Raw genomic sequence first — 72,089 nt, forward strand, 5'->3', positions numbered from 1 at the left:
TGTCTGTCTGTGTCTCTTTGACTCAACAGCCGCGCACTCGCGAGGGCTCGGGGGTTGGACGCTCAGGTGGTCCCGCTGCTCGAACATGAGTGGCCGGGGCAACCTAACTTCTCGAGGGTAGACTACAGGGCTCGGCCCGGCCAGTACCTCTCGGGACATCAAGGAAGAACAAACAACATCAAGAACAAGCGCAGAACAGAGTTCGATTCCAAGGATGGCTTATATTACACTGAAAGTAACCATTCAAGAGCGAATCACTCCCATATTTACAACATTCAAGGAAAATAAATACCCTAACTTTTTACAGGCTAAGGAGGAAGGCACGCATCCCCGCTGCTGTCACTACTTGGGCCCGGCTCGAACAAAGATCCAGAGAAAGGCATTCCAAGAGCATTAATAGCACATCAGACACACAGGAGTAGGGTATTACGCTCCGTGCGGCCCGAACCTGTCTAAATCCCTTGTGCATTTACTCCTACTAGCCGACGATCATCTGCCCCACCTAGATCTCATACATTCGTATTAACCCCACGTACGAGGTAGATCCAGAATCATTCCCCCAGCCGAATCTCAAAGGGGGTCCCTCAGGATCCCCGCTTGCGGTGTTCATCCACAATATGCTTCCTAGGCAATATGTTTCAAAGTACTTTATGAAAGATCAAATACTGAACACCTGGAACCATAAGCTATATGGCTACAGCATTGTTGATATAGTTACAAGTAATCCAGGTCCCTCACGAATCTATGTGCCTGATTTCGAAAGGATGAAGAACTCATCGGGACGTCGACATACTTGCCGGATTAGCAACGATATGGATGAATCCGATGCGGATCCAGGGGTGAAACAATGTAGCCAGTGCAATGAAACAGGTCACACGTACAAGTATTGTCCAAAAAATGCACCTATTGTGTAGGTGAGTGCATGACTGCGGTTTAGTGTGAATGTATTTAGCGTACCTTGCTATTATATTTGTACGGTAATAGCCTTAGTTCCTCTATTGCATTTAGACCTTATATTTGTACCTACATGTCGCAATATATTAATGTAACTTTTCGTACGTGTATATAATATGATGTTCTGTTCATGTAGCTATGTACATATTTTAATGTAATAGACTGTACATATTATTCATGTATATGTAGTTGCAATGTATATTTTGATTCAATATATATTCTTCTTGTCTACATGTTGCAATATATTAATGTATATGTGGTTTTAATGCAGATATGACGCACCCTGTGACCCTTGAGCTTCTTGACCCTGCAATGGACAAGAGGCAACGCAACTTCTTGTCCGTCGTGCACCAAACGGAGTTAGGGGTATTCCGACCACGTGGCCCTGGGGAGCTACTTACGATTGACGATCGTTGGAAGCACCGGTATGTCGCTATTTAGATACGCATGTGCCAATTTATTTATGTATTGCATCCCCCGGTTTATTTCTATTCCCAATGGTGTTGGTTGGCAGCATCGGGACTCCTACTGCTTTGTCGTTTGGTGGAGACCTGAGCGACGGAGAACCCCGAGGCAGCGGCAAGACGATTCTCTTTTGACTGCTCGCTGATAGCTGCCCTGGTTGACCGATGGAGGCCTGAGACCCATACTTTTCACCTCCCCTGCGGTGAGATGACTCCGATGTTGCAAGACGTAGCCTATCTGTTAGGCTTACCTTGCGCCGTAGCTGCCGTTGGAGTCATCGACATGGATGCTGACTGGATGAACGTCATGTATCAGTGCTTCGCCTCTGTTCAGCGGACAAACAACGCACCCCCTACATGCCTGAGTTCTTGTCCGATCCACGAGGGCCCACGAAGAAGTGGATCCTATAGTTCCAGGTACCTTCCAATTTAACTTCTCATTAACTTTTCGAGTTTCCATATATTTTTCTTATCATCACTTGCAATACTTGTAGCCTGCGTACATGCACCCGGAGGCCAGCGTGTACTCGGTGTAGAGGCATTTGGAGGCCTACTTGCTTTGGCTGTTTAGCTGGATTATGTTCACCAGCTGCTAAGGCCACCTGGTGTCGAGAACCCTTATTCCGTACGCGTGGTGGATAGCGGATGCGGAGGGCGATGAGTTCCCACAGTTGAGTTGGGCCTCTGATGTCCTTGCTGCGACATATCGAGTGTTGTGCGACGTGTGCACGAAGAATGAGCCACTAGCCACTTTTGCTGGGTGCCCACTACTGCTGCAACTATGGTCTTACGAACGGTTCACGATAGGTCGGTCAGTTGTGGACCACTCACCATACCCTGGGGAATGGTATGACGAGCCCGAGGAGGACGGGCCAACCATGGCCTCGCTGCGGTGTCGACGCCAGGTATGTACATAATATTTGAATGCTTTACTTCTCACATGTTTTTGTTCTGGATTATGACTATGTTTCTCACACAGCTGCACTGGCTGCATGAGTAGACCCATAGCGCGTACGAGCTTTTTTGGTCGCAGTTCGATCGACTTCGTCCAGACGACGTGATTTGGACCCCATATAGCTACTTGTCCATCCAAGCCCGTGCGTCTTTGGGTATGTCTCCGTTGTGTACCCGTGACGAGGAGTACTGGCTTACGAAGACGTCGCTCGTCTTCGACATCTTCGTCGAGGAGTACTCACCCCACCGTGTCATGTGGTAGTTCGGGCGCTACTAGGCTTTCCCCCTAGTTAACATTCACACAGTTCCAAGCCACGTCTATAGGCAACTATAATCAAGTAAATAATTCATAACATTCGTCTCCTTGTCAGTCTATTTAACGTGGTTCACTTGCAGGTATACACGAAAGGGATAGGCGGTGGCAACCTCTAGGCAGATTGCTTGGCGCCGTACGCCTCAGCATGGTCCCAAGCTCTTGAGGATCTTGTGGAGGAGGCGCATCCATTCGACGAGCGGAGCTTCGAGGAGTACCTGCGGTGGTACGTGCCACGTACACGTACACGGGTCACCTTCACCCCAGAGGATGTCCGGCCCCACATCGCGTCGACTACGGAGGCCTACCTGAGCCATTGGGACGAGGATGCTGCATTAGCGGTATGTGTAATTTACATCTTATTTCAGTAGCATATACTCGCATAAGAACGACTGTAAACTGAAATTCTTATTTCTTGTTTGTTTCCATATGCCGATATCATTTATGATATCCATAGGGACGCAGCTGGAACCATGGACCGCCTCAGGCAAGGGGTGCAGCTCAGTGGGGCGGATGTAGCGGGGTTCGTCAAGCAAGTTTTCGAAAAGACCGCGCCGGCCCTGAAGCTTACCTCTTGTCGGTCCACTGCAGACGTCGCTGGGGCACCTCCCAAGTCGAGTGGGGTCCACATAGAGTTGTCCAGGAGGTCTGATGTGCAATGCCATCCACTGGGGTTGGCACCCACACGGCCATCTGGACCACGACCTACAGGCCCGGACCCAATAGGTACAAATATTTCATACGCACGGCATTTAAAGATATTCGTTTGTTACTGATGCATTAATTTGAAACAAATATTAGGTGCACCTACACACGTCTCGACGCTGCCACCTAAACCGAGCCCAGTGCCAACACCCTCACCACTCACAAGCTACTCAGGTACTGGGCGACACTATATTGTAGTATTCAATATATTCAATAGTATATCTAATATTGTCCACATGTTACTACGAAGATGAGACCGGGTTGTCTTCAGCTGCACCTCGACCGATCCCACCACCACCGTTCGACCCCTACTACAGCACGCACATCTGGCCATCTACTGCTGCACTTGCATACCACACAGGTACAATAGTGCATTTTATACAAATACTTTCATTTGCACATTTTTCGTATCTAATAAATTTATCTGTTCGTAGGCCCCTCCAGCCAGTACACATGGATGCTGACGGAACCTTCTCAATCTTCATACCCGAGCCAGGAGGATGAGCCTGGGCCAGATCCCCCGTTCGACCTCGTGAGGGACTTCTTCTGGGGCACACCAGACTACAACATCTTCCAGCAGTCCTAGCTATCCAGTTCTCCACTTCGGACACAACACACCCAGGAGGAGGCCTCGACACCTTTGATCCCTACTAGGCCTACCAGGCAGGTTGGTGCACCTGACGCCCTGACCAACTCTAGGGGCCACGTGAGGGCCAACCAGCGGCAGCGGCACCAGGACCATGATGATGGGAACGGCCGTGTCAGCGGGGGAGACAGCAGTAGGATTGTACATTTGCTTTTGTAACTTACATATGCATCTTCGATTGACGAGCTATTCTTACATATTCGGACGCGTCTAATCTCTATGGTCTACTTACCATGTCGTAACTGCATTTCTTATTCCAATGTGACAGCACGCTAGTTGCATTTCTTAATCCAACGTGATCACACGCTACTTTCTATCGTCCTCGACTTTGTATGAACCGTTCACGATAGACCTAGAAAAGTATTTCTTACAAAGCTACTTATACACGAAGTGACCACTCGAAAACTCTATCGGGAGTCTAACTTTAGTCACGAAGTGACCACACGACTCAACTTTAACCATTAAATGACACCACCTCTGTCCTAGCGTAATCTGCAGACACAAATTGATCGCACCACTCAACTATAACCATGAAATGACAACACATTTGTCCTTGCGCAGGCTGTAGACAAGAAGTGACAACACGGGAGAGCTTTTACCAAAAATTAAAGGACAACACATGTATCTTGACACATGGAATATCTGCCCAGCATCAATGCCACAACTTTTCCATTTTTCAAGAGGGAGTCCAATGCTCCTACCCCCCGCCAAGCCCATACACCCACTCCATTCTTCAAGAGAGAATCCAATGCTCATGCCCTCCGCCACCATAAATAACCCCACCTTCATGCATGGATACACCACTCATTTCTTAGTTCTCTCAACTGCAATGTCTTCCTCAGCTCTACCAAGCCCACCCAAGAAACATTGGAGGATTTTTATCCCCAGGGTGTCGAACCACCAACGTGCTTATGTCGTGACCGTTGTAGGCTTCGTGAGTCCCAGGACATCTCCTACACCTATAGCCTACGCTTCTTCATGTGTGCCAACTACCAACACAACAAGCCTCAACGTGGACCGTATGAGTACCCACTGGTATAGCGACAAAGATCAGCCACATCCTTCTTGATTTCACGCACTGTTTACTAATCTCTCATCTTGTTTTATTTGTCCAGTCTCCTCCACCTATTTGTGACTTTATTGAATGGCTCGACATTGAGCAAAATGAAGACCATAAGTGGTGGGTCGACATGACTATGTGGTGGAGGAGGGAAACTTACGCACGTCGAGAGTACGAGCAACAATAAGAGGAACTATGCTTGAAGCGGCAGGAAGAAGAGCGCATGAGAAAGACAACGCAGGACCATACCGAGGCTCAGGCCCGCGAAGCTGAAAGGGCAAGGAAGCTGGAGAGAGACTGTCGCGCTAAGGTGGCAGATCCCGATGCCCTACGAAAGGGCAAATATCCTAGGTGCACTCAGTAGAGAGCATCTAATGTAACCTGACATGTTTCTACTCCTTAAGGCATGTTATGATTAGGAGCAGCGCACTATTAAGTAGGTCTTTATGCGAACCGTACATGCCACCTTTTTTTGTCGTCGTGTCTTTGTGGTTATAGTCCTATGTAATATTTTCCACCGTATGTATAATCTTATGTTTGTCGCCGTTTGTAACCTCATTGCCGCGTAATATGCTGCGAGTGCTTCACATATGTAATTTGTTCACAAAAATTGATTTTGTATCCTCCCAACAATACGTAAACTAGTCCAAAATATCGATATATGTACAACGATCCATATTTTCCAAAATATCGCTTCCCCATTATGCTATATTGGCCACTTTTTTAGCATTCTAATTCTAAATTTTGCAGCATATCAATTTCAAATATTGAGCAATACAAATATATAATTAAAAAAATCAAAGCTGGGCCTACCTGTCCAGTGGGAGGGCGGTAGGCACCTACTCACCCTTTCAGTGGGCGGTTGGCACCTACCCGCCCTCTGAGAGGGCGGTTAGCCCCACCCGCCCTTTCAGAGGGCGGTAAGAGGTAGCCCTGCCACCGTGGCACTCCTTAGCCCTTTCAGAGGACGGCATATGACTATTTTTGCAAATGTTGCCCTGGGGAGTCTATTTATTTTAATTTTTAATTGAAAAAATATAAAAATAAAAACTTGGACAATTTGTCGATAGACATGAAAAGAGGGCTACTAGGCCCAGTTAGACACTCAAATTCTTCTAAAAAAAGTTAGACGCACAAAGAGACTATTGGGCCTAGTTGGACGTTTTACATGATTTACATCGTCTCCAAAAAAAAAAAAAAAAAATTAGAGGTGGTGAACAATGTGGAGAGGAAGAACAAGTGTGCCTACAAGTCTACAACACAATCCTGCAAGTCTACAACACAATCCTGCATGAAGTTAGAACTCGCTCGGCGATGCCCACTCTCCGGCAAAGATTGCATGTACTTTGGTGCTGGGGAGACATATCTGCCTCCTTAACCCTCCTGAGTGTGTTCATATACCTTTAAACATTACTGAATAATAACGTCTGCCTTCCCTAAAAAAACTTGGACAATTTCTTACCTCTTGCTTTTGTTAATAATTTAACTACTTATTTTTCGAACATATATTTGTTGGACATCCTATAAATGTTATCCTTAGGACACTACAAGTCATTAAACCATATTCGAGTTAGATTTATGTGCTTACAAGTTCATTACACTACTTTTGAGTAAGTCTTGTACCCTTATAAGGGTTAATTAGATCCATGTCATCCTGACTTTAATGGTTTCAAAAAATGCCATAACAAAGGTCGATATCGGGCTCGTGTCATTACAATTTTCCTTCGATCTGAACTAGGGATGGCAATCGGGTACGGGTAATGCTCACCCATACCCATACTCGCCAGTTTTTTACCCGCCCACGGTATACCCATGAACGCTCGCGGGTGAAGGGCCGGCACCAAACTCGTCGCCCATGGGTACCGATCGCGGCGGCGTCTTGGGGGTGGGGTGAGCAGGGACGGGGGTGGCGCTGTGGGGCAACAGGGTGGTAGCGTGGGAAGGTAGGGCGAGGTGAGGTGAGCTGGGGTGGGACGGTGCTGTCTTGGTATTGGGGCGGGGGGCACCCTTGCGGCAGGGTGATAAGAGCAGGGTGGCGAGGAGGGTGGGGCGATAGGACGACAGCGCGGGACGATGAGGCGAGCTAGGGCGGGGTGGCGGCGTGAGACGGTGGGGCAAGCAGGGGCGCGGCGGGGGGGGGGGGGGTGAGCTGGGGCGGTGGGGTTGAGTGGGATTGTTTAGATGCATTGGATGTGCATATGTATGCGAGGGATTAGGGTTTAAAAGACCCACCTGTCATAGATCTGTACGGGTAAACGGGTGTCATGAGTATGGGTATGCCTTACCCATACCCGTACCTGTATACCCGTCAGGTAGTATTTTTCGCCTACGAACGTACCCATGGGTACCAAATGCTATTCATACCCTACCATATTCGGGTATTTACCCACGAGTAAACGGGTAATCTGGATAAATTGCCATCCGTAATCTGAACCATGCCATTATGTACACCTCGACAAGCTTGGACCCACTTTCAGGCTCATGTATTCCTCTATGTGACCCAAATGCCCCCATCTTGGCTGGCTTACACTTGCCTTCAGTTCGACTCGACCAGCTCACCCCCCTCCTCCCCGTTCCCATTACTCAAGGCAGAGAAACCCTAGCCCTCATCCACAACCTACGCGGCAATGGTGAAGGAGACTGGGCGAGTTGAGCTTCTCACCGACGATGGAGTCGGAGCTCATCTGAGTTCCACTGAGGAGATATCCTCTACGGCCACTTTGACACCTACTTTGAAGGAGATGAACCTTTTCTTGTCCAAGTGCACCGATTCTCCCAAACCATGAGTAACCCTAGTCTCTCCCAGATCCCTCTAAATCCGGTGAAAGGCATTGGTTCTCGATAGTAAATAGTAGAGATTTGTTGTTTATCTTCCATTTCTGCTAGGATTTAATTTGGATTTCTCACTTTGTTTTGGTAGGCATTGGTTGACGATAGAGATAAAGGTTCAAGGTTTTGTCACAATAGACTCAGATGGTAGGAAATTGTATACCGAAGGCATGAGTCAGAATTGGGTTGTGGATTCTAAAAGCTTTAAAATGGATTTCATTATGAAAAGCTTGAGTGCCGAGATCGCATGGGGCATGAACCAGAAAGCCATGGTGTGGTTCTTTCACAAGAAGGTGGGTGAGGATGTAAGACTAGTTGATGATTATCAAATGGTAGATGTCTTTGAAATGTACAGACCAGAGAACCACTTCTAGCTCCTTGTAGCAGTGTTTGACAATGCGAGATCTGAGGAATTTGAGTCTGATGCTTTACAACCTTTGTGTGTTGTACCACCTGAAGTACCAATTACCAATCCTATTGAAACATGTCATCCAACTTAGAAAGGCCAAAAAACATCTGAATCGGAAGTAGCATATTATAAAGAAACAACAACCGAAAATCAGGTTCTAAGAAGCATATGCAATTGAGCTTGATATCTTTGATAGTGCCGAGGAGTATGTTGGTGTCAATGATGAGCACATATATGTAACACAACATGCACAACCAGCTCAGCATGCTAAAGGTACTGAAGCTGCTGACACTACACAAACTTATCAAGTTGCTGAAGCTACTAACATTGCACAACCTTCTGAACCTGGTGAACCTGCTGCTAAAGGGGCTAATCCCCTTGAGGCGGAGATCATAGACATAGACCCTTAGGAACTAAATGTGCTCCGTGATCTTGAGAACCTAGTTATTAGGAAGGATGCATTATTTCCTAACATCATATCTTTCAGAAAAGCAGTAAGGTACTATGTGTTGGAAACTAGCATCGCCAATAGAGTGGTGGGCCTTTGAACCCCAGAGGAATTCGAAGGCTAAAGGGAAACACACACAAAGTGGAGAAGCCTTTGTCAGAATTAATGTCACCTATCTTGTCAGCTCAGTTATGCCCTATTTATAGGCCGTACCCGACCGTTCACTGTTACAGTTTACCAGATTACCCCTCCAACTACTACATTCTCAGCATATTCAATGGTAATACGGTAATATCCTAAGTACATCTAGATTATTTACAATCCTACCCCTCGTGGTCTTCGGTTGCTGACATCGGTCCTCCCTTCGACCATGCCTTCATCCTTTCCTCCATCTTCGCATTGAACTTGGGTCACCCTTCGCTTGGGTGTCTGAAGTTCCCCGCCCTTTGGTGTCCCTTCATGCGACTCCATCGCGACATCGTGCAAAGCTCTTTGGCTGAGCTCCGAAGGCGCGACCAAGGCTTCGCCCGTCCCAACTGCCGAAACTGTTCCCGCGGCATGGATAGTCTGAAGGGTTCCTTCAGCTTGCTGATGGGTTCCTGTAAGACAGCAGATCCACGGTAACCATCAGCCTTGTTAGTTTGCGGTGTCCACAGAGGTCTTCGATCCAATGTCTGAAGGGGCTTGTAAGACCATTCCCCAACAGCAGCCCCCCACGGGCAAGATTCCTCCTTGATGGGCTGAACTCGTGAATTAGATGGTATCATCGAACACTGTCCCCTTTGGCCCGTCGAAGGCCTCCTAGTATACTAGTTTCCTTTTGCTACTCAGCCCCCTTTGCTAAATTTTTTCTATAAGTGACAGTTTTATTCTGGTGAGATGGTTCGAATTTCAAAACGTCAATTATTGTTCGCTTGTCTTAATTGCCATTAATGCGATGGTTCAATTTCCAATGCGCGTCTTCCCAATTGCTCTTTAGTTGGCGTTTTGAGTGCTATATATAGACTACCCCGTGGTTCATTTGTTTTTACCAAGCCTCTACGTTTAAGCCTGCACACGCATCACTCTACGCTCTGCATGTAGCTATTCGCCATCCTTCGCACTTCGGATTGAAGCCAAGGCAGGTTGTCTCGATGGCTCCAAAATGCAAATCTGGTAAGCCGAAGACCTACTGGATTGGGCACTCGAAGGTCGACGAAGGAGTCCTGGCCGGCCTGAAGAAAGAAGGCTTGATAAATGATATTTTCAAGGTCAGATTTCCCAAGGACCAAGAGACTCCGACGCTGGAAGACGATGAAGCCCTTTGTCTTTGTGGATTACTTCCAAACTGGACTTCGTCTACCCTGCGATGAGATGGTGGCGAAAGTCCTCAAGATGTTTGAGTTCTTTCTATGTCATCTAACGTTGAACGCCATTGTTTGGCTTTGCCTTTTCACGTAGGCGGCAAGGTCAGCAGAAGCAAAGGCCTTAGCTAGAGCCTTCGTTGACACCCACCAGCTCCACCATCAGCCTAAGCTGGATTTTGTGGATGATGTTCAAAGCGAAGCCCACTATGGTTGCATGAAATTCTCTTATTGAGTAGGGTTGTCTACACCTGCTGTGGCCTATAAAAACAAATGACCGAAGGATTAGACACACTGGTGGTTCTACCATAAGGTAGACAAGGGGGATTATCTTGTATCTAAATGCCAATATTACAAAGTTAATAGTGCCCTGGATGTGTAGCTGAAGAGCTCCCATGGGGCAGCGTTCAATGCCTTTATGAGGTGTGAGAAGCACCTAAGCACTCGTGACCTCTTTGAAGAGTTCCTTGCTGCAGGGGTCTGGCCACTGAGAAAAGGTTGGACCATTCCATCCTTCAGACTGAAGGGGCCAGTGGGACTTTGACTCCCCCAGTTTAATTTTAGTGGAAAGCCTGGTATGTTTCTTGGCTCAACTCCCATTAACCTTTGATTTTCTGCTATTCTGTGGGTGATGATGACCTCGGGGGCCCCGAAGCCATTGAAGCGGTGTCCCTTCAACAAGCGCCTTCAAAGGACACATTAGATGTCTCTGTCCCATCGCTAAAACATGCTACAACTTCTGCACAAATTGGCTTGGCCCCTCTCATGATTGATAGCGACGACAATGACGATGAGTCGCTGGACTCGCGAGTTGTTGCTGAAAAAGTGGAGGTGATGGAGATCGCATTTGGGTGCGATGAAGGGGTCAAAGGGGCAGAAAATACCGAAGAAGCTAGCGATGAGTCAGACAGCTCATCCTCCAGCTTAGACCTCGGGTCCCTCAAAAGCCATAGAGCTTCAAAGACCGGAGAGGAGGGGAATGCTTTGCCACTGTTGCGCCATCGTGGCGGCAAAGACCTTATGTCTGCGGGTGCCTCACTCAATGCCAGAGTTATTGAGGCCGAAGCACTGCACTTAAGTTCGTTTGAGCCAACAGCTGGAGAGGTGAAGGATGCAAAGAACATCTTCAATAGCTTCGCCCTCCCCAAGCTCGAGATACAACTTGCCCATAAACTTGCTTTTGAACTTGCGGACACCTTCGATATTGCGACGGTGAAGGTACTTATGATTATTATTATGCTCTTCTTCGCATACTCATACTTATAATCCTGTTACAGGGCATGGTTCTCATGCATGCTATGCGCAAGCGTGCGGAACAAGCTGAGGCTCGCACAAAGGGAGTAGAGGTGATGAGGGGTATTGTCGGAGGATGAACTCCACAAGCGGGGATCCGGAGGGACCCCCTTTGAGATTCGGCTGGGGGGATGATTCTGAATCTACCTCGTACGTGAAATAAATGGGAGTAAATGAGATGCAGGTGGGTTGGATGATCAGATGTAGGAGGAAATAAATGCTCAGGGATTTTTAGACAGGTTCAGACCGCACGGAGCGTAATACCCTACTCCTATGTGTATGCTATAAATGCTCTGGAAATGCCTCTCTGAGGATCTCTTGTGTTACAAGGGTTCCTGTCTAAGTCTAGAGCTTCGTGCTTCTTGTTCTTCGTCAGCTTGTCTCGGTCCTCAAGAACTTGATCTGCCGTGAGCTCGATCTCTTTTCTCCGGGGAGCCCGCCCCCCTTTTATACCCCGTCGGGGCGGTTAGCGTGCCCAGAAAGGATGACGCGAGTTTCAAGGTGCCATAAATGGAAAGCAACCATCATGGGCTGTAGTTTGATGTTACGGGGGGGGGGAGGGGGGGTTGAAAACACGCCCCCGTCCGGTCCTGTCGTCATCATCCCGCTTTTCAGCGGGTGCTGCGGGGAGGGCCCACCGGGCAGTCACTGAGCAACCCCGCGCGCCCGTCCGGTCAGAGCGAGCCTGACACAGCAGAGCGGCAGGCGATATACCTCGAGCCCTGCGACGATATCCCGAGGCGCGCCGGATGACGCGCGATTGGACCCGCCGCATTAAATGTCCCCACGCTTCCCTGCCAGGCAGTGGCAGGGACTGACAGCAGGTGTGGGGGGAATGGTTGGAAGTGACGGGCCACGCTCTCTCTTAAATGCAGCATCGGGCCTCTCACCAATTGACATCTCACCGATGAGCTCTTGTGGGTCCACCGGCAAGGGGCTTCTCAAGTCCTCAGGGAACTCGGGTGCTCGGGGACTACTGTTCATAGCCCCGAGCACTCTCTCCCGGATATGCCTTTTCTTAGTCCTCGGGGAACTCGGGTGCTCGGGGGCTACTGTCCATAGCCCCGAGCACTTTCTCCCGAAACTTGTGTCTGCTCGGGTCATCGGGGAACTCGGGTACTTGTGGACCACTGTTCATGGCCCCAAGGGCCCTCTCCCGGAACTTGTACTTCTCAGGTCCTCGGGGAACTTGGGTACTCGGGGACCGCTGTTTATGGCCCCGAGTACCCTCTCCCGGAACTTGGTCTTCTCGGATCTCAGGGAAAAGTTCCCAAGGGAGGGCGCCACATGGCACTATGCTGTCCTGGCCTCGGGACTCGGGGACCCTCGGTTCCCATGTCACCGACAGGCATGCTACTCCGAAGAGCTGATAAGGCCGAAGGCAAGCTTGACGAATATGTCCGGCAAACGAAAATGACCATTTTGCATGCGCATTAATTGGAGGCAGAGGTAGATGCCCTTCATCAACACGCAGAGGCATCCGAAGCACGCGTGTTAGAGCTTTATACCGCCCTCATGGCTGAGAAAATTGAAAATCAATGCCTAGCCAAAGCATTAAGCGAGGCAAGGCAACTTGCTCAGGATATGGTTCAAAAATGTGTTGAAGCTTTCAAGCCAAAGGCACTGAGGGTTAGCTAGATTATTAGCAAAACTCTTCAAGAACTTAGTGCTTCGGCCTCAACTCCAACCTTCAACCATGCGCAACCTCGATGGCCTTCTTGGGTGGATCGTGAAATCATCTGATGGACTTCAGCAAGCAGACCACTTATATGGCGATTGTGTGATCTCTGGCTGAATTCTTATACAATCTTGATCTCTTGCTGAAGTCTTATACAATCTTTGGAGATGACAGGGTGCGACTACCACAAGGCGCTCCAGAGCCCTTTTGTTTCACTACCCACCAGACATGTCGACCCGGGCGGTGTCGAAGGCATCGAATGCCACTGCCAAAGCTTTCACCAGCAACTACTGGTGCCAACACTGGCGTGACCTTGCCCTTCGAGAGGTGGAGAAAAACCGACAAAGGGTAAGTACCTTTTTTATTAACGATGCATTAGCACTTTTTTTATTATTCTCTTACTTATCTCTGTCTGGTTTTTGCTGTAGGCTGCCGCAAAGACCAAAGAGTCTTCGACCACTACAAGAATCTCTGCTCCATCTACTTCGCCGCCCACCTCTTCGCAAAATACAAAAGCACCCAATTTGTCTGAGTGTCCGGAGCAGGTGTGAGCGAAGGGGCGACATTGTATCTCGTTTTGTGATCAAAACATTTGACGTTTATAAAAAAGCTTTGCAATATATTTTTGCTTCATTTCTTCTTAAATATCTTGACATTCCTCGCTTCTTACGCAATCCTTCCTTCGGATTCTGCGCTGGTAGTCGAAGGTGTTGTCACTATAACTATGACACATGACCATTTTTTTTCATGCCTTGGACGTGCTGGGATTCATTTCACTGCTGGCACCCTAACATAGAGTTTAACAAATATTGGCGAGTGAAGGCTAGGGTTTATGATGATAGAAACACTAAGTTAAAAGCATTTTGGGAGTCATTTCATCCTTTGGACCTAGAGATCAGAAGGGTCGAACGGGAAACCGTAGGATAGAGTGTAGAGACCCTGACCCTCGGTCAGGGTTCCTTGAGCCGAAGGCTGAGCCAATTGACGAAGAGTACAACCTGACCTCGCTCATGCACTTTTGTTACAGACGACAACCTCAGCCATTGCAAGCGGCACCATTTATTGAATGTCATGGTGCTCCACATGTGCTCTCCGCTGGACCCGACGGAGCCTTTTCCCACAAGGCGAGGTATCGCTTTCCAACTTGGTCGTAGTCAAATATATAAAAAAATTTGTAGATCCTAACATCGATGAATTTGTAGAATGAATTCTCATTATTCTTTATTGTATTATTTCGTTGAGCCTTCGGCTACCAACTTTTAAGTTGTAGGGTCCTTCAGCAACAACATGCGCAAATCATCGACCGAAAAAATGTTGTCCCTCTAGACTTTTAAGCTGTAGGGACCTTCAACAACAACGTGCAACAATCCCCGAATGTCTGTTTTGACTTCGGTACGGGGCTGACACTCTTAGCTCCTGTCTTGTTTATGATCCAAAGAATTGCTTAAGTCCTCGGAGCGAGAGTAGACACTCTTAGCCCCCGTCGAGAGGTGTGATGCCTTTGTTTTTAGGTCAAGCAACACTTTGACTTTTTTTACTTCGGGTATATACCTGTCTTTAAGTCGAAGGGTAAGGTGTCGTGCGCACTTTGACATTCCTTACCTTGACTTTACTAGCTAGGTTTCGGTCCGCCTTATTTCATTGATTGGTGTGCATCCTTCAAGCGAAGGCTATCATCACTTCTATGATGAATCATGCATAAACTCTATTGAAGCACATGCTTTCTTGGGGGTAACTTAATATAATCATAAGGATTTACAAAGGTGTCTGCCTCGTTAAAAATCTCACTCCTTGATGAGGGGTTCCCCTTGTGAGAAAAAAGAGTACATCACTTGTACATTGATTAAATTGAAATGCAGAATTTAAAATTGCATAAACATAAATTTACTACAGGTGCTTCGCCTATTATTGCAGAGCCCCCTTTTGACGTCTTCGATTACACATAATACTTGCGAAGGCTATTCGCATTGCAAGTGTGCGGAAGCTCTTCTCCTTCAAGGGTAGCCAAGTGATAAAACTCGGGCCTCTTTGAACTTTTCACCAGAAAAGGTCCATCCCACTTACTTTGTAGCTTTCCCACAGTCGAAGAATTAGGAAGCCTTCGGAGTACAAGGTCCCTCGGAGTGAACTCCTTCGAGGCCACAATCTTTTCCCTCCATCTTTTGTTTCTTCTTGATACTTCGCCAAATTTTCAATGGCATGCACTCTGATTTCTTCTAGTGCATCTTTTGTTACCAGCTCTTCATTTTGAGCTATCTCCGCGATAACCCGAAATGACTTGTTTCTGCATTCCTATGGAGTCATAGCCTCTTCGTCGAATAGTAAGCGAAACAGCGTGAATCCTGTTGGTCTAGTTGCCGTTGTCTTGAGTGACCATAGTACCTTCAGTAACTCCTCAACCCACTTTTCCTTTGGGAGACCCTCCAACCGCCTTGCCACACCATCCAAGACATTGCCATTCGCCATCTCCATAGCTCCATTTGACTGAGGATGATATACCGAAGCGAAATGAATTTTGATACCCATGTCTTCGCAAAATTGTTTGAAGCCTTCGTATCAAACTGTGTTCCTTTGTCGACTGTTGCTTTGTGTGGAATGCTGAAGTGGTAGATTATATTTTGCCACATGAACTTTTGAACATTTCTTGATGTAATCTTCACCAATGGAACTGCTTCCACCAACTTAGAGAAGTACTCAACTGCCACTGTAGCATATCGAAAGTTTCCTGGGGCGGTTGGCAACTGTCCTATGATGTCAATCCCCCACCAAGTTAAGGGCCAAATCAGTGGGATGAGCTAATTATTGATGAAGGCATGTTAGAGCCTTTGGCCATGTATCATGTATTGGCATTTCGTGCAGCTTCGAACTGTGGCCTCCATATTGGAGATGGCCTTCGGCCAATAGAATCCTCGTCTGAATGCTTTTCCGACGAGTGCTCGAGTGCCAATGTGCGAGCCACACAACCCTTTGTGTATTTCTTTAAGCAAACTTTGCCCTTCTGTATGGGATATGTATTGAAACATCAGTGCACAAACTCCCATCTTGTAAAAATCAACCCACACAATCTTATAGTTTCTAGTTCTTTGCCCTTTACGCTTTGCCTCTACTTGGTCTTCGGGCTCGTAATGGCCCCTGAAGGTAGGCCATTATAGAAGATTGTCAATCTTCTCTCTCAACTATGTTGACATGGCGGGCCATCTGCTGCGGGGTTTTGACAACTGATAACTTCAGATTCTGATAAAAAAACATCTGGAGGCATTGGCAGTTGTTGTGCCATAGCTTTCGCGAGGTCATCGGTTTCGGAATTATCATTTCTTGATTTTCTCTTGACAGTGAAACCCCAAAAATGTTTTTACATGCTTCTCACGACTGCCATGTATTTAGCCAGCTCTGGCTCTTTCGCTTGGAATGTTTTGTCAATCTGGCCCGCGACTACCTGAGAATTTGTCTTGACTAGCACCCTTTGGGCGTTGAGGGCTCATGATTTCTGAGGGCCAAGGAGGACTGCTTCATATTATCCAACATTGTTGGTTGACTAGAAATTGAGTCTGACCACGTATCGCAGCTTAACACCAGAAGGCGAAGATATGACTGTTGTGGCTCCAGCTCCCGAAGCCCCCAAGCTCTGTCACAATATATGATCCACACTGGGTGTACTGGTATTTCTTCTTGGCCTTCAGCCTGTGGTGTCCAATCTGCCAAAAATTCGACCAAGGCTTGAGATTTTATCGCCATCCGCGCGATGAAGGATAGAGTAAACGGTGCTCTCTGCGGCCCATTTTCCAATTCTTCCCGTAGCCTTGTGATTTTCAAACATGTCACGAAGGGGGAAAGAGGTCAATACCGTTATCTTGTATGCTATGAAATAATGCCGAAACTTTCGTGAGGCCATCACCACTGCATATGCCATTTTTTCATCCCTGAATAGAACCTCTTCGATCCCGCCAATGCCTCTGAGACATAATATACTGGAAATTATTGCAATTTTTTGTTGACTTGCATTTCTTGCACAAGTACTGCGCTTACTACCGAAGGGGAAGCCGCAATGTAGAGCAACAACTCGGCCTTTGGATCTAGGCTAGTCAATGTTGTGAACTTCATCAAGTATTCTTTCACCTCATCAAAAGTATTTTGCTGCTATGCACTCCACCTAAATGGGTTGGAGCTTTTGATAGTTTTGAAGAAGGGCAGGCTTCGCTCAGCTGACCTGGCAACGAATCGGCTTAGGGTTGCCAATCTTCCAGCCAATCGTTGTGCCTCTTTCCTACTTTGTGGAGGTCTCATATCAAGTATTGATTGTATCTTTTCCGGGTTTACCTCGATGCCCCTTTTTGACACCAAAAATCCTAGCAACCTCCCGGAACGGACACCGAATGCACACTTTTCTGGATTCAACTTTAAACCCACGCTTCGTAGATTTTCGAAGGTCTCCCAAAGGTCATTCAAATGATCAACTTGTTTGGTACTCTTGACGACTAAGTCATCGACATATGTAGACACGTTTCTTTCAAACTGCGACTGCAGTATGATTTGGACCAATCTGGAGAAGGTGGCTCTAGGATTTCGGAGTCCGAAGGCCATTCTTACGAAACAGTATATTCCAAAGGAGGTTCTGAAGCTTGTTTTTACCTTGTACTCCCTCGCCATCCAAACTTGATGGTATCCCGAGTATGTGTCCAAAAAGCTTAACATTTCATAACCAATTGCGGAGTCTACTAACTGGTCGATGCATGGCAAAGGGAAGTCATCCTTCGAGCAGGCTCTGTTTAGGTCTGTAAAATCAACACACATTCTCCATTTTCCATTGCTTTTCTTGACTAACACCAGGTTAGCCAGCCATTCGAAGTGTAATGCTTCGTGTATGACCCCAACGTTGAGCAATTTTTGCACCTCAGCCTTCGCCTCGTCTTCTCTTTCTTTCAATGTTTTCTGGAGCCTTTGTTTATTTGGCTTTGCCTTCAGATCAACTTTTAGACTGTGTTTAATGACATTTCTGATGACTCCCTGCAAATCCTTCGGCGACCATGCAAAGACATCTTCGTTGTTGCGAAGGAATTCTATCATTTCTCACTTAGCTTCTTGTGTCATTTTAGTTCCTATGACCACAACTCTCTTTGGTCTGTCTTGACACAACAACACTTTCTTGGTTTGGCCTTCAGGTTTAGCTTTCGGCACTGAACGTTATGTCACCCTGGAGTGGTTCCCACTTCAATTCATCGGGGCATTTTTTGATCTCCCAACACCAAGATGACACCTCTGAGGCCGGGAATTTTCATGCACAAATAACCGTGATGCGGTATTGCCCCAAACTTGTTTAGTACCCCCCCTCTTCTGAAGATTTCATTGTATGGGTACGTTATATCGACAACATTAAAGATAATACATTCTGTGCAAAAGTTTGACCCTTCACCAAAAGAGACTGATATCTCGATTTTGCCCAAAGCGTCTATTGGTTTGCCATCGAAGTGCAGCAACAGAGATCCATCATCTGCAAGTCACTTCGCTGCAAACCCATCCTATCAAAGGCATCCACAAAGATGATGTATGCCGAGCTACCGTCGTCTATCAGAATCTTGTGGACTTCATTTCCTAAAATGTTAGCCACAATGACGAAGGCATATATATGCTGGTATTCTAGGGCCCTCAGGTTGTCCTGCGAGAAGGTGATGGGAGCATGAGACCACTTTGAATGGACGAATGAATAGCTTATGCCGACATGGTTAGCCCTTCAGACATATTATTTTCGTTGCCTCTTAGACTCAGTTTCCTGATTAGAGCCACCAGTGATTGCCAACACCACGTTCAATCCGTGTATTAATGTGTTTACCGACCTGTTGGTCTCTGGGGGAGCTTCGATTACAGGTCTTGGCTGAGAGGGTGGAAGCAATGATTCAAAAAGCCGCTGATTAAGCATAGGTCTGCCCTGGTGTAGCCGAAGGTGTTGGAACATATGATTTCGCCGAAACCATTGGACGCCATTGAGAAGCAAGTGCCGAAGGGTTTGGCCCATGAGCCTGGCCCTGGCCCTGTTGACATTTCCACGCATTGACTGGCCTATATGGAATAACGTGATGCACTACTCTCGCAAGGTCGAAGGGTTGCTTATCTAGTCCTTCCTTCATGGCTACAACATATGGACATTGTTTAGTTGTATGATCAGCACCCTCGTCATGCAACTCACAGTATAGTGTACTTGGGTCACACGGTGCCTGTCCTCCTCTACCACCTCGGCCTCCGTGGCCCCTATCGCTTCAGCTGCCGCTGCCTCCAGCACACGGGGCTTCGACGACCTCTTGCAAGGCGTCCTTAGCCCTAGATTCTATCTGGTTGATCTCTTTCTGCTTTGAAATGTATCTGAAGGCATTGCTTTTCTTCAAATGCTTCGGCCTATCCTTTGGCTGGCCACTACTTCCCTCCTTGCTGGGGGGAGAAGGTTTCGACGCTTTTAATGCTACCATTTCATTTTTACTTTGCTGATGGTCTACCTCGGATCTTGCATATTCCTCCATTTTGTTTAAGAGTTCCTGGACACTCTGCGGTCTTTTGCATGTTAGCTTTGCTGTTAGCAGCCCTCCTCTGATGCCTTGGGTAGCGGCATCGATGATCATGTCCTCACTCAGGCCCTTCGCCCGACAATGCACATGTACAAAATGGCACATGTAGTCTTTGAGTGGATCCATCGACTGTTGCTTGACTGCGAAGAGGTCACCGACTGTGACTTTTTCTGCCTGATTACCTTGGAAATTATAGAAAAGGCATCGCACAATTGCTCCCAGGAATATATTGACCCCGGAGGTAGGGCAGAGTACCAAGATCTTGCTATTCCCTTTACTGCTAACACGAAGGCCTTTGCCAGTACCGTGTTATCTCCACTAGCATATTTGACTGCTACTTCAAAGCTCATGATGAATTCTCTTGGATCTGATTCTCCATCAAACATCACCACTCTCGGCATTTTAAAACCTGAAGGCCAAGACTGGTTCTGTAAGCCAGAGGAGAGCAGGGAGTTTGGGTCGCATGCGCGTGACTTGGACGCAGTCCGTGCTGCAAACGCCGACGAAGGTGTGATGGTGTTCCGTGCCTCCTCACCCTCACACTATAGCACGTTGATCTGGCCTTGCAACTGTTCCAGCATTCTTCTGGCTTTGTTAGCTCGATGATGGTATTCATCTACCTTTCGACTCACTGCCAAGCTTTCTAGCATACGCTTCTTTTGCGCTATTTGCCGTTCTAGGTCTTCGGCTTCTAGCCGTGCAGTTCTTTCTGCTTTTAGCTGTGCAGTTCTTTCTGCTTTTGTTTCTTCTTCGTCGTTTTCATAGTCTTGAAAATGATCAAAGTCGTCATGCTCTTCTAGACGAGGGGCCTTTTCCTTCCTTGCTGCTGAAGCTTCGAAATGAGCAAGAAGGCCGGCCTCTACCCTTCACATCAAAGCATTTGCATCTTCCTGTTGAGTTGGCTCTTCGTGAACTTGACCACCCTCAGTGGCCAGCACGGCCACATCAACTTGTTCTTTTGGTCCTCTTCGACTGCCTCAATCGAAGTGGTGACCAGCTCCGCCGTGGCCTGAGGAGTAGTCATAATCGCGTCCCCCTCGGAAGTTGTTGTGTCTGCTCTATTGTTGATGTATCAACAGCCTTCGGCTTCTTTTTGGGTGGCATGGCTTCGAAATGTATCGGTCCCCACAGAGGACGCCAACTGTTGTGAACTAGCGTCGCCAATAGAGTGGTGGGCCTTTGGGATCCTTTTGCCTTCGAATCCTAGAGGAATCCGAAGGCTAGAGGGAAACGTACACAAAGTGAAGAAGTCTTTATTGGAATTAATATTACATGTCTTGTCAGCTACAATTATGTCCTATTTATAGGCCATACCTGACCATTCCCTGTTACAGTTTACGAGATTATCCATCCAACTGCTACATTCTCAGCATATTCGAGGGTAATATAGTACTATCCTAAATACATCGAGATTATTTACAATCCTGCTCCTCATGGTCTTTAGTTGCTAACATCGGTCCTCCCTTCGACCATGCCTTCATCCTTTCATGCGTCTTCGCGTTGAACATGGATCACCATTCGCTTGGGCATTTGAAGGTCTCTGCTCGGTCGCACCTTCGGTGTCCCTTATTGTGACTCCATTGTGACATCGTGCAAAGCTCTTCGGCCGAGCTCCGAAGGCCCGACCAAGGCTTCACCCGTCCCAGCTGTCGGAACTGTTCCCGTGGCACGGAGAGTCCAAAAGGTTCCTTCGGCTGGTCGAAGGGTTCCTACAATACGACAGATCCACGATAACCATCAACCTTGTTAGTTTGCAGTGCCCGCAGAGGTCTTCGACCCAATGTCCGAAGGGTCCTGTGAGACCATTCCCCAACACTATGCCAATAAGAGATGTTTTGAGTTTGCTGGTTTGAAGACACATCCTATAAGGTTTATTGCAAGTTGTGCACAGGAGAGCTGCCCTTAGTGCATACATGCTTCTAGGCTCTAGGATAACCACACAATAAATATGATTTGAGTTCATTTTGCAATTGTGCATGTCAATCTTCATTTATAGATGTGAGGTAACATTCAAAATTTCAATTTGCAGATAAAGGAACTTCCATTTGAGCATAATTGTCCAACAACCAAGTTGCAAGAAGGAAAGATGGCTACTTAACATTGGGTTGCAGATAGGCTTCATCTCCCATATATGTTGCTTTGCCTCCATGAACTGTTGCTTCACCTCAAGTATCTACTGCTTCAATTCACCAAATTCAGCATTTTGTCCGTCCACATAGCAGAGCCTTTGGCCTTCATCCCATTCCTCAAGTAGACACAAATACTTCTCATATTCATTCTCCTATTTAAAGAATCCACAAGTATTACCATTCTGCGGGCAAAACAAATAAAATTCAAACTCCACGCAACCTTGAAAATTGCATAAGATTGACATTAGTCACCGGTATGTTATTCTCACACTTGAAGAAAATTTCACCATAAGTTGTTGGTTGCTTGCTCCGTAGCTTGACCACATGGATCCCACACATCAGGCAATCAACAAGGGGTACCTCCTTCCCCTTGCTGGCTGTTGCACTCGACCCAGCCGCAAACTTCACCGGACTTCCCGTAACCCTAAACTGTGACATGGTGCCTTGATCGCGGAGGACTTCCCGTAACCGAACGAAAGTTGTAATGGCACGAGTCCGATATCGACCTTTGTAATGACATTTTTTGAAACCACCAAAGTCGCGATGACGTGGATCTAATTAATCCTTATAAATTAGTTAGGTTAGTTTTAAGCTAAGTATATGTCCTCAAAGTTTGCATCATAAATATTTCCTTCTCAAAAAGAAAATCACAAACTATTTCACTATCTTAAAAATCACATTCGGTGGTGATGCACTGATGCGTGGTGGTTCGTTCTACACCCTGTCCTATCAGCTGGGTTGGTGCCGACTGGTGGGTCCTTCACCACACGCGCTCGCTCCACTCCTCACCCACTCCCCCCTCATCGGTGACGAGCTGGCACTGTCTGACGTCGAGTCACCGGCCGCGGCGGCGGTGCAAGGCTCGTCCGAGATGCACGATGCCCCATGGCAAGTCGTTCGCCCACGAGCAACAGCTCAAGGTGGAGGACGACTTGGCCGAGTTCCTCGGCATCTACGACGCCGCGTCTCGCGGGCGACGGACTGCCCCGTGTCTCAATCCCTCTCATTGCCCTCCACATCAGATCGAACCCATCTTGGTTTCTTGATCTCTTCTCCCCCCTCCACCTCCTGAATCAAACCCAGACGTGGTTAGCATGACGTGTCAGGCACTCCGCCTATGATGGTGGCTCAACTCGGTGAAGAGGCTCGTGATGGTCATGGGGATGCGTTGCTTCAGAGGCAGCAATACAGACTTGTAGGTGGCACAATCCAGCAAATTCCACAAGGCTTGATGGCAGCATGAGCTAATCAATACTTGATTTAGAGTTAAGAGTGAGACGAACCAATAGGTTCCATAGGTTTCGTGCGAGTGCATGTTCATCTTGTGTGGTTCCAGCAAAGTGGTTCAAGAGTTCTCGTATTACTGTAGCCTGATGGAGGTAAATCATCTTGCTTCTACCGCACATTCTGCTTTGAGGTAGACATTTATACGAGCAGATAGCCTGCTAAGCAGTTTTATTTGTCAACAGTTTCTGGAAGATCATGTCCAATGATCAGAAACACTGTAATTAGCTTTCTAAGAGACTTTTTGAGCTTCAACGGTAAATGGTCTATTGTGAACAAAGCTTCATCTGTATGGAAGCTACAACTTCAACTACAAGCGTGCAACTGTTTTATTCAGAAAAAACCAAATATCTTCCATGATTTTATATGTTGCAAAGGAACAATTTCATCCTCTGTATCATATTCTGCACACAGTCTGTGTTGACTTTTCTCCCATTTTTTTAGCATACGCTCATGACTGATCACTCGACATCATAACCATTTGACTATCTTACAATGAAAGTGCCATGACATATTGAGGATTTGCTAATCATCTTGTGTTGATTTACTTTGGGGATTTGATGCATTTTCAGAATTTATGCGCATATTGAGATTGATAACACATAGGTTGTTTATGCATGCCTCCTATATCTCATAACTAAGTTGACATATGACTGAAAAGTGATGGCGCGGTGATCCTGTGACGCAGAATTAAAGATCGCTTAGCTTGTTTCGTGTGCAATTCTTAATCCGTAGCAGCGCACGTCATTACGCTAGTAATTACCGAGGTTCCACTAAGAAACTTGAAGCGTACTCTATCTATTTTTTTGGCCAGTTGTTTTCGTTTTCCTGTGGGCTGCTTCCCTCTCCACTACGTGGGCTTTGTTTTTTGCTTTCGGCCCAGTTAGGGTATTGTTGCTTTCGTTTTCATTTCCCCTTTTTCTTTTTTGTTTTCTTTCTTTCTTTTCGGTGACATGGCTATCAAGGTGACGAAAACCACTCTTAAAAACCTCCTGAGGAGGTGAGGTATCTGGTATAAAGCGCTGGATAAGTGCAGTACTTTTAAAGAGTAAAACTGAGTTTTTCATTGCTTAATTTTTGCTTCATAATAGGAACAGGAAGAAATATTTATTTTGTTTAATTGAGGGTTAATTTTCATGTTTTGCACCTAAGTTATCATTTGCAGCAAAAAGGGAAGGGGGAAAAAAAAAGCCAGAATGGGCACTTTGAACACTAATTTTTCTTCTCCAGCGGGACGGCATTCTATCACAAGGGCAAAACGGTCAACTCCTCGAACAGCGGTGGAAACCCCAGCGCAGCAGGCCGAGTCCCGCAACCCCTCTGCCTCCCCCTTCCCCTCGCCTCGGCTCCCCTCCCTCCTCGAGATCTCCAAGGCCACGAGGCCACACCGCTTCGCCGACGCCCGGGGAGATGGCGGGCTTGGGGAAAGCGATGTACGCGGTGGGGTTCTGGATCCGGGAGACCGGCCAGGCCCTCGATCGCCTCGGCTGCCGCCTCCAGGGCAACTACTACTTCCACGAGCAGAGTAAGCGCCCCCCTCCCCCCCCCCCTTCACAATCACCCTTCCGTGTCGGTCGATTCGTGCCAGCACTCCACTCGTATCGTGGATTTCATCCTCCGGCAGCGACCAAAAGGAGTGAGCGGATAGGGATTGCCGGCTAGGGTTAGGAGAGGTTAGGGGAATGTTGAGTCCGTGCGTCTGGCTAGGCTGGGGTTGCCCAGGGTTTTGCTTGATTATGTTATTGTGCGCTTATTAGAGTTGAAATGGACCTGCCCTTTTGTGCACTGTGCTCAATTCATTTTGTAAAATCTAGTGCTGTTTGATGTACTCATGGTTCCATTGATGTTACGTGGTGGTTGATCATGTTTAGGGTACATAATTTGATAAAAGTGACTGATTATGGAGGTCAACTCTTAGTTGTGGGGATTGAGGATCACGTTTTGGGTAATATTGGGTTATACAAGAGGATGCAAATCCTGTAGAACTTGAAGCTCCCAATGTGTCAAGTTGTTGTGTGAGTGATTGCTGTGATAGTGTTGAGCTGAATATCTATGAAACCATTGCAGAGCACCATTCTACTGAACTTCTTGTTTGGAACTTCTGTATTTACCCGGTGAGTTTGAAAGTTTAGAGCAATCCCTCTCCAAGGGGTAGAACATAGTTTTGTTACTCAAATTACTTGTGGGAGTTTAATGATATTTGTGAAAGTTTGGTTGTGTCAGATAGCTTTGAATTGACCGAGAGTTGCCATTTAGATCTGCTTCTATCCAAGTAGCAAATGTCGCTAGTGAGTTTTCTTTGGCAAGAGTGTGGGACTGTTTATCTCAAGTTGGGACTTGAATTATAAGTTCTTAAGCCTTCTCAGTGTAAGCTACTACTACTATGAATAATTCAAATGCAGTTGAACTCATTTAGGTTCTGTTCATTTCTTCCTTATCTGATTTTCAAATAACCTTATACATGCACGCAAGCCACTTTGCACAGGAGAATATACGGTCGAACCAGACGATTTTGAGCAGAATCGGCCATGTAGCTGGACCCTTAGGGCAACTCCAACAGACTCCCAAAAAGTCACTCCCAAAAACCTCATACAGTGAGCCTTCCCAATAAGATTTCCTCTCAATATTGTTGTACTCTCCAACAGACTCCTAATATCTAACTTCCTATATCCCAACGGCTATATTTTTAAACGGCTACAATTCAAACTGTGATATTTTTAACAACTATTTATGAAAGTTAGCAGGCAACTCTCAGCAGCAGACAAGAATTAGTGCATAAAGATAGAGGATGCAATTCATATTCAGACACTAGATTTTGCATTAATGGTAGGATTATTCATTTGCAAGCCATGATCTCTATATGGACTTCTACAACATGACTAATTATGTGAGATGTAGTGACACTCATCAGTGATTAACAATATGAACAAGCTAAGCGCACAGCTAACATAGAACACAGGTCCTTACCACTAATGACAATGGATTTCTGAAAGAATGGGAAATTCCATAGGGCAAAAGTCGGTAAGAACTTAACCTGTATGGAGTGTCCCCACTAAATTTTTCTGGTTGACGTAACCTGACATCAGCTTAATATAGCCACCACCACATTCAATATCCTGCTCAAACTTAATGGAGTACTGGACCACCAGTGTTCGATTCTTGTTACTGAATTCTGGGAACTTGGCTGAGATAGCAAAATGTCTGGCATCCATTGTTGTTTGTATGCCTAGTGTCCATAAAAACAAAACACAGGGATCAGTCAAGTTCCTGGAATTAAGCCGCAGCGCAAGCAAGACGTGTTTGTGATCAAATCATCAGCATCATCAATTGATACAGAAGTGCGAGGGATGATCAGCATCATCAAATCATCAGCTTTTCCTTCGCTCCTTTTCCAATCAGATTTCACCCACCGAGTCTCCCAACCATCTGAATATTTGAGCAGAAACTTAACAATTTTATAACATAGTAAAACACTTGAAAATCAAAATAATAGGGAAATATAGTGGCATGGTTCCTACTAATTTATGAAGTCATAAGTTGCACAAAATATCTCAGCTAAATAACTTGAACAAGCTTATGCCATCACTTCTGCACTCCATGTCACTCAGGCTGGCTCACCATGAACGCAACCTGAGGTAAAGCACTACTCCTAATCATACAATGCTTAAGGCACTACAAACTTCACAATGCAGTGAACTAGTAAATCCTTATTTATCCTGTCCATATCCTATAGTATCAAAATGGAAGCAGAAATTCCCAAGGACAGCAATCAAATGGAACTATGCGACAGTACTCGCTAATCCAGAGGGCGACATAGAAAAGTAGCGCACACCCATATCATTCATCAGTCATCCCAAAAGGGAAGCACCGAATCCAGTGGGCCACTGCAACCAATTCGACAGTTCGAATCAAAATCCAGAAATAGAAGCATGAAGCATCCATACATACCATGGGGGCAAAGAACCAAACTACGGAGTAAACTAGATTAATCGGGAAGCGGAGCAGTGCAGCATGCATACCTTCGAAGCACTCCTCGAAGAAGACCTCACCGGACGCGAGGAGTAGGAGCGATGAGAGGACGAGAAGGCGGTCGAGCAGACGGTGGAGGTTGCGGCGGTGAGTACCCATCGCCGGCGATTACCCGGCCGCCGAACGACGCCCTCGTGACGCACCGCCGCTCGCTGGGCTGCGGGGGAGGGGGGGGGGGCGAAGCAGCCGCCCCACCGACGAGTGCTCCGCTGCGGGCGGCGCGGGAACCAGCGGGCGGCGCGCGAAGCGCGGGACGAGCGCGGGATCGAGGAATCCGCAGACTAGGAGTCCGATTGGATTCGCTAGATATTGCGAGCTGGGAGGAGATTTTTGGGCGTCGCTGTTTTTTGGGAGCGGTTTTGGGCTTCTGCTGGAGGAGATTTTGAGCTCATATACCCAAAATTTAGCTATTGGGACTCGTTTTGGGAATTTGTTGGAGTTGCCCTTAGAACCTCCTCACAGCTAAAAATACTGTTATAGAACCTAGTACCTCATGTGAGGAGTGCCGAACAGTCTCATCCCACTTACCAAGTGGCCAGTGTGCATTGTTGGCTTGTTTCCTTCATAGGAAAACCATGCATTAAAAGTGGCCAATGGGTATCGTTGGCTTGTTTCGGTGATAGTTCCAAATCTAATAAGTAACAACTGCCATATTTGGAGCATATTAGGGGAGAACGACTCGGTGAGAAAACTGAAAATGCAAGAACCATTGTCATTAGGACTAAGTATTATCACAACACTAGGGACTAGAGAATATAGTGCCACTTTTATCTAATACCTTATCATATATGGTTCCAAGTTCTAGGTCATTTTTCACAACAAGAAACACGCATATGATTAAAAAAAAAAAAAAAATGATATTTAACTCTGTGTTGGCTCTTGACATACTTCCATTTTACTAGAATTAGCTACCCGTGGGTTTTACACTGCACATACATGCAATTTATGTAAGTGCATTGAGCTGGCTAAGAATCGTACAACAACAACAACCTTTATCCCAAGCAAGTTGGGGTAGGCTAAAACCCACAAGATCCAACTAAAAAGATGTGAAAACAATAATGATAATAAATGTACTAGTAATAGTAACAAAATAAAAGTAATAATGGTATAAGGAGACTGGCACATAAGTTATGGTTCTGGCACGTGGATTGCTAATTTTCACGCGTTTCTATCCATGGATAGTTCTTTGGGGATATTTCATTCATTCAAGTTTCTCTTTATAGACTCCTCCCATGTTAGGTTTGGTCGACCCTTGCCTCTCTTCATATTATCAGCGCGCCTCAGTATCCCGTTATGCACAGGTGATTCTGGAGGCCTTCGTTGGATATGTCTAAACCATCTCAACTGATGTTGGACAAGCTTTTCTTCAATTGACGCTACCCCTTGTATGGCCACAAATCCATCGCAACATATGTATCTCTGCTACACTTAACTGTTGGACATGTCGTTTTTTAGTTAGCCTACATTCAGCGTCATACAATATCACAGGTCGAATTATCGTCCTATAGAACTTACCTTTTAGCTTTTGTGGTACCTTCTTGTCACAGAGGATGCCAGAAGCTTGGCGCCATTTCATCCATCCGGCTTTGATTCTATGACTAACATCTTCATCGATATCACCATCCTTCTGTAGCATTGATTCCAAATATCAGAAGGTATCCTTCTTGGGAACTACCTCTCTACCAAGACTATAAGCTTCTCCCTTATGCCTAGTAGCACTGAAATCACATTTCATATACTTGGTTTCGGTTCTACTAAGTCTAAAACCTTTCGATTCTAAAATATATCTCCACAACTCCAATTTCTTATTAATCCCCATCCTACTCTTGTCAACTAGCACCACATCGTCAGCAAAGAGCATACACCAAGGGATATCTTTCTGGATGCCTCTTATGACCTCATCCATCACCAAAGCAAATAAATAAGGGCTCAATCCTTGATGTAGTCCTATTTTAAGCGAAAAGTCATCGGTGTCATCTTCACTTGTCTGAACACTTATCACAACATTATTGTACATATCCTTGATGAGGGTAATGTACTTTGTTGAGCTCCGTATGCTCGGCTAGTTTGCGCGCTTGCTGCTGCTGGGTTGGTGGCTGATAGCAGGATGGAGAATGTTTGGCCACTCCTTCGCTGGCTATCTGCTGATGGTCACTTTGTGTGATTGTCTTATTGCCTGTTTTTGTGGCTCAATCCGTGATATTGGTCATTGCCTCCTTGCACGGCTGCTAGTTGTGGATGGCCGTGTATCCTGGTTGGCTATTGCATATACCCTGTTGTTGATGCTTGCTAAGGTTGTCAGTGCACTGGCTTGAACTCTAATGAGCAGGTGGACTTGTTGTGGCTTGTGGCCTTTTATCTGAATTGACTGCATCTTTCTATGATCTCTGGACATGTGGACACCTGGTTGCTCATAAGCTCTGTTGCGTCTATTGTCAGTGGGATATTGTTTCGCCTAATTTTTATCATGTTGGATGGTTATTTTCATGTGTTGGACTTAGTGGTAATCTTGTTATTATTGGGACTTAGTGGTAATTAACTTTGTTGTTGTCGTACTTTAATTTTACTAGTTGAGTGCCTATGCGTTGCAATGGAAACAAAATTTGCACAAGATAGGCCTGTTCGTTGCAACAGAAGCGAAAATTAAGAGGTGGTATCATGCATGGGAGCTTGTGACCTGTATAGAAAGGTGGGCTTGCATTTTCCACTTATAGATACATTAAGATTCACTTTGGTTGTAACTTGAATAGAATAGCACAACAGAAAAAGTAAGATATCATCATAAGAGCATGTACCAAGCGAAGCTTGGAACCAAAATCTGGTGTAAAATCAGACAATATATCCACATGGGTTTTCAACATGCAAATCTCAGGACCGATGTACATAACAGTTGGTAATAGTGTAAGTAAATGTTAAAACTAAGAATTTGAAAACAACACTTTATTGTAGCAAAAGAAAACGTGAAAAGAGGTAGAACACAATGGTTTCTCTTTAAAAGCAGCGATTATACTCTTGGTCTATTGAAAAAGCGTGCAAATAGACAATGGAATTCCGCAATATAATTACCATATAGAACACTCTATTCGCAACACCACATGTTAAAGATATATGGCAGCATCCAAGTGCAGAAAAAACATGAGAGAAAGGTAAGAGTTGTGGTGTGAAGAAATCACACCCAAGGCCATGCCTGCGTACCCTCCAATAGCAAAAAGATGTCAAATTAGCTATAAATGACTGCAAACTGATTTGCCAAATTAGCTATAAATGACTGCAATGACCCATTAAATTACTTGCATCTACTCCACATCCTTTAAAAAAGACAAAAATATATCACCTAGGGAGCTAAACACACACCTCAAACCCTAGAAGAGATGGCCCTTGCTGGCATCAACGGCTACCACCGAACTTCCTATGGCAAACCTCTGTTCCACAGAAACCTCCCCAGGGGCAGCATCCATTGTAAGACGATATTGATGAGACATTCTTACTTTCATCAGATTCCTGAACTCCTCCCCCGAAATACAACACACTCAAACAAGTCACTGAACAGTGGTTGTCTAATGGAAACGACCATCAAACAATTAAACATTTTAAATCAGCACACATGGTTCTCTAATGGTACTATGGTACTAATTTGATGGGACTACAAGGTAAACTTTTTCCGAGAAAATTAGCTAGTGCTACTTATGACTAAGAATTTCAATCAAAGCATTTGAGAAGCAATGAAAATAAATGAGAGGTTCCCTTTGAATGTAAAAACATTAGTAGAGAATAATATAGTGAATCCGAACTAAATCAAGAATAATTTACCTAAAGAGCAGCTAACCGACACTAATTCTGGACCGATTGACAAGTGAATCGTCATCATTGTCCACCTTCAGCCTCCACTTTTGTAATCCCACCATTTTCTTTAGCAATTGAGTTACCATCCTTCTGCAACTCCAATCTATTTTTGCTTGGTTCCAGCTCTTGTTTTGTCAGTTGTCATCATCCTCTTCACCATTCTAATATTACCAGGAATGAGAGTGGTAAAAAGGTGAATTGATTTTAAAAACCATGAAATACATAATCTCTACTACTTAAAAAGAAAAAGGCATGGAACATGTCTAGATAACTCAAGGCATGGATCTCAAAAGGTACTTTATGGCTTAACTATATGCCTTTGTAGCCATAAATTTCAGAATATGAGCAATTTAGGATGCGTTAGTAGCATGAAGAAAAAAACCTCAAATGTAGCTTAGTACAGAGAACAACATACCGGAACACGAAATTGGTGTGCAACATAGGAAGAGATCTGAACAAATTGTTCCTATAAATAGTAAGGAATAAGAACCATAGTCAACCGAACTGATCGTATAGAGCAGTTGAAGGAGAAGAACGATAATACAATACCTTCACACCATACGTATAGTAATCCAATAACATAGTTAGGACAACAGAAAGGAATAATGCCATAACAAAGAATAAGTAACAAGCAAGGTAAGAACTAAGAAATGAACAAATTAAGGCCAGTTAGAGAGACTCCCTGAAGATACGTACTTCTTGGTATAGCCACTGACTATGAGACCTTGTAGCTCTAATCTAGTGCAGTAGCACAAGAAAATGAATTCCAATCAACTGCTCTTATCAAAAGATTTTCTGCATAGTCTCATACGGAAGTACAATGAAAATAACATAAGGCCAGAAAGAAAAGCAAAGAACAGTTCGGAGTCACAATTGCTAGTTCATGCTTGCCGCCTACCTACGCGACACCGATACGGATACGTGTATCGGTATCGGGCGGATACGGATACGCGGATACGCTATTTTTCTAAAAATCCCGATACGTGGATACGTTTGATTTAAAAAAAAAATTTAATATAGTGCATATAATAATAGCTGGAACAAATTACCTTGTTCTCGTGTCATTTCTTCTCTCTTTTCGTACAACCATTTCGATGATCCAAGTAGCCAACGCCCAACAGTTAAGGCTAAAAAATAATGTACAAGAGAGTTACAATTACAAACCACAAGTGCATAATTGTGTAGAAGTGAGGGAAAACAGATTGAATTACATCACCTTCGATTATGAGGAGCCTTCCGGCTTCCACTTCACCGGCATTTCTTCTCTTATATAATCAGTCAATCAGATAGCATAGCACATAGCTACTGCATAGTGTAGTTCACAACATAGCACAATATATTGAGATTGACATAGCACATAGCAGTTCACAAATCACAACAATAAACTATAGAGTTTAAGTTCTACTTAAAGTTCTATTACATCGCAATAACATAACAGTTTCAAATTTAGGAAACGATAATTCATGAAGGAGATAACAGGCTAGCACGCTGCAACTCCAAGTTCATCCTCCACCAATCCAACTAGGCTTCTTCATCCTCATTGGATTCAACTTCATTCTCCTGAATATCAACCTCTACGTCTCCAAAAGACACGGCTTGCAACTCAGGCTCATTGAGAGAAAGGCTAGCCACTTCAAGAATGCCTAAACCACTAAGAGAGTCAAAAGAATCTCCTCCCACATCCCACATCCTTGATTCTCCTTTTTTGTATGCATCTGTTCTTCTAGAGAGATGTCTCAGATTTGAGTGCACATGGACCAAATCTTCAGCACGCTCTGGAGTTAAGGCATTTCTTTTAACACTATGGATGAAGCTATAAGTACTCCAATTCCTCTCACAGCAAGAAGATGAGGCTGGTTGGCTAATCAATCTAATGGCCAAACTCTGTAATAGAGGAATATATTGTCCATGATTTGACCACCAAGTCATTGGATCACAAAGCCATCTATCACGAATTGAATCATGATCATTGAATTCCTCGGAACAAGTTGAGAATCTTGCGTATTCTTCTTTCACTTTTGTTAATTCTTCTTGTATGGGAAAGAACTTCTTGAAGCAATCCATCCTCATTTTTGATACCTCAATATCCTTGTGTGGGGGTACACGGCCAACACCTCCATCGAGCCAATTTTTGCTATAATATCTACAATGTTAGCATAAGCAAAAGGTTAAAAGTTGTATATCTTGGTCACTTGAAAAAATATATGAACATAAGCAAGAGTACAAGACACCAAAAAAAGTGTAATGATAGGTAGATAACCTTGGATTAAGTGAATGAGCCAAACAATGGAGTGGATTATTGCCTTTTGTCCATCTATCAATCAATATCTTATGAATAACCGAGAACAAATTAGATTCCTCATTTTGTTCATTCCCTTCCCATAGATATATCTCTTTCTTCACTTTCTCAATCATTGAATCCCACATCTCATAAATCAGATGAAGACATGGTGTGTCGGTGTCTGCAACACGTATCATATCATAGATAGGTTGAGTAAATTTGAGAATGAACTCCACATTGCCCCACCACACATCACTAAGTATCTTCTCTTTGACATGAGCAGCAATTTGAGCATCATCTTTGTAGTGATCCCATTGCTCACTAATTACCATGCTTTGAAGAGGCCTCTTTACCTCCATAAACCGTTGTAACATACACACAACTGAGGCAAATCTTGTTTCAGCAATAGCAAGTAACTTCAAATGGCTAAACTCATTAAATATTGAAAGTCGCATGCCATGGTTCATGATGAAATTCTTGATCATTTGAGCTTCAGTTTTAACATTTGTTATAAATTCAAGTGTGCTCCAAGCAAAAGCCTCTTCATCATTTTTCGGCTGTTTAGGCTCACAAATATTCTTCAAAGCAAGATTGAGTGTGTGTACAACACATGGTGTCCAAAATATGGTATTATATTCAGCTTGCACAAGCAGACCCGCACCTTTGCAATTTGCAGCATTGTCGGTGATGACTTGTACCACATTATGTCGACCAACTTCTTCAATAACAGACCTCAGCTTGGCAGCAATGTATTCTTTTGTCTTCACATCGCCTTCACAATTATCAGCCTTCAAGAACATAGCTACTTTCCCAGAAATTGCAACATAGTTAATGAGTGGACGCCTCTGCGGATCTGACCAGCCATCAGCACAAATTGTCACTCCCTTCTCACTCCATGTGCTCTTTGTACTTTCCAATAATGTGTCAATGTGAGCCCTTTCTTGCTTGAGAAGGGTAGTCCTTAACTTGTTGTACCCCGGCATTTTATAACCCTTCAAGTCATTGCTGCAAGCATAGGTAAATGCTTCTTGAATGTATGGATTTCTTGCAAAATTAAAACAGATCCCTAAAAAAAATAGAATTAGCACAAGCAATGGTCTTGAAAAATTGCAGCTGTAGTTGAACAATGAATATGTATTGCATTACAATTGCATACCTCCTGAATAAAATGCTCTTGCAATTAAAGCATCCATGTGCTTGCGCTGGTCCATTTTCCAAGCTTTCTCTAGTGCAGAAGGAGGTCCACTCCGTTTTTTCTTATTGCTATTGGATGAAGTAGGCAAGGACACAGTTCTTTGTTTTGATCTTTCTAATTGTTCTTTAGCAGCTGCAACTTCTCTTCTCATTTGGCTAAGCTCATCTATTGTCACTTTCGGACACATACTGATTCCCTTGTTGGACTTTTTCAGCAAGTGAGCTTCCACTCTAGTGTAGCTACAAAATTTTTCAATTGAACAATAATTGCATCTCCATCTAGCATTGCCTCCACCTGCAGCTGGTTTCTCTAAAATTGTGACATGATCCCACAGTGGAGCCTTGAGGTCAGTGATGGATCGGGCAGGAGCACTTGAGGTTGCACCACCACCACTACTAGAAGTTGCCATCTGAATTTAAAGTGAATAATTGAGTATAATGTGCTAATCTATACTATACTGGTCTGAATTTAAAGAGAACATCAGAACAATTGAGTATAATGTGCTAATCTATACTATGCTGGTCTGAATTTAAAGATATTTGAGTAGCATATCTATACGTATACTGGTCTAAACAGTCAAAAGGGGAAGATAAATGCTAAGATAAGTGAATCGGGTGCTCAGTGCTCAGTTGCTCACTGCTTGGCTCCTCGGTGCGCGCTGCTCAGCTGCGCTGCTCGGCTCCTCGGTGCGCTGCTCGGCTGCTCAGCTGCTCGGCTCCTCGGTGCGCTGCTCAGCTGCTCAGCTGCTCGACGAAGATCTGCAGCGACCGGCGAGGATCTGCTCCGTGTCGTCGCTGCCGGAGCAGGAGGTCGCCGCCTCGCCGGTCCTTGCCCGCTCGGCGCTCGCAGCCTCGCAGTTGCCGTCCGGCGTCCGCTGCAGATCCTCGCCGACGTCGCCGTTCTTGAGTTCTCTGCCGGCAGGTAGTCGCCGGTCGCGGCAAAGCGGCGGCGCGCCGGCGCGTTGCTTCTGGTGGAGTGTGCTGGATGCTGTCGCCGGCGCGGTGCTTCTATGGACGAGAGAGAGTTCGAGAGGCGGCTGTGGAGTGTGGATTAGCCGATTAGGTCATGGAATCATCTTGGGCCGGGCCGTATCACTCGCGTATCGACTACGTATCGCCCAGGTATCCAAAATTGATTGATTTATTTAATTTCCGATACTCCAAGGATACGTATCGGGGCCGTATCCGCTCCGTATCCGTATCGGATACGGTGTCGGATACGGATACGCCTGTTGCACCACGTATCCATGTTTTCCAGCCGCCTACACCCCAACAATAGTAGGCCTGCATCCACTCGCGACCCAGGAGACATGTCGGCTTGCCACACCCACAATTGTCCTGGGGCAGCTCTAGGACGGCGGTGGCCTTGGCTATGGACGGCGGCGGGCATATTCCTCGCATGCCCGGCGTTGGATGTGGAAGGGAGAGGGGCGGCAAGACAACTAGAGGGCGACAACAGCATGTTAAAGATATATGATAGCATCCAAGCGCAAAAAATAACATGAGAGAAAGGTAAGGCCTGGCCTTACGGCGCATGAGCATTGGGACGGAGCGGTTGACGGAGAGGACGGTAGCGATGGGGAGTGTGGTGTAGGGGATGCCGCAGACGAGGTCGTAGGGGTGTGTGGCGTGGAGGGCGTGGAGGAGCGAGGTGATGGCGGAGAGGAGGCGCATGTGGGATACGAGCGAGTGGAGGTTGAGGTAGATGGGGGAGGTGATGCCAGACTTGAGCACGAAGGAGCCCAGCTTGACGGCCTCGATGGCGTGGAGGTCCAAGACGGTGGAGGGGGTGACGGGTTGAGGTGCAGCGGGTAGACGATCGATGGGCGTGTCTGTGATGGAGAGGCAACACACGGATCCGGGGCAACGGTGCACAGAATTTGGGGCGACAGTGCGTGGAACCCAGGGTGGAGGTTGACTTCGCACGGAAGCCAGGGTGACGACGCGCGAAATCTGGGGCGGAGGGCCGACAGGGCGCTCCTGTGACGAATCTGGGGTGGTTGCCGCGCACGGGATCAATTGGATTGATGCGAGGTTGAGGACGGATCCGGGACGACAGATTAGAATCGCGAGGATTGGCGCAATGACGAGGGGATGGCGCGGATCGACGATGACGGAAAACGACGACGGGCGGCGACTGCCGCACTGGAGACGGGTGACGACGGCCGCATCGGAGACGGAGGCGGCGTCCATGGCTAGGGTTTTGCAGCAGTGGGGTTCGGGTGTGGGGCGGGAGCGAGATAGGTGGCAGCGGGGAAGCGGTAGGAGGAGGTGCAGTGGCATGAGGGGGTAAATATCAGCAAAGTTTAGGGGTAAAAGATGCGGTGGACATGATGTCCTGCGTGGTGCTAGTACAGCTATGTATTTTTTAAGTAGTAGAGATATGAAATTATTCATATTACAATGTCCTCATGTTTAAATGCAAAAATTTAATGAAAATAATGTCATATATACGATTATTCACATGCCAGATGAGTTCATACGATTCAGGGGCATAATAGTCATTAAACACTCAGGACAAATAATCTCCCTAAAAAAAAATTAAGGTTGCGAAATGGCTAGCTTTTTTAGCCAGCCGATTCTCTAGGCAACAGCTTCTTAGAAAAGCCAGCTTATCAGAAAAGCTCCTTAGAAAAAAGCTGTCCCAAACGGGGCCTAAGAATCATATATGCAGAAAAAAAGATGACAAGTGTGTTGAACTAGTCATAGACTCATAGTATCTGTGGTTTGAATAAGAAGTGTGTTTGGTTCTAGCCTTGTAGGAGTGCATATTATTTCTCATTTATATTAAATGTTGTGAACATGATCTAGCTGCCATGCAACAAGAACTCTGTGGGATGACACTCATGTTTTAATGTGTATGCAATGGATATATTGTACAGTACGGACATTGATGCTCCAGCATGGAAGCATCTAACAATTGTTGCATGCTATGCATTATGTTGGAGAAAATTTGAAGAATGCATGTTAGCTGCAGAATATGTTATTTATCCTTTAGGTTTTAAACTTTTTAGAGGGCACATTAACCCTTTTGACAACTTAGATGAATTTGTTCCCATTGTCCGACTGGATCATATGAAAAAAACCTCATCTGTCATATGGTGCTTTATAGTTCTGCCCCCCCCCCCCCCCAGCAGCAGGATTGCTGATAATTTCTAATGCTGATGATTCTTACTACATTCAGAATTGAATGCCTACATGTTTTCTTTTGTGCAGTTTGGTTTTACTTTTTATGCATGATGCTGTCACTCTAAGACTGTCATGATTTATTTCATTCCAACAGTGTTTTAATGTTTATTGCTGTTGGTGATATTTCATTCCAACAGCGTTTTAATGTTTATTGCTGTTGGTGATCATGCAATTTATTGATACTACTTGATGTATACATATCCAAATGCTAACATGATTGCTTTTTTGGACCATTTCAGTTTCAAGGCATCGCACACTCATGAATATCTTTGACAAAGCCCCTCATGTTCACAAAGATGCATTTGTTGCTCCAAGTTCATCCCTTATTGGTGATGTTCAAGTTGGACAAGGAGCTTCAATTTGGTACGGGTGCGTCTTGAGAGGTGTGTGCTTTCTATCCCAGTGAAGCATCATTTTGTTCGTTTTGCAAAAAAGAGCTAATTGGTGGGTATTACTAAGTTGTGCCTTATGTGACTTTACTGTGCCAAGGTATATTTCTTGATAACTTATGGTGATCAGAAACTATGCATTACTTTATTCTACATAAGTATATGATACTGATATAAATGAATAAGTTATGCTGACATTGGGGCTAGTATTTTTGTGTTGTATTGATTGGGATTTGCTAGCTGTTTTGGTTTGTATGACATTCTTAATCTTGCGATTTATGAATTTATCTTAAGAATTTTTGGTTCAGCGGCAGACATGTTATTTGTGGGTACACAAACCCTCCATTTTGTTTTGGCAAAAGAACAAATCCAAAACACAGTCAATATAGGGAAATAATCCTTTAGCAGTATCAAAGTTCCAAGGAGATAGAAGTCATAGAACCCATTTGTACATGTAACTACTCCCTCCGTACTCCATAGGACGACGTTCTAGCATTTGCTCCACAGACCAAGGCACCTCTTTATTGCAGCACGGCTTGCAGCAAATGCACCTTTGGAGAAGGTATGCATGCAGCATAATGGCTTGCAGTAAATGCAATTGCCAATAATAATCCTTTTGATACCCTTGACAAACGTATGCATGCAGCTGAATTTTCTTGGAGCAAGAGAATTTTGTATTAACTCACCTAGGAAAAATGCATATGAATGAAGACACTCCTTCAATTGGCTTTCAATAGGTACAACATGGAAAAGCATTACCTAGGAAACCTAAAACATCATCTATTTGGGAACAAAACCAAAATGCAAAAACGTCATCCTTTGGAGAACGGAGGGAGTATATATTAGACCTGGAATTCTGGCTCCACAAATTGGGTGCGTTGATAAGGTTGCCTTTCCATCATAGGTGCACTCACTTGGTTCTCATAGTCACATAATTCCCGGATCAAGGAACACGGTACACTACTTGTGAAATTTTTTGACAAGGCGGGGACCAGATTGTTCCCGCATTCCCGGAACGGGGACGACATTTTGGGGACGAGGAACACGGCATGGTTCCATGTTCCCGGTGACTAAGGTTCTCACCATTCTAACTTGATAGACATCTAACTCTGTTCACTCGACCTTTTTCATCTGATTTGCACACTTCCATGGAGAAAATAGGTGTCAGTGAGAGACTAGAGTAGGAGGGGATTTGGGGCAAGGACTTTCCTGATTCTGTGAAAAAGAGGATATGATAGGGGGGGGGGGGGGTTCCACATGATCTTATCAACTAGTGCCTCTTTTGATCTAATGGGTTTCATGACGCTAGAGTGTTTGCCTTGGTCATACTTACAGTGTCTTTGACCATGGAATAGCTAGTTTTGCAGAGTTGAGATCCAGAAATGTACACATTTGCTATATCCTGAGTATTATTTGCTAGCTCTTACAAATTTTTAATCTTAGCCTATCATGCTGTATTGTGACTTTTCAAGTTATCTTTTTTATCAACTAGTATGTCAACTTAATTTCAGGGGACGCAAACAGCATTCAAATTGGATCTGGGACCAATATACAAGACAATTCTCTTGTGCATGTGGCGAAATCTAATCTAAGTGGGAAAGTCTTTCCAACAATCATCGGTGATAATGTCACAGTTGGTAAATATGCCTTTTGTCTTTAGTATCATGCCCTTTTTTTTTTTTCCATCTTTTGTCCCATAGTGCCACACTTTATTTTAACCATGTCATGGTCTGATTACATCAGAATCTAGCACATCAAATACACAAAATACTATTTGGCATAAGTTGCTCTATATGGCTCAGCACTCCAAAACTGGTGCTCTGGATGATTTCTAAAGTTTGATAACATTCTGAAACTCCATTTGGCAGGTCATAGTGCTGTGTTACAAGGATGCACTGTTGAGGATGAAGCTTTTGTTGGTATGGGGGCAACCCTTTTAGATGGTGTCGTTGTGGAAAAGCATGGGATGGTTGCTGCTGGAGCCCTCGTAAGACAGAATACTAGGATCCCTTGTGGAGAGGTTGTGCATCACTTCCTCAATTGTCCTTTACTTTGGGTTCTTATTTAAGCCATCTCCGGCACCTTTGTTTTTTTTTCCTTTTTTATTTCATTCGTCTGGTTCCACAAAGGCATACACTGGACTACACTAGATTGTGCAGAGTAATTCATTATGCAATGAGGGAGCCCACTTGACTACACTAGATTGTGCAGAGTAATTCATTATGCTTTCTTTGTGTCTAATGCATTTTCATGTGGCTTATATGGTTACATTTGTGCATCCGTGGAAGTGGAACGAGCATATGCTGCATGAGCCTTGTTTGGTTCCTTATTCCTGCATATGTTTTCTTGACTAGTTCTGTTGGATTTAGGTATGGGGAGGAAACCCAGCCAAATTTCTGAGGAAGCTCACCGGTGAGGAGATTGCTTTCATCGCAGAATCGGCTGCCAACTATTCCAATTTGGCCAAGGCACATGCTGCTGAGAACGCCAAGCCTCTTGAAAAGATTGAGTTTGAGAAGGTGTTGCGCAAGAAGTTTGCTCACCAGGATGAGGAATATGATTCCATGATTGGTGTCACTCGAGAGGTCCCTCCGGAGCTGACGTCCCCCAGTCCTGCCCAATAGACCTCTGTTTTTGTTTCTGTTCTCATTGGTGCCTTTATCGTCTTCTATTGGACGGTGCTGGACCGTTGAAGGGAACACTGTTCCATGAATCAGGCGTTTGTGTTTACTTTCCTCCCCAATAATCTTGGGTCGAGCTATGTTATAAAGCTGGCCATGTACTTGTTCCAGCTTCGGTATTCAGTATGTTTAAGATGCGGCTTTCTGGAAAAACGGACCCACTGAACGCACAAGCTTGCATCGTTTTGACAGGTAACTTGAACTGCAGCAAATGTTGTTTGTGTGATTGAAAGGGAACAACTCACTGCCTTTGAAGGTTAGTTTCAGCATTATCCATCGGTTCATATCATCATATGAGTTTTGCATGCTTCCCGGTACGCAAAGAATCATATTTTAATTTTAAGTACAATTTTCCTTCAGGAACTGACTGTTACTGGATTATCACTGAATGCATTATTCAGCGCATTCGTGCAACTCTTGTGCACAACCTTCGGTAGCATGAAAGACACAATGTCAGAACAAATGTTACTAAGGAAGTCGGAGAAACAGCAATTTTCCGATGTTGTAAGCGGGCTTGTCACGAAACGTAGTGTAAGCCTTTCCGACTGAAAAAAAAAAAACTTCCTAGGGTACCAACAAGGGGTCCATTTGTTGTCGTGGGTGATACAATTACCATATTACCTATCAATTATTGTTATAATTAAGGCACTTAGAGCAATGACAATGTATATTACGCAGGTGGGCAATAAGGTTGTGTCCTAAGTCGATGGTATTTTTTGTTCTATTTGTCATAATATGTAGTGAATAGAAGGAGGTAGTAAGCTGGTTCTATGTTTTATAAAAAAATCGATCTTATCCTAACTACTGGCTTCTTCCCACGTTTGTCCGTTCCCTCTCTCACCTCGTCATTCTTCCCCAGCAGTGATGCCCCCTCTTCTTTCCTCTCCCCACATCGATTCCCCCGCATGACCTCGGTCGGATCAACCTCCCATGGCAAAATCGGAGCCCTGACCCCGCATATCGCTTTTCCCTCTTGCTGATTCGAGCTCTACCTTTGTCTCCGCGGCGCACCTCCATTGTGCCCGAGTCCTTAGTGGCGGTAAATCCAATCATGGTAGTCCTTCCTGACCTTGGGGTGGCCGGATCTAGTCATGACGGGCATCTCTGACGCCACGGTGGCTTCCAATGTCATAGCCTTCATCCGTGGTGGTTTTCCTAGAGGGCCACATCGTCTGGCTGCAGTAGATGGGTGAGGGAGTCCTCCACAGCGTCAGTCGTCATCTTGGTCGAGTTGGCAGTGGCCTTTACCCCTTTCTCACGTAGCTTTGCGAGGTCGCCCCGGTCCTCTACAAGGTGGTGCTTGTGCGCATGACTCATGGTTGTGGTGGCCACTGTTGAGAATAAACACCATATGATCAATTACCAATAGTCATGTCTATTGGGAAGAGATATCTTCCCAATAGACATATCTTTTCATTATGTCTATTCAACTTATATAAATATGTAAACACTCTATGAATCAATACAAGAGTTCCATTCTTCCTACTATCTTGATCTCTCTGTCTCTACCGTTCGATACTTTTCTAATACAATATTGTATCAGCACTATGATACTACAATAAAGTATGTATGTATTTTATATATGTGATAAGAATTTCAGATCAAATTCTTCAATTCTATATATAGAATTCTACGGGAGTCAATCCGATGGAGGAAATGTGACTTGTGGATAGTTACACCATAAATTCTATACTTAGGGAAACCAAAATATTTCCAAACTTTTACTAAGAGATAAGAAAATATTTTGACAATCATTGGACGCGATGTAGTGATTGTTGACTCTAGTCATGCCATAATTACTCTCTCTATGGGTACATAAGTCATAATCGTTGATGCTCTATAGTATCTCAATTCAACCCAACCTTATAAGTTATAGGGATATCCGTCAGAATGGTTTTCACATTAAAACCCATATTGACAACAAAGAGGAATTTCTCCTCTTAATCAACGGATATGGCAAGCTTCCATATATACCATCTGGATTGTACTATACATACATCAAATCCCGTACCATATATTACGTACAAAATAATTTTTCTATCTTGATCAAATCAAGACTTGGCATGATTGCCTTGGTCACTCTACCTTAGAGATGATGAGAAAAATTATTAACAATTCTATTGGTCACGATATTTCCAAAATTTTCATATTAGTGTACACCGTATGTGTTACGGGTAATATTAATTTTAAGGTCCTCTTACCTTAAAATTCAAAATGTGCCACCCAATTTCTTGAACACCTTCAAGAATATACATGTGGCTCTATTAAGCAATTTTATGTACCATCTAGGTACTCTATAATGCTGATTGATGCATCGACAAAATAGTCCCAAATATGTCCCTTATACATAAGGCACCATACTTATACCGAACCCATTGCTCAGATACTTAAAATTAGAGCAAATTATCCTAGACGTAGGATCAAATCCATTCACATGGATAATGTCATTCCTTATGGATATTCACTATCCAAACGTCTATGGATGTTCAGCATCCAAATACCCAGCATAAATGTGTACACAAATTCATACGCTAGGTCATGGGAACACCCTAACTCTATTATTTTGGAAAATACATGGAGTTAAATGGGATAATATTTTCACAAACTATATTGATTCTATAGAATCAATCAACACCAAAGACTACAAATTTTTGACAAATAATTTCTCCTAAAAAATTGCAGAAGATCTTCAATTGGATTCAGGTCAAAGTCCATGGCCATGGCAAGGTGCCTCAAGAACTTGGACTGGACCAAATAGAAGGAAACAATTGAGGTAGAATTGCACTCGTTCAAAAAAAAAGAAAAAGAAAAAGAAATGCCTTCTCTACGGAAGAAAAATAGATTTTTATTCCATAAGGTAGTGAAATAGCGAGACTTGTCGCATAAGGATTCACGCAGAGAATCGGCATCAATAATGATGCTACATACCCTATGGTATGTGTAGAAATTATGTTCTCATATTCAATATCATTGGCAGATCAAATGAATTGGATCATAATGATGCTACATACCCTATGGTATGTGTAGAAATTATGTTCTCATATTCAATATCATTGGCAGATCAAATGAATTGGATATATTCGGATATATAAGTCCCTAATGGACTTCACATTCTGAATCTAAATACAAATCGCAATATATATTGTGTACAGCTTAAAGTCACTCCATGACTTCAAGCAGTTAAGTTGATTGTGGTACAACTTACTAAATGAGTTCATTCCACAGAAGGGTTACTCTAAACACAATGATTGCATATGTGTGTTCATAATAAAGTCTCAATTGGATTTTGTTTCATCTCCAAACCACACACGACAAAATATATAATCATCTTAAAGACAGAATTTAAGATGAATGATTTGGGTAATTCTAAATTTTGCTTAAGTCTACTACTTGAGCATATTCCTTTAGAAATATTTATCCATTAGTCCACCAATATCCAAATAATATTGAACAATCATATCCATCAAGACACTTATGGTCATTCAATCCCTAAATATGAATCAAGATCCATTCATACATTGGATTGACAATGAAAAGATATTGAACCTAAAGTTCTATATCTTAGTATCATCAAAGCGCCCATGTATGTTGCAAACCGCAACAAACCTGATATTGCATTTGCAGATAACTTGCTAGCTTAAATAGTGCAGCTCTAACAACGCCATTAGGCGGGAGTCAAAGATGATATCCATAGATATCTTTATGGCACCAAAGATCTAGTTTTTTCTATTAGAAAAATGAAGATATAACCATAGTGGGATATCCAGATAATGGCTATATAATTGATCCCCATAACGTCAGATCATAGACTGATTTCATGGTGATATAGCCTTCTCATAGAAGTCATCAAAACAGATTCTAATGGCTACTTCCACCTATCATTCTGAAACATCACATATACATGTATGGTTTCACAGAATGATAAACCACATACAACTATCATACGGTATAGGTTCTATTGAATCACCAATAATTATCTATGAAGATAATTCTGCATATACTGCTCAAATGCAAACATGTTACATAAAGAGCAATATAACCAAACATATTGCTCCTAAATTGTTCTATCCTCATAATGGGGAGATAGACATCTTGCAAACTAAATCATGTGATAATCTCGATGATTTATTCACTAAGTCCTTACCAACTTCTACATTCCAATATTCATGAAATTGGTATGCGACGACTGCGAGATTTGCAAGGATAAGGGGGAGTCTCCTCCTGAATTTAACCTGTTCATAATTATATTGCACTCTTTTCCTTTATGAGTTTTTCCTATATGGTTTCTCATATAAGGTTTTTAACGAGACAATATCTACACAAGATCATATGTCATATCTCTTATTTTTCTTTTTGAGGTTTTTAAAAGAGATATCAAAGACATATCTATTGTTCTCTAAACTCGCTTATGGGTTTTTTCTTTTAAAGGTTTTCTCATATGAGTTTACAAAGAGACAATAATCGATATATGCTGTACCATTTTCTCCTTATTTTTCCACTGGGTTTTAAAGGAGTTTTAACAGCATATCACTATTATTCTTCCTATTTTTCCAAGAGGTTTTCGGAGGTTTTAATATGATCCATAGATCATAATTATTGTTCTCTAAGCTCACCAATGAGTTTTTCCTATTTAGGTTTCTCATATGAGCTTACAATGAGGCAATAACCAATATGTGCCATATCATTTTATCCTCATATTTTTCTATTGGGCTTTAAAGGAGTTTTAATGGTATATCAACATACTATTTTCTCCTCATATTTTACCATAGGGTTTTAGAGGAGTTTTCAACAAGAAGTTTACAACTATAATCATTGATTAAGGGGGAGTGTTGAGAATAAACACCATGTGATCAATTACCAATAGTCATATCTATTGGGAAGAGTTGTCTTCCCAATAGACATGTCCTTTCATTATGTCCATTCAACTTGTATAAATATGTAAACACTCTATGAATCAATACAAGAGTTCCATTCTTTCTACTATCTTGATCTCTCTGTCTCTACTGTTCGATACTTTTCTACTGCAATAGCCACGACGGACGAGGAAGGCGGAGTCCAAGCGGCAATGCATCACTCAGAGGCGGCCCTATTCCCTGACCTCGACATCTCTGAAGGATGACGACAACGAATCAACATCGCCGAACGCCGATCTCACCTCGTCGAGCTTCCGTCACTCGCCTTCCTCTCGGTCGTGCGATGTGGAGGTGAGGAGATCCATGTTGACATGTTCACCGACGAGTCCATGCCATGGGTCTGGCAATAGCGGTTATGGCTCCGATGTCGCGAACAACAACTACCTGGGAGCGATGGAGGTAGAGAGAGAAAGGAGAGGGAGAGCAAAATGTTTTTTTTATTCCGTGTTACCTGGTCACAACGCTATTGCCAGCAGTAGCTTTTTTTTTTTGTTATGACCGGCTCCCACAACCATAGTAAGGTAGCATTTATTGCTCACTACCTGTTTTTTCACCCCATTGTGGACACACTTAGAATGCTTACTTCATTGAATAGGGTAAAATAGATTGGGAGATTTTTTTGACGCATTTGCTTGGTAGAAGATGACTGAAAATGATGTAGCTAACAGTCAACGTGTTTGTGGAGTTTTCCTTCGAGGTTAGGGAGGAGGATTCAGGTTTTAGGTGTTCCGGCTGTTGTTGTGCCTAGAGGAAGGATGGTAGGCTAGACTGGTGGTGGCGACGAACGATGAGCGGGGCTGTGAGTCTGAGTGCCATCAGCCGTGGGTGGTGGAGGACGACTAGTGGATATTATTGGCGGCAGGGAGATGAACATTAGATTGGTTAGCGTGGTGAAGGGTGGTGGAAGCATATTCAACGGCAAGGACACCATCAGAGACGGGAAGAGGGTGCAGGCGTGGTCATATCCATTTTGAATCAACTGTAATTTAGCAACTTCTTTTTTTATGCTATTGAAAAATTGTCCAATCTTGGATATGCCACTGAAAACAACATCCCTTTAGTGCCATTGTCTTCAACTTTGTGCCCGTCCATGCCACTTTCCGACAGTCAATCTATGATGGATGCGCGAAAAGAACATTTTACCCTTCCCCTCACTAGACATCGACGAATGAGACCCACAAGTTAGCATCTTCTTTCTCTTCATTTCCCTTTTCATTCATCATCTTCTCAGATCTGCATTCCATGCATTGGAAGTGGCCAAGGCCAATGAGGTAAGTGGCGGTGGCTTGCCCTTCGTTCGCCGCCCCGTGCTCTCATCCCTGGGCACCCGCAACCCTCTTTTCCTCTTAGAATATATGGGCTCGACCCATTATATTTGTGTAATTCTAAATAAATCTCAAAGACTCAACCATGTGGAGGTGAGAGTGTATCTTTTAGTCTCATCTTGGTATTGGAGGTGGAGGGTGACCAACTTAAAAGGGATTCTCTCCTCCCTTCACTTAGCATGTGTGGATGAGAGGACTAGAAGAACACATGCACGCGCTCGCTAGCCTTGCCTTGTTGGGCCATGGTCGGGGCCGGGGCGGAGGGCGCGCGACACCTGCGTAAATGGTCCACCGAAATCTGATCCAGTTGCTTGCGCACGTGCAACTTCCTTTTGCAATTTTATTCTTTTTGCTGCGTGGGAAAACAAAGAAACATATGAAAATCATGTCTGTTAAAAGTACGATCGTGGTGCATATCGAATGCGTGACTCCCCCTCTATGTATATCTGCCAACCGCCACTACAAAGCATAGAAGCAATTAGGGTTTTGCCAATTTCTCTCTACCACGCTATCACATGTAGTCTACTCCATCCTGCTGCACCAAAGTGCACCGATGAATGGGAGAGTAGGCCTTCGGAACCCGTCACACTTGGAATTTTACACTGAGAGAGGACGAATAAGGTTTTTGGAAAGAGCTCGGTGTGACTGCTCACGATTTGCTTCCTCTACATCATCGTGATCTACTTTAACTACTTCATCTTTGTCATCGTCTACTGCTTCGATATCACGGGAGCCTCTGTATCTCACGCTACCATCGGGTATATACATTGTGATATGTTTTAATTACCTATCAGAGTTTGTCTAAATTGTGTCGTGGATCATTAGATCTAGTTAGAATCCTACTAGGATCTCATTGGAGCTAGTCAGAACCAAGTTGAAAATTATTATTTGCATCCATTACTGTTCATGTTATATTTAGGAATTGAATTAAATAAATCTGAAAGTGCTATTTTATCGAACAATTAAAAATCTTATTGTAGGCACTTTGATTTAACGATGTCTGGTTTTGCTGATGCACTGAGGCCGAACAAGTTTACTGGTGTGCACTTTAAGAGATAATAGGTCAAAGCCACTCTGTGCCTTATGGCTATGAATTGCTATTGGGTTGCATCTGGCATGCCTGAAGGAACTCTTTCCTCTTATGAGGAGAAGAAGTTTGAGTATGCCAACACACTTTTTGTAGGATGTGTTCTTAGCATTCTTGCTAATTGTCTCTGTGATGTGTACATGCACATAAAGGACGCAAAGGAGTTGTGGGACGCACTGAATGCAAAATTTGGTGATTCAGATGTAGACAATGAACTATATGTCATAGAGTAGTATCATGACTACAAGATAGCTGATAATCAGTCGGTAGTCGAGCAAGCTCATGAGATTCAATGTATTGTAAAGGAACTTAAACTTCTAAAGTGTGCCTTACCCAACAAGTTTGTGGCTAGAGGCATCATTGCCAAATTGCCTCCCTCGTGGAGGAATTTTGCCACTACTCTAAAACACAAGAGATAAGAAATATCTGTTGAGAGTCTGATCGTGTCTCTTGATGTTGAGGAGAAAGCTTGGGCTAAGGATGTGCATCACAAAGGAGGCGATGGACAATCTAGCACAAATATGGTGCAACAGTCCTTTAACGGCAAGTTCAAAGGGAAAAATAATAAGACCAAACAAGCCACCAACTTCAAGAAGAAGAAGATGAACAAAGATGATAAACCTTACTTTGTGTGCGGTGAGGTTGGACATTGGGCTAAAGATTGCCAACAATGCAAAAGGGAAGATGATTAATCAAGGAAAGAATGTCAAGTCTATCAAAATGACCATTGGCAACATCGGAGCTACAGCTAATGGGTATGGTAATTCACCTATTGTTCTTTTAGTGAATCAGTCTACCAGTTGGTGGATTGATACTGTGGCTAATATACATGTGTGTGCTGACATTTCAATGTTATCTTATTATCAGGTTGCTCGAGATTCTTTCGTCTTAATGGGGAATGAGTTACATGCTTCTGTTTATAGTGTTGGCACGGTAGATCTAACGTTTACTTCGGGAAAGATCGTGCAGCTGAGGAACGTGCAGCATGTCCATTCAATAAACAAGGATCTAGTTAGCGGTTTCCTTCTCTGTAGATACGATTTTAAGGTGGTATTAGAGTCTAATAAAGTAATTGTGTCAAAACATGATTTTTTTATTGGTAAAGACCATGAGTGCGGAGGCTTGTTATGCTTTTTCCCTTTTTGATTTCTATAATAAATTTGTGAACCATATTTATGGCAATATTAATGAACATGAGGCTAGTGTTTGACACTCACGGTTATATCACATAAACTTTTGTTGTATGACTATGCTTTTCAGCTTGAATTTAATTATGAATTTTTCCATTGTCAAAGGTTCTAAGTGTCAAAGTTGTGTGCAATCTAAGCAACCTCTTAAGGCTCACAAGGCAGCCGAGGAGAGAATTTTGATACCATTAGAACTCATACATTCAGACCTATGCGAAATGAATGATGTATTGAGGAAGGGTGAAAAAAGATATTTCACCACTTCAATTGATGATGCATCTAGATTTTGTTATGTGTATTTGTTGAAATCTAAAGATGAGGCTCTAGACTACATTATAATCTATAAGTCAGAAGTTGAAAATCATTTGGGAAGAAAAATCAAAAGAGTTAGGTCGGATCATGGTGGAGAGTATTTCTCTAGTGATTTTAACTTATTTTGCAAGGAACATATAATTATTCATAAGAGAACACCTCCCTATTTGTCCAATTAAACGGGATAGCCGAGAGGAAGAACCACACCCTGACTAACTTGGTTAATGCCTTGTTAGACACTACGAGTTTATACAAGGTATGGTGGGGGAGGCCTTATTGACTTCGTGTCATATTGTAAATATAGTTCCTGCTAAGAATAAGGAGAAAACCCCATATGAAGAATGGGAAGGGACAAAAACCATCACTTTCTTATTTGTGCACTTAGAAATGCTTGGCGAAAGTCAATGTACCAATAACTAAAAAGCGCAAGTTGGGACCTAAAATAGTGGATTGTGTCTTTCTAGGATATGCTCATCGCAGCATTACCTATAGGTTTTTTAGTAGTTAAATCTAAGGTATCCGACATGCTTGTCGATACAATTATGAGTCTAGAGATGCTACTTTCTTTGAGAATATTTTTTCCATGAAGGATATACACAACACTTCTAGTCAAACTTTTGAGATAATTCTTGAACCTATCATACCAATTGAGTATTATGAACTATCACATGAGTTAGTTCCTGAGGGGGATAACAGTGAAGCTCCAAGAAGGAGTAAGAGACAAATGATAATAAAATCATTTGGTGATGATTTCACTGTGTACCTTGTGGATGATAGTCTATTTCAGAAGCATATGCATCTCCAGATGTAGACTAAAGGAATGAAGCAACTCATAGCGAGATGGATTCTATTCTCACTAACGGGACTTGGAAAGTAACAAATAGTCCTTATGGTTGTAAACCTGTAGGTTGTAAGTGGGTGTTCAAAAAGAAGCTCATGGTTGATGGTACTATTAAAAAGGCTCTACTTGTGGCCAAAGGTTATACCCAGAAAAAAGAAGGTGAATATTCATTTGATACTTATTCACCTATCGCTAGACTGACCATGATAAGAGTATTACTTTCCTTGGTTGCCTCACATAGTCTTCTCGTTCATTAGATAGACGTTAAGACAACTTTACTTAATGGAGAGTTAGATGAGGAAATCTATATGGATTAGCCTAGTGTGTTTATATTAGAAGGTTAGGAGAATAAGTTATGTAAGTTGCTGAAATCTTTGTATAGTCTCAAACAAGCTCCTAAGCAATGGTATGAGAAGTTCGATAGAACTTTAACATATGTGGGCTTTGCAGTTAATGAAGCTGATAGATTTGTGTATTATCATCATGGTGGGAGTAAGGAAGCTATTTTATGCTTGTATGTTGATGATATACTGATTTTTAGGACAAATCTTGATATGATTAATGAGGTTAAGTCATTTTTGTCTCAAAATTTTGATATGAAAGATCTGGGAGAAGTTAATGTGATTTTAAACATCAAGTTGATAAAATGTGAGAATGGGATTTCACTTTTGCAATCCCATTATGTGAAAAAGATCCTGAGCCACTTTGGCAACATGGACAACAAGATCGTTCCAACACCTTATGATCCTAGCTTAATACTTCATAAGAATAAAAGGATTGCTAAGGATCAACTAAGACACTCCCAGATAATCAGATCACTCATGTACCTAGCTAGTGCTACAAGGCCTAATATCTCATTTTGCTATGAGCAAATTGAGTCTGTTTACTTCTAATCTGGGTGATGATAATTGGTATGTGCTTAAGCGAGTCATGCGCTACTTGTTAGGTAATATGAATTATGGACTTCATTATATTGGGTACCCGTCAATATTTGGACAATTATAGTGATTCAAATTGGATATCCGATATTGATGAGATCAAGGCCACAAGTGGACATGTATTAATTCTTAGCGGTACTGCTCTTTCATGAAGGTCTTACAAATAGATCATATTGACGAGGTGAACCATAAAAGTAGAACTCACAGCGTTAGACACAGCTTCTGTTGAGGCAGAATGGCTGTGTGAACTCTTGATGGATTTTCCAGTGGTTGAAAAACCGATGCTGGCTATCCTTATGAACTGTGATAATCAAACAATTATTGTCAAAGTGAACAGTTCTAAGAACAACATGAAATCCTCAAGACATGTAAATAGAAGATTAAAATCTGTCTGAAAGTTGAGAAACTCCAGAGTGATAGTGTTGGATTATATCCAAACTGCTAAAAACCTGGCATATCAATTTATAAAGGGACTATCACGAAATGTGATAGATAATGCATCGAAGGAGATGGGTATGAGAGCAATATGAGTTATACCATAGTGGTAACCTAACTTATGTGATCAGAGATCCTATGAATTAGGATCTGGGAAGAACAAGCTATTGGTTAACTGAATGAGAGTACCACACAACCCACTCGAGTGAAGATGAAATACTCTCAAAATTTGTAAGGCAGGTTGGCTATTATCTCAATGTGTTTTGTTAGCTTTAATTAGTGAAGATGCTATCCTATAAGGCATTTTTGAAAGAACACACATATATGAGCCTGACTGTTGGTCGCAGTCTATAAGACTTGGGTGATCTCTAATAAACACATGAAGAGACCATGGGGTATGATTTATATGCTCTCCCTGAGGGGTAGCCTACTAGCAGCCAAGTATCAGTTTTGACTTTAAGTGAAACTTGTTTGCACAAAACTTGCAATTCAAGGCTTAGTCCATTTTTCAAGTTGTGAATGAGTGTAACTTAATGTTCTAGGTGGATGTTCAACCCTAATAGGTCTTCATCGAAACATTGGGATATCCAACAGTATTGAGAAAAAGGTAAATCTCTATAGAACTTTTAGATCTTGTGGGGGATTGTTATAATATATGGGCTTTGTCCATTATATTTGTGTAATTTCAAATAAATCTCAAAGGTCCAACCATGTGGAGGTGAGAGTGTATCTTTAGTCCCACCCTGCTAGTAGAGGTGGATGGAGACCAACTTAAAAGAGATTCTCTTCTCCCTCCACTTAGCATATGTGGATGAGAGGACTAAGAGAACACATGGGCATGCTCACTCACCTCGCGACACCTGCGTGAATGGTTCACCGAAATTAGGTCTAGTTGCTTACGCAAGTGCGGCTTCCTTTTACATTTTTATTCTTTTTGCTGCGTGGGCAAACAAATAAATATATGGAAATCGTGTCGGTTAAAAATCTGATTGTGGCGCGTCTGTAGCATCTAGGCCCCTAGGTAAGTGGTAAGTGTTTCAGTTTAATAACAATCATATCATTGTGACTAACAAGTTTGTTTTGAAGGGTATCAAAAATTTAGTTCACAATGATGATGGGTATTCTTGGTCCCTAAGTTGATTCTATGAATGATCAAAGGATTTGAGCATCAAGATTAAGGATCTTCTAGTTCTAATTGTCACAAGGAGATGAAGGACACTTAGATTTGTATAAGTCTCTTTTCTTAGTCTTTTGACCGTACTATAAAGAGGGGTAAGAGTAGTAGTTTGATCTAGTTGAGTCTAGACTTGCTTAGATGCACACTTGTGAAGTTCTAGCACAGCTTAGAGAAGCCCATGGTTGAGATGTCAAGAAGTTAGAGCTAAAGAAAATTTAAATTGGACGAGCTCAAAAAAACTTGTTCTCATCGGATGGTCTGACAATCAATGAGTTAAAGTCACCAAAGTATTACTGGCTCAGGTAAGAGAGATGATATCTACACTGGATGGTCCAACGATTAGAAAGTTTCTCTCACCGAAGCATTTTTGGTTGGCAAAATCATAAGTCAATACGGATGGCTCGGTGTTAGAGTGAAGAGAACGCTAGAGCATTTTCCAGGAGAATTGCGTTCGGCACAGTGGAGATGCTACTCAACGGATGGTCGGATGTGTAGACAGTAGAAGCGCTGGAGCATTTCTTAGCAGTAACAGTTAATGACAGCTGACACAGTGTGAGCTTGAAAATTGTACACACCGGATGGTCTAGTGTGTGTGAGGTGGTGTACACAGGGTCATCTGATGTTCACAAGAAACATGGGTGGTTGTGAAAGTGCATCTAGCCCTTATGTGTGATTTTGGTAATTAATGACAATACCTATGGACTAATAATAGTATTGAGTTTGTTAGTAGGTTGTTCCATAGGTAATGCATTGAGAGATATTCATGAGCTCTAGGTGAATGGGGAGATTGAAAATGCATCAAGATGAATGAGCTCTAGGTTATTTCATAGGAGATGCATAAGTGATGAATCATGGATTTTTTGAGAAATGCCATGAGAACAAAAGAAATGTATCATTGTCATTGAGCTCCTAGTGATGCTCATAAGGAGAAGGAAAAGCTCACTAAGATTGACAATAAACTTGAAGATTAAGTTACTTGTAGAGATCAAGTAACTAAAGGTGTGACATTGTCAATAGAGTTTTATGGACTAACCCGTGTGCTATGTGCTTAAAAATAAGTGGGGTTAGGTTCTATATGAAGATTAACAATATGTATGAAGGCTAATAAGTTACGTGTGGAGATCAAGTAACTTAAGGTATAAAAGTTATTAGTTATGTTTTATGGACTAACCCATGTGTTTTGTGCTTGAGAGTGAGACAGGGTTAGGATCTATAAGAAGACATAAGTTGAATTGAAATCATATATGCCAAGAGTAAAGAACAAGAGTGGACTCCATATTTGATAAAATGAATTCCTTGAATATGTTGAATACAAAGTGGTTTTCTACAGCAAGACGTTGAAGGGCAAGCAAGACTCGGCTACGATGGATCATCCGTGGTGAAGGGCAAGCAAATGGCTTGGCGCCGAAGGACCAATGTTGTGGTGAGGAGGGAGTGAAGACTTTACACCAATGGACTGTGTGAGGCCATGTGAAGCTATGAGTGATTCGCATTAATCATATGAAGAATCAAGAAAAGATGGAGTGAAGAATATATAAAAGTTGGCAACCCTCAAGGTTTGAATGAAAGAAGCGGTACTTGAAAGTTATTCAAAGGCTCAAATTGGTTTAAACGAGTTTTATCTTTGAATTTGAGTATAGGTATGCCGCTCTATTAAAAGGTATACAATGTAGAGCTAATTGTCATATCTCAGTGCTCAAGAGTTTCTAACCAAACTCAAGTGAGAGTTCTTTTTAGAAATCCTGGTGTGAAAAGTGTGGAAGTGTCCGAGGGTTAACCTGGATTATCTGTCCGGAGTCTCCGGGAGAGGTTCTGGGGAGAGGTCTTGGTTTGGGCCCTTTTAGTTGACTCGGATACTCCGGGTGAGGTTTCGAGTCTGGATGCTCCATTTTGCCTTCTTTAGCTTACCCGGATACTCCGGGTCAGTACAAAAAAGTGCTGTAATGGCTAGTTTTTGGGGGTTGCATATTTATACCCTCTCAACCCCATCCTTTGGGGCTGCTGCAAGGGCACGAAAGAAAAATATTTTAGAGCCAAAAGAACTCCTTCCTACTCCATTTTAGTGAGAGATTTGAGAAGAAAAGTGAGTTGGGCTATGAGATTGGAAGATTGAGTGCAAGTGAGCTAAATCCAATCTTGAGCACTTGAATTCATCGGCAAGAAGTTCGTGAAGCATTTGTTACTCTTGGAGGTGAAACCTCCTAGCTAGCTAGGTGTTGTTGCCCGGCGAGCTCCCACGCGTGTGGTGAGCCGCAGGAAAGTTTGTGAATGTCGATCTCGCCTCCGCAAGGGAAGAGATAAAGCTAGTGGATCGAGAAAAGCGGTTTAAAGAGACCTGGCTCATTGGAGCTTCCTCAACGGAGATATAGGATTCATGGTGGTGAATCCGAACTTCGGGAAACAAATATTTGTCTCCACTTTGGTAGTTTACATTTGATTTCTTGCATATCTTTTTCTAGAGTTGAATAATTTTTGTCACCTTAGGATTGTAACTTCCACACTTATTTAGGTGATTGTGCACTAGTTGAGCCTAGCATATTTAGGTTTTTCACTTGTGAAAAATCGGTTAGTTTATATTTCGCTGCAAGTTTAGACCAACAATAAAAGGGGACGAATTTTTAGAAAAACGCATATTCACCCCCTCTAGGTGACATCATTGGATAATGGCTAGATCTAGACCTCTAGCCTATAAATATCCCCTCATTTCATCTCACTAAGCACTCTTGCGAACCTAGAGGAGCCTATACATTGTGTGTGTCATCAAGAAGCAAGAGAGTGTACTAGAGTGATTTGCAAAATTATTAATTGAAGATTAAGGACATCATTAGTGCATAGAGAAAGTAGCAAGTGTGCATCTAGCTTTATTTTAGGCTTAATCTTGGTCAAGTGAAGCTATTGGCTTGTTACTCTAGGTGGTTGACAACACTTAGCCGGTCTTTGGTGATTGGAGGTGTCTTGCTGAGCTCTTGAAGTTCTTGTGGGAGGCCTGAGAAGAGTGATGTACTTGGTTTGATACCCGCCAATCCAGAGATAAAGAAGTTGCAATTATGAGGGAGCACTTGAGTCTTGGTGGCTTAAGGTGGAGTGATATCCTTAGTAGATGCTCTAATTAGGACTAGAGGGAGTGCCAATTTCTCGATGCATCGCGAAAAAATTGGTGTCTTCTTGTCCAACTATTTATTTTCCCACATTTACTTTGAGTATTTACTTTCTTGCAAGGTTTCAAATTTCATATTTACTTTGTGTTCTAGCTTGCTTGATCATGTAGTTGCATTTCTTTCCATCTAAGCTAAGGTTGCTAATTGTTCTATAATTCGACCCTTTCAATTGATATCCGAGATTTGTTCTCTTGATAGGCTTAACATCCTAGAGAAATGACCTCCAGGAATGGTAGTAGTGTGCCAAAGTTTGAGGGAAAGAACTTTGTCTATTGAAAAGTTCTCATAGCAAGCTATCTTGAGGCTATTTCCCCTGATGTTTGGCTATCCATCTCCATTGAGTTTGATCAATCTTTTACTGAACAACAAGTTAGATGAAATACTAAGGCTAAACATGCTATTTTTTAGGGAATTAGTGAAGAGGTTTTCTCTAGAGTAAGAAGCAAGGAGTTAGCTCATGATATTTGGATCAACCTATGTGATTCATGAAGGTTCTAGGAAAATCCAGGAGGAAAGATATTATGTGCTATTGAACAATATTAATCAATTTAAGATGCTTCCCAATGAGTTGTGCATTGATATATATATATTCTCATATGAACATGCTTGTTAAGGAAATCAATACTCTTGAACTTACTCAATTGTCTCAAGGAGACATTATTCATAGGATCTTGATGTTGCTATCAAAGCTGCAATACAACATTGTCATCTCTCTTCTTCATAAAAGGAACATTAATGACATGACCGTCATTGATGCCGTTGGAAAGATTTGTGCTCATTAGATATTCTTGTTTGGACATAAAGGTGAAATGCCTTCATCAAAGAAGAATCTTGCTCTCAATGCCAAGATGGTTGATAAGAAGAAGAAGCTTCCATCATCAAGTAAAAATGATGAAGATGATGACTCTGACACCAAGCTTACCCTCTTCATGAGAAAAACCACAATGATGATATCCAAGTTGGGCAAGAAGGGCTACAACTATGATCTCAAGAAGAACAAATTTCACTCAAAGAAATTTAGCAAGTCTGATGGCGGAGATAAGAATAAGTGCTACAATTGTGGTGACTATAATCACATGTTATATGATTGTCCTCATCCCAATAAGGGAAACAAGAATAAGAGAAAGCCAAATGATGCAAGTGATGATGAGGATAAGTACAAGAAGAAGGGTCAAAACAAGAAAAAGAAGAAGAATATCTTTAACAAGAAGGGTGGAGATCGCAAGGCTTACATTGTTGGTGAATGAGTCTCCGGTAAAAGCTCAAGTGATGATTCAAGCGATGATGAAGATAACAACTTTACGGGCCTCACCATCATCAATGATCCACCACTTCCTCCATCGCCTATATGCCTCATGGAAAAAGGTAACAACAAGGTGAGTAGCGAGGAAGATCATAGTAGTAGTGATGATGATGGTCTTTACCCTAATGATCTATCTAAGCTTATGAATTACTATGCTATTATCATCAAGAAGCAAAAAGCTAAAATCAAGTCTCTTGAAAATATTAATGCTAAGCTTAGCTTTAGTCATGATGAGTTATTTGCTAAATACAATAATATGCTTAAAAACATGATGAAGTGGTTGTATGTAGCAAGTCTCTTGAAGAGAGCAACAAGAAACTAAAATTTGATCATGTAGACTTGAAATGAAAATATCAAAAATTTGAGCTAGCTTATGATGCATTTGATTCTAGCATTAATGAATTGCCTACTATTGATGTTGTTAAGGTCGATGCATCTATTTCTTATGATGATCTTCTTAATATACTTTGCTTCTCTTCATGTGATACTATATCTTTTTCTAAGACTAACCATACAAGGGGGCAAGAGCTCGAAGATGAGATTGCAAGTCTCAATTTGTGTGTGGCCCGGTTGACTAAGGAGGAGTACAAGCACAAGAAAATCCTCATGAAAAATATAATGTACTACAACAAGAGAGGTCTTGAGTGCTTCATCAACCTGGTGGAGAAGATCACCAAGTCACTGAAAATCAAGAGTTGCTTTATCAAGAAAGTTGGTTCATATTGCCAATATTGTGAAGTCACCAGCCACCACACAAGGGAGTGTTGAATTCCTACCAAACCCCTCCCTACATTGTCTTCTAAATATAAGTCCACTTTCAATGATCATCATTTTTTATTGCATAAGCTTAAAAATAGAAGTTGTGGCTAAATTCATTAGAACTCGAGCTAAGGGCAAGCTTCCTATACAACTTTGGGTGCCCAAAGCTCTTATGTCTCATGTAAAAGGTATCAAATTTGTTTGGGTACCTAAACAACAAGCTTGATATCTTATATGTAGGTGAACTACAAAGCCGGTGACAAGTATTGGATGCTTAATAGTGGATGTATACAACATATGACTTACAATATAAAGATGTTCACCTCACTAGAAGATAAAGTGGGCGCTCATGACAAAGTCACATTTGGTGATAATTCTAAGGCAATTGTGGTAGGTTTGGGTAAGGTGACAATCTCAAATGATATTTCTATCTTCAATGTTCTTTTGGTAGAGTATCTTAGTTTTAATTTGCTTTCTATAGCTCAACTATGTGATTTAGGCTTCACATGCTTATTTAGTGATGTTGATGTTTTCATAACTAGAAAGAAGCATAATGATCTAATCTTTAAAGACTTTAGACACAGGCATATCTATCTTATGGATTTTTTCTCTAATGAAGCTAGCTTGACAACATGTCTCTTCACCAAGACTTCAATGGGTTGGTTTTAGCATCATTGACTTGCACACATTGGGATGAGCCAACTCAATGGTTGAGTCACTTCTTTACCTTATGATCTATGCAACTATGAGTTGAGAATACTGGTAACTATTGTAGCAACTTAGAACATAGGGATGTTAAGCAAAAGATTAGATGATGATGATACAAGAATGCACAGGTGCGTGGAAGCACTATGGTTGGTGGCAGTGTCTGCTTGGTATCCTAAGGTCAAGTTCGTGAAATGGGTAACCCTGATTAACAGTTCAACCATGATGCTTATATGGGTACGACCTGACTAATTAATTAGCAGATCCTCAACATAGTATAAGCCAATGGTGGTGTAGGAAAGAAAGAGTGATTCTTTTTGGAGCTACAAGGCGCAAAAGGGGCTTCTAGGTGGTGTGATGCCATTTTGATAGTAGTGAAACCTCAGCAGGCTTATTCTTGTTGGGAGGGTGCTTTGTAACGGCCTTGTATTGAAACCTAGCCGCACACCTCGAAAGTGTGTAAGTGTTGTGATAACACGAACATACGGGAATCACGACTCGTGGGTAAAGTTGAACAACCTCTTCAGAGTGTAAAACTGATACAACAACTTTGCTCGTGGTTAAGAGTGACGTGGTCTCTTCACATGATTATTTTGGTTTGGTTGGTGGGTTGCTACTTGTGATGGGTAATAGTAGTGGATTGTCCTCGGTTACCTATGATGGGTAATAATAGTGTATGTTTCTTGGTTACCTGTAGTGTATGTTTCTTGGTTACCTGTGATGGGTAATAGTAGTGGTTGGTTCTTGGTTACCTGTGATGTGTATCAAGTCGGTTGGTTTGGGAACCTAATGCGGATTTTTTAGGTAGTTGGGGAGACATGTAGAGATGTTTCTAAAAACTGGAAGTTTAATGATGATTCACATAGTTAAATAGAATGCTTTTATAACTCATACGTTAGCATAGTTAGCATTTATGCAAATTATACCTATTATAGCATGTTCCTTTATTTAAGCCTGCATATCATTACTTTACCACATTTGCTGAGTACAATATGTGCTAATCCTTGATATTAATCAATGCCTTGCGACATGCGTGGTGCTCCTCAGTGATGAAGACATTCAAGACATTCAAGACGAGGTTATGGCGTTCTAGACACGTGTCTTCAGGTCGGTTGCCTGAGGTGTTGTTGGGAACCCATGTTTATGTTTTGCTGTAGATACCTTCTTCGTTGTAGATACCTTCTTGGAAGACAATATATTGCATTCGATGTAAGAGTTAAATGTTTATTCTACAGAGGTACCATTTCTGTTACTACACCTATGACGTCCTTATATGTATTAACATCCTGGGCACACATAAGTTGTATCTGATTTTGTCTGTCAAAATCGTGTGTGACAGAGGTGGTATCAGAGCTGTGTTAACTGTTGGACACGAGCCTAGCTAGAATGGTTGAGTCTTAAGGATTATTTTGGTCAAAAAAACTATTTTTGAAAACTCTGTCTTGGCTTTTCTGTGCTTCCCTTTGATGTTTCTGTTTAAACCCTCTTCTTGACTTCTTTTCCCATTCAAAATTTTGTAGATGGCCTGTATCCAATAGACTGCACGCAAGAGCACTAGTGGTTGTCACCATGTTTGACTATTGATTCCAACTCGTGCTTTTTCTTCTGCAAGACCGCAACAGCCCCGTGTTCAGCATTGAACCCACGTCTACTACTCCTATAGACGCCGTGCAAGATGGTTCACCAACAAGCTTTGGGAGATATTTCACAGTCTGGGAGGCCAGAAGGCACCTGACTACACAGGATTAAAGACAGAGTATGCTGATGCTCCTCCTATGTGGAAAGTTGAAGTAAGGATCTACAGTTCGCTACTAGAGCATGGAGCCAACCAGGTGACGAGCATCCACCATGCCATTTCACCAAGAGCTACCTTCGAGGCTGGAATCCGCAACGCCACACTCCAAGCTCTTCTGGTCCTCTGCCACTGCAACAACGATGACCTGATTTTCACCCAGTTCATTCACTACCCTCAACGTATCAGTGGATTCACTGCCATTACCGCTTTTCCCATCATCGCAGAAGGCACTACCAGGCTTAGAGAGCAGATTGCCCTGACCTGAGAGCTGAGTCGTGAGCTAGGTTGTACGGCCGAGGAGTTGCAGTATGTCAGAGGCAAGCTAGCTCAGGCATAGAGTGAGCTACGCATCAAGAAGCGCCATAACCTGGAGATTTGGGAATCTCCTTCTTCAGACTCCGAGTCTGAGGTGCAGACTCCATGTTCTTTGCCCCGTCACCTGGCACGTTGCTTCCCTGCACCAGCACCTTGAGGCATTTGCAGAGTCGTGTTCATTTAGGAGGTTACCCTTTGGATGTTATGAGTCATTAGAATTGTGTGCTAGTCAGTGAGTTGGTTGTGTTTGGTGGTGTGCTATATAATGATTTGGATCTTTGTCTGAGTGTGTGATGTATTATGAAGAGCTCCTTCACGAATGCATACTTTTAATAATACTAATATATTAGTTAGTTCGGGAATATATCTCAGCTTATCCTTGCTCTGTCTTGCTATTGTTGTTCTACCTATCTCCTCGTTTCCTCATCTTCTCGCATCTATGTCAGATGGTGAGCCAAAGGATTGCAAACCGTACTGCCCATGCCAATGCCAACACTAATGATAATGCTAGTGATGGACAAGGCAATGTTGGTTCACCTCCACAACCACAGCCTTCCCTTGAGTAGTTTTTGGCAATGTAAACCCAGATTGTACAAGGAGTGGCATAGACAATGGCCCAAATGCAGTAGAATCCTTCCGCCGCCGCTCCCGCATTGCCACCACAACCTAGAGACAAGCTCTTATGCCGCTGAACATATGGATGCTGATGATTGGCTCAAGATAATCAAGAATAAGCTTCTGGTCGCTTAGTGCAACAACAGGGAGAAAGTCCTATTCGCTTCACACCAGCTGATAGGACCCGTCACAGACTGGTGGGATGCCTATATCTCTGCTTATGAAGAGCCTTATAACATCAACTGGCAGGAGTTCAGGAATGCTTTCCGTACCCATCATGTATCCCAAGGAGTTATCAAGATTAAGAGAAAGGAATTCTTAGCACTCAAGCAAGGAGGAATGACTATGTGAGAATGTCACTAAATTTACTCAACTGTCCCGATATGCACCTGAAGATGTGGATACCAATGAGAATAAGCAAGACTATTTCTTGGAAGGATTGATTGATGGACTGCAGTTTTCTCTGGCCTCTATGATTTTAAGAAGTTCCAAGCCCTTGTAGATCGCACTCTCATCTTGGAGCACAAGAGAAACAACATTGAGTGCAAGAACAAGATGGATCACCTAGGTCAATCAAGCAGCAACACCAGATCCTGTTACGACTCTTCCCAGTCTAGATCTATGAATCGTTCTGGTCAGTAGTACAATCAGTCTAGGACCTAGTCAACCGGTCAAGACTCCTCAGAAATACAGTACAGTACCAGAGCTCTAACTTTCAAGCACCCGCACTTCAAATTAGATCCCTCAAAGGAACAACAACATTGGTACCAACCCTCAAGCTTCCATGAAAGGAAAACCTTGTTTCCACTGTGGAATAGAGGGACACTTTGCCTAGCAGTGTCCTTAGAAACGTCAAGGTCAGCTACCCACCCAAGGTGCAAACCAGTAGTAGAACTGCAATGGAAATTAGCCTCAGAGTCAAGCAAAACAGAATGTTGCCAGAGGCCGTGTGAACCGTGTGACAATTGATGAAGCTCATGATGCATCAGATGTCGTGATCCGTATGTTTCTTATAAACTCTAACCCCTCTACTATATTAAATGATTTAGGAGCATCATATTCTTTTATATCAACCAAGTATGTGGCAAGATACAATCTACCTATGTCTCTCATGAAGCATAGAATGATTGTTAGCTCTCTAGGTGAAGAAATGAAAGCAAGTCATGTATGCCCTAACCTTAATATAGAGGGTAGATTTTCCTGCAAACCTTATTGTTTTAGAATCTGAAGGGATAGATGCCATTCTAGGAATGAATTGATTAATCAAATTCCATGGAATCATCGACTGTGCAAGAAAAGCCGTTGTCTGACTTCTAAAGAAAGAAATGAAGTGGAATACAATGCAGAAGAGCCGCCAGTGGTCAGAGGAACAGTCAATCAAGGTGATAGAACCCCAATTGAGAGCATTTGAGTCATATGCGAATATCCAGATGTATTCCCAGAAGATTTGCAGGTATGTCACATGACTATGACATCTAGTTTGCTATAGAACTAGTACCTGGCACGACTCCTATATCTAAAAGGCCGTATAGAATAGCAACTAATCAGTTAGCAGAACTTAAGGAACAATTGCAAGAGCTATTAGACAAAAGGCATATTCGACCTAGTTCATCACCATGGGGTGCACCAGTAATTTTTTAACCCAAGAAGGATGGTATCGAAATAATGTGTGTAGATTATCGAGCCTTAAATAAAGTAACTATTAAGAATAAATACCCTCTTCCTAGGATCAAAGACTGATTTGATCAGGTTAGAGGAGCATGTGTGTTCTCCAAGATCGAACTTCGCTCAAGATATCATCAGTTGAAGATTCAAGCACCAAACATCCCTAAAACTGCTTTCATCACTCTTTATGGACTATATGAGTATATGATTATATCTTTTGGATTGACCAACGCCCCTGCCTAATTCATGTATCTAATGAACAAGGTATTCATGGAGTACCTAGATAAGTTTGTGATAGTCTTTATCGATGACATCTTAATTTTCTCAAAGAATGAAGAGGAACATGCAGAACATCTGAGATTGGTTCTACAGAAGCTTAGAGACAATCAATTATATGCAAAGCTGAGCAAATGTGAGTTTTGGCTAAATCAAGTTTCTTTCCTCTGTCATGTCATCTCCATAGGAGGAACAACAGTTGATCCAAGCAAGGTGAAAGATGTTTTGAATTGGAAGCCTCCCTAAAATGTCTCTAAGATCCACAGTTTTTTTGGATTAGCAGGTTACTACCGTCGATTCATAGAAGGCTTCTCCAAGATTGCAAAGCCCATCATAGAGTTACTCGCGAAGAGTAAAATGTTTCAATGGACCCCTTCTTGTGCAGGAAGTTTTTAAGAGTTGAAGAAAAGATTAACATTCACACCTGTATTAGTCATGCCAGATATATAGAAGCTATTTTCCATCTATTGCGACGCCTTTCGTCAAGGATTGGGATGTATTCTTATGCAAGAAGGTCATGTTGTAGCCTATGCATCAATGCAATTGAGGAAGCATGAGCAAAACTACTCGACACATGATTTAGAGTTAGCCACCATGGTACATGCACTTAAAATATGGAGATACTACTTGATTGGAAAAATGTGTGAAATCTATTCAGATCATAAGAGTTTGAAGCATATCTTTACTCAACCAGATATCAACCTCAGACAACGTAGATGGTTAGAGTTTGTTAAGGATTATGATTTGGGAATCGATTATCATCCTGAAAAGGCGAATGTAGTTGCCGATGCCTTAAGCCGAATGGTTCATCTCTGTAGGATGTCCATGCAAGACAGACAACCAAAGTTATACAAAGAGCCTGAAAAGCTCAATCTTGGATTAGTAAACAACACAGAAGCTGTGGTAATGAAAGTTGATTCAGCTCTGAAACAAGATATTCATAAAGGAGAACTCAACGATGAGAAGATTCTAAAATCAAGCAACGTATTACGGAGGGAAAAGCCTAAGGTTCTACCGAGGATGAGAATAGAGCAATATGGTTTGAGAAGCATATATGCATCCCAGATATCAAACATATCAAGGAAACTATCCTACAAGAAGCACATAAGACTGCGTATTCTATTCATCCTGGAAGCACCAAGATGTATTAAGATCTTAAAAATCGCTATTGGTGGTATGGCATGAAGAGAGATTGCAGAGTATGTAGCAGTATGTGATATATGTTAGAGAGTCAAATCCGAACATCAGAGACCCACCGGATAGCTTCAACCTTCAAAAGTACCAGAGTGAAAGTGAGAAGAAATCAACATGGATTTTATCATTGGATTGCCCTCAAACTCAATCTAGTTACGATTCTATTTGGGTCATAGTGGATCAATTGACGAAGGTTGCTCATTTCATCCCAGTCAAGACCACATACACAAGACCTAGACTTGCCGAGTTGTATATAGCCAGAATTGTATGTTTGCATAGAGTACCCAATATGATAGTGTCTGATAGAGGAAGCCAATTCACCTCTAGGTTTTGGTAAAATCTACATGAGTCATTGGATACCCGGTTAAACTTTAGTTCAGCATATCATTCGCAGACCGATGGTCAGACTTAGAGAGTAAATCAAATCTTGAAAGATATGTTAAGAGCTTGTGCCTTGAAAAACAAGACTAGCTAGGATAAAAATCTTCCCTATGCAGAGTTCTCCTACAACAATAGCTATCAGGCTAGTTTGAAGATATCACTGTTTGAAGTATTGTATGGAAGAAAATGTGGAATACTGTTGTTCTAGAATGAGACCGGTGAAAATCAAGTGTTTGGCCCAGAAATTCTAAGAGAAGCAGAAAAATAAGTACAATAGATCAGGGAAAATTTGACAACAGCTCAATAACAACAAAAAGAGTTATGCTGATCGTCAACGTCATGAGTTTAAGGTGACTTTGTATATCTTTGAGTTTTGTCAATCAGAGGTTTCCGTAGATTTAAAGTCAGAGGAAAGCTTGCACCCAAGTTTATAGGTCCTTTTAAGGTGTTGGAAAGACGATGAGTAGTGTATCAATTGGAGCTACTGCCTTAGTTAGCAGATGTTCACGATGTTTTCCACATGTCACAGTTGAAGAAATATCTACGAGTTTTCGAAGAGCAAATGCCCTTAGAGGAACTAGAAGTTGGAGAGGATCTCACATACATGGAGCGTCCTATCAAGATTCTAGAGACATCATAGTGAATTAACAGGAACAGAAGGATTCGTATGTGCAAGGTGTAGTGGATTTACTATTCCGAAGAAGAAGCAACATGGGAAAAAAGAATCAGATCTGAAAGTTGAGTTTTCACAGCTCTTCTTGGATCCTTCCGAATCTCGAGGGCGAGATTCATTTTAAGGGGGTTAGTTTTGTAACACCCTAATTTTCAACTTTTTGAAATAGTAATAAATTATCCTCTCCTTAGATTTAGGGTGTTATTCTTCGTCTTACAACCCTAGGAGAAAAATTAAATTCTAAATTAAATAATTAATTTGGTTATTATTTATTTTTAATGTTGCATTCATACTAGATAGTACCATTAGGGTTCCTTTGTGTGGAAATTAATAATTGAAAACATCGAGGCGTGCCATTTAAATTTTGGAAAAGTTTAAAAATGCCCCCATAAAAGAAAAATCCAATTTTTTTCTGGGCCGAAATCCCCTTCCCTTTTCATTTAGCCCATTTTTTCTTTTTCTTCCTTTCCCAGGTCGAGCCTGTTCTCCCTCCCCTTTCCCCCACCTCCCCACCTAGGCTGGCCTAGCAGGCCGCCTTCTCCCTACCTCGCTCAGTTGGCACTCTGGCAAAAGACACCTTCCCCTTTGCTCGGTGCCCCGCGAGCCGCATCATCTCCCTCCTCGCGCCATCATCCGTGTCCGAGTCGACCTCGATCGTAGCCGCCTCTCTGATTCGAATCCCAACAAACCCAATTAAATCTGGTCTTTCCTCTACGCATTTATCCCCGTTATATAAGTTCCCCTCCCCCGGTTCTGTTTCCCTGAACTAAGCCGCCAATTTTCCACTTCCCTGAGCCTTAGCGCCATCGTCGCCTCTGCCGCTTTCGCTGAGCTCGCGCAAACCTTTGCACCGGAGTCGCCCCACCCTTACCGATCGGATCTCTGGCTTCGCACGTGAGAGCAAGCTCGTCGACCCATCCGTGACGCCCAAAGGTTGCCAGAAGGACCTCTTCGCCGGTCGTTGGGTTTCTCCATCTTTGTACCGTGATCACACTCGAGTGAGCCTCGGTAAAGTTCCCATCCCCCTCAAACGGTTTCACCGTAGCCTCGGCTTCGTCTTCCGCCACTTGCAGTCACTTTTCATGTGGCGACGAGCTCTGCCCACCGGTTCCCGCCCACCCTCAGCTGTCCGATCTTTGACGAACGACCCAGATTCGATCTACCCGAAGGGGTATGGGTCTAGTCCACCCGCTCGGTCCACCGCCTCTCGTTCTCTAGTTCACCGCCGTGAGCCTACGTGGACACCATGTCAGCAGCCACATCCACTGCTGCACTGATGTGTCAAGCCACGTCAGCAAGCCCTTTTACCCAGTCAGCCAGATTTTTTTCTAATTCGGGAAAGTTGGCAATTTTGCACTTAAGCCCCTGAACATTTTAGTATTTACAAAAGGCCCCTTCCCTTTCTATTTTATTCAAAATATGTCCTTTTCTTTACAGATGTAACCCTAAACTTATTTTCCGCGTAACTTACTCATTCTGGCTTTGTTTTAGACTATTTTCATGCTCTCATGTTTGTAGCGACCTATACTATTGTTTAGTACATTTTTAATAGATGTTAGTTATTTTTTGGTATACTGTTCTTAGATAGTATTATTGTGTGCTTTTTTGGTGTGTTTCGAGAGCGGACAAGGAGCAGTTCAAGAATCTTCAGGATCAAGTCTTTGAAGAGTTTGAGCCGCAAGTTAGAATAGATAAGTGTCATTGAACATTCTGATCCGAGTTTTTCAAATGCGTTCTTTATTTTAAATATGCATGTATTTAATTCTGAATCTCATTTACTTAGACTGGTCTAGGATGACTCGTCACTGATAACCTTATCATTAGTGACATATCATAACTTAACCCTTCACTAATTACTGACCTAAGACGATCTGTCACTGATGACCTTATCATTAGTGACGGATCACAACTTGATCCGTCACTAATAACTGGCATAGGACGACCCATCATACCATCAGTGACGGGTCATATTACAACCTGTCATTAATGAGTAGACTCGTCACTAATGATCACTTATTAGTGACGGGTTTACATCTGATACTGATTAGAATGGACATTAGTGACACGTGCATATTTGACCCGTTATTAACAGGACAGACGCAGCTATCACTAATATAATGTCTCTTTTACTGGTTTGTTACGTAATGCAATATATACTGATAAAATACTATTTATAGCCTATTTTATAGTATTGTGCCGAGAAACGTCTGACCACATGTACGCGTTGTCCATGGCCTACTTGACGACATGGTAGTATATTTCTTGCTCCTGTCATCTACTATTGCTATAACTATTGACAGAGAACTAATCGACACACTTCTATCGCTTAGTTACTTTCTGACTCATATAGTCATATGTGGTAGTTCGATTAGAAAGCTACGTGCCGTTGCTTTCCACCGGCCGGCAAGAAATATCTACTCGAATCATATCCGCTGTGATTTGCTGCCGAGGTTCGGTGGCAGAGTACATAATTAATCAAGGCAGCACGAGTCCGTTTAGAAAGCTACGCGCTCGCCGTTACTTTTTGACTTTGCTGTTGTGTTTGTTGCAAAAGCGGCTCGATCGAGTCATGTTGTTTTCTGCTCGAATCCGCCGTGATTCATTTGCTAGAGAGGTTAGTTAATTAATCAGACATGCGTGTAGCTTGAACCGTATACACGTTTAAGTAAAGACGTGAAAATTAAAGCCACGATCCAAACACGAATTACTTAATCAGAAAGATGTCATGCACACGCACGCGCACACACAACAAGTATATATGCGCCACTATCTTTTGTTTTTGCTGCTAGCAAGTGGGGTAACAAAAGGCGGAAGATATTTCCTCATTAATCCTTCTGTAATCACTTTTTTTTTGGAGAATATGCGTATGGTTTAATTTTCTTTTGAGTTTGGTTGCTAATGTAACTGGGCGTATATAACTCTCTTTTCTCTCGGGTTCTGAGTTTTAGACAGGCACAAATTGCCTCTGGACGCTAGAGCTCGTTGCCAATTTTCAAAGTTAGTGGAACATATAGAAATTTACGTTGGTCAGGTAAAAAAATCAATACCGACATATTCATCATCACAAAATATTTATGCCGTACCATTTTTTTTAACAAACTTGGCAGGAGTTCTGCCATTTTGATTTATAAAGCAGAGCGTAGAACAGAACAAGTTTTTGGAAGTCACAGGAAAAAGGGCGGTGAATCGCCCATTTTATTGTCTATGAAACAACAAGTAGGCGCGCGCTTTGTGCACATAGTAGTGCGCACTTACTCAAGCTAACGTGCTCAACTAATCCACTGAGCTCCCAACCCAGATATTAGCGGCTCAGCCGCGACAGAAGTCGGCCGTCCATTGGCTCACTGTGGCTATAAATATCAAGGTCGGTTTGCACTACCTAGTCTGCGTCCCTTTGAAATAACTTACACCGAGTCTCTGAGCCTGTGACCCACGAAGCTCGATTTGAGCGACTGCGAGCACCACGACTAGAATCCATGGCGACGCGGCGTCTCCACTCGTCCTCCCTTCTCCTGCTGCTCCTTGCGGCCGGAACACTCGCGGTGGCAAGCGCGCTCGACAGCTTCCCTGAGACGCACCTGATGCCCGAACCTAAGCTGCAGCCGGTCCCAGATACACTGCCGCAGCTTCCGCACCGCGGCCGAAGCCTGCAGCAGCAACCAAACCCGCTGCCTCCACCGGACCCAAACCCGCAGCCGCAACCGGGGCTGAACCCACAGCCGCAGCCCGTGCCGCAACCAGACCCAAACCGGCCACCACAGCCATTGCCCATGCCGCAACCCGTGCCGCAACCAGACCCAAACCGGCCGCCGCAGCCATTACCGCAACCAGACCCAAACCAGCCGCCACAGCCACTACCCGTGCCGCAACCAGACCCAAACCGGTCACCGCAGCCACTGCCAGTGCCACAACCAGACCCAAACGGGCCGCCACAGCCACTACCCGTGCCGCAACCAGACCCAAACCGGCCGCCGCAGCCACTGCCGCAACCCGACCCAAACCGGCCGCCGCAGCCACTGCCAGTGCCGCAACCAGACCCAAACGGGCCGCCGCAGCCACTACCCGTGCCGCAACCAGACCCAAACGGACCGCCGCAGCCACTGCCCGTACCGCAACCAGACCCAAACCAGCCGCCACAACCACTACCCGTTCCGCAACCAAACCCAAACCCAAGCCTGCAGCCGCAGCCGCAGCCGGGCCAACAGCCAGGGACACAACCTGATCCAAACCAAAATCCGCAACCGCAACCTGACCAGCTATCTGGGCCACAGCCAGTTCCCAGCGACGGATCTAGGATCTTGAACCTGCAAGATTTGATGTGCATATTTGTGAGTCTTGTGAGTCCTATGCTTGTAACTATGTAGAATACTTTTCTTTTCTAATCCCTGTAAATACATAGTAATGAGATGTATAGTTTTTTTTTTTGCTATATTATACGGGAGTGTAGCAATATAGGTTGGTGCTGTCGATACTGGATGATGTCTGCCTGTACCCCATGTACCTCTGTATATATACCCATAATAGTATGACTTTATTTACATAGATGTATTTGACGGCTCTTAGCTCTGCATCCTATGCGAAAGCAAAACGTTAAGGTCTCTTTTCTCTCCTTAAATTAAAAAAGATAGAAGAAACGACCTCTACATGCAATACAACTTCAAAGTTGAAGCAATACTCGTACGTGCATCTCCTGCTTCCAACCAGCTACAGACAGAAACAGAGGGTAGCAAAGGTGAATGGGGCACTCATACGCGCGTATTTGGCGTGGCCGCATGGGTGTGTGCCGTGCCGTGTCCTTTCTGAGCAGATCTGCTTGGAGGAGAAGGAGTACTCTGAAACGGAAGTGCTGGTGAATGATCGCGGTTCAGATAAACTTTGACGGAGACGGAGGATCATCAGGTGGTTCTCGCTTTCTTGTGCTTTCTCAAATGATCGCAAGCCGACGAGGCAATGGGCACAGGTAGTTTGTTAGTCTTAGCAGATCATCCATACGTCGATGGAAAGTGTAGGGAGCAGAAAACAGAGGTGGAAGGCTCTGTCCTGGAGGAAGTGGTCCGGTCAAAAACGGGCCCCCGTCTCCCACCGGCGCCGGTCCCTTCCTTGCACGATGCAACAGCAACCGTTCCTTTGCTCTGCATCAAATCCTACACCAACTTATACATATCTCATATCAACTTGTACATATGTCTTTTACCTATTAGAGATTAAAATCTAAGTTTGTTTTTTTTATGTCTTATCGAGATAGAATTTTTTTAAGTAATAAGTGAACTATATGTAAATCGCATCATTCTGTTCAAGATAAGATAATTCACATTCTTAGAATATATCGAGAAGATGTTGTAATAAGTTGTATGGTAAAATCAGCCGAACAATCTCATACATGTTCTATCAACTCCGCTGATCGCTTACGATTAGCGGTTCTTAAGGGTCTTTTTGTTAAACATTTACACTTAAATGTTGTTAATCATAACTAATTGCTATTATAGGTCTTTAATGATGATTTTTGACAACTTAAATTATGATTAAGTGAAATTTATAATAATTAGTACTAATTAACATATTTGTTGATAATAATAAATATAAAAATTATTATTTCTGTAAAATAATTAAGTTATATATAGATATAATAAATAGTTTTTAAGCAACTAAACACGTTTTTATCATCTAAAACATTCAATCAAACGCATTCTCGTGCTGTTTATACCACCTTATTAAAAACTACACCATCTATCCGGACCGATATCATCATATTCAACTTTTTTTTAACCAGCCAAATACTACCTTAATTTCGCTCTGGCAGATCGTATCCTAGTTCTTGCTTCTTGATTCTGATTCTTGCGTGTCCTGAGCTGGTGAGCCCTTCGATCGATCATCCGAGGTTGGTTCCTTCCTGATCGCCGAGCTGCCTTCTTGGCAGTCTCGTGCAGGCTCTGCTTCCAGTTCACGCATGCGCGAGGGGGGAGATGAAGAATTGAAGGGGGAGCAAGGGGCGCTGACATGGAGCTGCTGCCCCGCCGATGGCGCCAGGGCCGTCTTCCGCCGCAACCGCCCGCTTCTTCCACACCGCTGTCTTCTTCGTGTCCGTCCATCTCGGGGAACGACGGAAACAAGGGCAGGAACAAGAGAAGCGCGGTTGCGAAGGCCTTCAGGGACACGCTATCCTTCTCCTATTCCTCCTCCGGCACCGCTCCTTCCTGCTGTGGAAGCATCCTGATTCGTCGGATCGGCCGGAGCCGGAGCAGGACCGAAACGGCCAGCGACGAGCATGATATTGATGCGCCGAGGACCACGGCGCCAGTATCCTGCGTGGAGCGTGGCCTTCGCTGGGGCTGCAGCGGCAAGACGGATGCAGCGGTCGGGGCCACG

The 72,089-nt window shown here is 43.3% G+C and overlaps 3 protein-coding genes and 2 long non-coding RNA genes across 5 annotated transcripts; 3 read left to right on the forward strand and 2 right to left on the reverse strand.

Moving 5' to 3' along the window:
- Positions 1–24,320: 24,320 nt before the first annotated feature.
- LOC133899831 (gamma carbonic anhydrase 1, mitochondrial-like) lies at positions 24,321–40,865 on the forward strand. Its single transcript, XM_062340892.1, has 5 exons — positions 24,321–24,588; positions 37,839–37,982; positions 39,500–39,625; positions 39,857–40,008; positions 40,358–40,865. Exons 1-5 carry the CDS (start codon positions 24,474–24,476, stop codon positions 40,610–40,612), a joined length of 792 nt encoding a protein of 263 aa, XP_062196876.1. The 5' UTR covers positions 24,321–24,473; the 3' UTR covers positions 40,613–40,865.
- LOC133899847 (uncharacterized) lies at positions 25,729–27,540 on the reverse strand. The gene is made up of 2 exons (XR_009906458.1): positions 27,083–27,540; positions 25,729–26,489 (listed from the first exon to the last, which is right to left on the reverse strand). It is a non-coding gene; the product is annotated as an uncharacterized LOC133899847 (long non-coding RNA).
- LOC133899858 (uncharacterized) lies at positions 26,489–27,268 on the forward strand. Its single transcript, XR_009906459.1, has 2 exons — positions 26,489–26,698; positions 26,797–27,268. It is a non-coding gene; the product is annotated as an uncharacterized LOC133899858 (long non-coding RNA).
- LOC133899819 (uncharacterized) lies at positions 32,158–34,489 on the reverse strand. The gene is made up of 3 exons (XM_062340890.1): positions 34,373–34,489; positions 33,196–34,282; positions 32,158–33,078 (listed from the first exon to the last, which is right to left on the reverse strand). Exons 1-3 carry the CDS (start codon positions 34,425–34,427, stop codon positions 32,457–32,459), a joined length of 1,764 nt encoding a protein of 587 aa, XP_062196874.1. The 5' UTR covers positions 34,428–34,489; the 3' UTR covers positions 32,158–32,456.
- A 28,334-nt stretch (positions 40,866–69,199) lies between the features above and the next one.
- Positions 69,200–70,087, forward strand: LOC133902877 (vegetative cell wall protein gp1-like). Its single transcript, XM_062344198.1, has one exon. The coding sequence runs from the start codon at positions 69,200–69,202 to the stop codon at positions 70,085–70,087; it is 888 nt and encodes a 295-aa protein (XP_062200182.1).
- The last annotated feature ends 2,002 nt before the right edge of the window (positions 70,088–72,089 follow it).

The sequence above is a fragment of the Phragmites australis genome, chromosome 2 (assembly GCF_958298935.1).
Source record: "Phragmites australis chromosome 2, lpPhrAust1.1, whole genome shotgun sequence".
Classification (NCBI taxonomy): Eukaryota; Viridiplantae; Streptophyta; class Magnoliopsida; order Poales; family Poaceae; genus Phragmites; species Phragmites australis.

Coding starts and splice junctions, on each gene's coding strand:
- LOC133899819 (XM_062340890.1), bottom strand. CDS start 34,427: ATGGACCAGCGCAAGCACATGGATGCTTTAATTGCAAGAGCATTTTAT. Junction 34,283..34,372: donor AAGAGCATTTTATTCAGGAG/GTATGCAATTGT, acceptor TATTTTTTTTAG/GGATCTGTTTTAATTTTGCA. Junction 33,079..33,195: donor GCTCATTCACTTAATCCAAG/GTTATCTACCTA, acceptor CTAACATTGTAG/ATATTATAGCAAAAATTGGC.
- LOC133899831 (XM_062340892.1), top strand. CDS start 24,474: ATGGCGGGCTTGGGGAAAGCGATGTACGCGGTGGGGTTCTGGATCCGG. Junction 39,626..39,856: donor CGGTGATAATGTCACAGTTG/GTAAATATGCCT, acceptor TCCATTTGGCAG/GTCATAGTGCTGTGTTACAA. Junction 40,009..40,357: donor CTAGGATCCCTTGTGGAGAG/GTTGTGCATCAC, acceptor TGTTGGATTTAG/GTATGGGGAGGAAACCCAGC.
- LOC133902877 (XM_062344198.1), top strand. CDS start 69,200: ATGGCGACGCGGCGTCTCCACTCGTCCTCCCTTCTCCTGCTGCTCCTT.